This window comes from Prosopis cineraria, unplaced genomic scaffold (genome assembly GCF_029017545.1).
Source record: "Prosopis cineraria cultivar Desert tree isolate PC_DT_omini unplaced genomic scaffold, ASM2901754v1 PC13, whole genome shotgun sequence".
Taxonomy (NCBI): domain Eukaryota; kingdom Viridiplantae; phylum Streptophyta; class Magnoliopsida; order Fabales; family Fabaceae; genus Prosopis; species Prosopis cineraria.
Window position 1 is genome coordinate 35,913,112 of NW_026555344.1, and position 72,089 is coordinate 35,985,200.

Below are 72,089 nucleotides of genomic sequence, written 5' to 3' on the forward strand. Positions count from 1 at the left end.
ATAAGAGTAAAAGCTGAAAAATAAAAACTTGTTGAAGATATAAATTAGTTAAATTGGTTACTCCTTCTTGTCCTTCTTACAAAGCCCTTTACAAAATAAAAAAGGCCAATCATAAACTGTTCTGCAAAATTATGAAAAGGTATTTCATTAAAAAAACATTTAATTTTTACCCTTAAGTTTTCAAAATATTTTAAAACTTGAAAAAGTGCGATGACCTTGTACAAATGGCAAAACGTTCTTTCGTATTTTCATAAAATATTTATATCCTTTTAATTAATAAGGATATAATTATAAAATTCAAATATTTTTTAACAAACAAATAAATAAATAATTGTTTTTAATTTGGATGAAAAATATCTCAAACACCTTCTAAAAACTGGAGGGAAGATATTAATATGTAAGCATTTAGTATTTATTTAATAATTAGTAATTATTCTATAATTAAAAACGAAGGGACTGTAATTTAAGTACTTATATTTTTCCGTATTGTACAAAATCTTAGGTCATATATCATTTACTCCTTCCATTAAAATATAAGTATTTTTAATTAAATTTTACTTTCAATAAAATAACTACTTACTTTCCAGCTAATTTTACCTTTTTATATTTACTCATATTAAACACTCTACAATAAATATAAAGTTATTATCAATAGGATACTTTTGAAAAGAAGATAATAATTACACCTCAAAAAATTAAAAATACCTTACATTTTTAATATCCAACTTCTCAAAAAATGCATTACATTTTTAAATAGAGGAAATGTGTTTATTTTTTGTATTTTATATTGACATGATATTTATTATTTATTATTTTAAATTAGAAAAAGTAAAATTTATCATGCGAATATGTGATTAACAGCACAATTTATTTGTGTTTTCTTATTTAGTTTAATTTAATATTAAGAATCAGCCGTCGGTACACAGACTCCAGAAAATAATATTATAGCCCTCGATTTTAATCGTGTCTCTTGCAAGTCCTCATTTTCCTATCTGGGGTTTCTTCTGGTCGCTCCATCTCTATCAGGTACTATATTGTCTGCGCACTTTGTGTTTTCTTTGATTGATTAGTCGAGAGATTCGCTTTTTCTTCAATTCGGTAATTTCTTTGCCCTATGATTTCTTGTGTTTCAGGGCTTCTGACTTCTCTGATCTCGTTTGGTTGTCGAAGAATCGAGCAATTATGACTCATATCCTTTGATCTTGTAAACGCTAAAAGTTTGTCACGAGTTTTAGCTATTCCTCGGGTTGAATTTCCGTTTGGTTTCCTTGAAAATCCGAGAAAATACTTTCTTTTTGGAATGAGGGAGTAACCATTGTTTTTTTTGGAGAGTGGTGATCAGGAAATATTGATGTCTGATTTGAAATTTCTCTTCAAGATTTTAAAAATTCCTTGTCTTCGGCATCTCTATTTTGAGTGAAATTATATCTTCTGTTTTCAATCGGGATCTGATGGCCATGGATTTTTATCTTGTCTTGTGGGCTTCGCAAGGCCACTTATATATATATATATATATATATTTGTTTGACTTTAACGATAGAGAACGCGGTAACCAGAGGGAGAAAGATCGTGAAAGGGCTCAGGCCAGGGCTTCCAAGGGCAAGCAGGTCAAGGGCGATGGGTTGACTCCTGAGCAACGCAGGGAAAGGTTAGTTCTTCTTTAGTATCTTGTTCTTGTACTGTGCCTAACTTTTGTTTATTCCTATCTCTTTTGGGGCCAGAGATGCAAAGGCACTACAGGAGAAAGCAGCGAAGAAAGCAGCTCAGGAAGCTGGAGGTAATAAAGCTGCTGGTGGAAGTGGTGGAGGCAAAAAATAGGCAAGGATGATTGTCTGATAGGCATGGAAGTATCTGTATTAATTGTATTCTGACTTTGGTTTTCTGTTAGTGTCATCAGCTGGTGTTGTTTGATCATAAACTAGTACTTCTTTGGGAGGGGTTGATGTTGGATGATGTAAACCTTTGACTTTTATTTATTGGAAGACCATTCTATCTGTATTATTTTGTGATGATCTTGTGGTTTACCATAAATTTCTGCTGTTAAATGGAACATATTTGTTGAGTAAAAACATTTCAACTGAAAATGTTTAATCATTAATCTGTTCGACCATTGAATACTTTAGGCTTGATATCAAGATGTGGACTATGGTTTTATTTTCTTTGATTTTGTTTTTTGCTTTGCTGGAAATTCTGCTTACTTCCTATAGATCTACATTGTGAAGCATGCTGGTTAGGGGCAGGTATTGGCATGATGAATCCTATGTAGATTGGTTTTCAATAGAATCACTGCTGACTTCTGCCGAATCCAGCGTAAGAGTACATTATGCTATTCGTATTGGTATCAGGATGTAACTTAGTTTAGTATAACACACATGCTTCACACTTGCACATGAAGCAGCAAATGATAGGGTCTCCCTGGCAATATTCTACTAGAGGCAACACAGAAACTTCAAAAGACTTCTGATATTGATAATGTGATCATGATTAATTCGTTTGACAAAAGAAAGTAGCAACATAACAACTCAAACACGCACAGAACAGACCAACAACACAAGATGACAAAGGGGGTAACTACTGCTGGCTTTTGAGAGGTGTGCTCTGCCAACTCTTCCTTCCCCAAAGTCGTCCTTTTTTCCCAGGGTAAGCTTCTTGTCAAGACCACCCATTCCATCTGTTGTTCATGATGAGATTCCCTTTCTGCCTAGGTAGTTCCTCCGACCCTTCATGCAAAGATCCCTTATCCCTGGACAATTGGTTAGCCCATTTATCTCAGTCCAATATCTCCTTTTCTACCTTTTTGCTGGCTACTTTAAATCTTTCTGGCAAGTGTAGCTTGTTATATAATTGTAATAAGAAGAGGAAGCTAGTTGGGTAGTTAGTAAAAAGGTAGGAATTCACGGAAGATTGACCTATTTCCGGTAAACTTGGCTTTCAAAACATAAGCCAAGATATTGATCACTGAAGTCATGTGTGAAGACTAATCATTATATTTATTGACAAAAGGCTTTAAGCTTGAAAGCCTGCTCTGCATCAAGCTAATCGATAACTGCTATAAAGAACTCCATATAATACACTAGGTATTATTACTTTTCTGATTCTTCTTGAGTGGCTTGTCACTGCTCTAAGGAACCCTTTCTCTTTGCAGCAATTCTGTGTTTTTTAAATGTCAATTGTCAAATTGCAAGTTGTTGGGCATAACACGCCACTGGATCAGGCCTGACCACTGATTGAGAATAAATACCATATGACATCTTTTTGATATTTTCTGTATACAGCTTCTTGAGACTGCCTTGGTTAGACTCTTGCATAGCTTAGCAGTTTGATTCAAGTCAACTGTGAAGAAGTTAGAGCGGGCACCCTGTATATGCATAAAGTTCAAGATAAATTGTACCGTTCGTAGTTTTGTTGTGAATATTGATTACTTTCTGTAATTATTTATAAGAGCTTGGGTAAATGAGAGGCGTGTGGCTATCCTTGAAGTGCCAGTTTGCTTATAAAATTATAAAAGCTTCGTTTCTTTGTGACTTGCAGTTAGGAAGCGCCAATTTGAAGTGCGATGTTTAATTGGTTTTGCTATTTCTTATTTTCATTATGTACATCTTTATGGTAAGATATTAATCAGGTAGGTGCATTTAACCTGCAAATAGTTTTTTTTTTTTTTGGGTAAACATAAAAATTATATTTTGTTAAGGGCAGAGATTATCTTCCTTGTCTTGAAAAGAGGGCATTTGAACCTAATAATTACAACTAACCAAAAATGTCATGTTCATAATTTCTTTTTTAACCAAAAACTACAAGATAAATTATTTGATGGGAGTGTTACCCAATGGTGAATCCTAATGAAATATTTGACACATGAGAATTGAAAGTTTGGCAATTTATTCTTAAGTCAGTTAGTAGATTAGTAGATGATGGAGAAATGTTGGGTTAAAGTGTATTTTCTTGTCTTTAAACTATTATTTCAAGGACTAACCATTCTATGAAGGACATTATTAAAAATTGTGCAATGTTTTTTCATTAAACATCTGTTATTTCAATTAGTTAATCAGAAAATTATAAAAAAGTTTCAAAAAATTATGAACAAGTATCTTATAAAAAAGTTAAAATATACTTATAGTCTTCTAATTTTATATAAAGTTTTAATTTATTTTTTAATTTTATAAAATATTTTTTAATCCTTTAATTTTAACATGGTTAGTTTTAAATAATTATTTTTCTTGTGTCAATTATTGTTATTTTGAAAAAAAATGAACTTAATATATTAATATTTGAGAATGTCTTGTTAATATTTGAAAGTTTGATATAAAATTTATTAGGATAAAATTAACAGTGTTAGGATTAAATGATTAAAAAGACATTTTATAAAGTTGAGGGGTTAAGATGAAATTTCATGTTAAGTTAAAATATTAAATGTATATTTTAATCTATAAAAAATAGGGTAAATGAACAAATTATCCTCTTTGAACTTTAAGTCAAGTAGCATTTAGACTTTAAACTTATTTATTATGTAAATTATATTTTTATCTTTTGAAATCAATATAATTTAGTTCCTGCGATTAATAAAGTAAATTTTAATATTTAGTTAACTAAAAAATGACATTAAAAATTTTAAAAAAGCCAAAAAAATTATAATAAGCAAATTAAAAAATTACAGATCGGATTAAAAAAAGACTTGAATTACTAAACATAAAAATAAAATATAAGGACGAAAGAAAAGAGGTAAAACATGGAATAAGGATAAAAAATTGGATCAAACTGGAGGATCGAACTTGTCGAACTGTCAATCAATCAAGTTGAGAAAATTGTTTGGAGAGTTGGGTTGGGTTGAGCCGCTTCGGATTAAAAATTAGGATTAAGCCAAGAACTGAGTCTTATTTTTAAAAATCAGATTGTTCAAAAAATATCATTTTTTCTTTTTTTATCAATTTTTTTAGAAAATGATCAATTTTTTTAATCACTTAATATTGTATTATATCATATGACTTATTAAGTTATGATAAATTTAAAATGTTTAGTTTTATTTTTAAGTTAAGTAATAATTTTATATTTATTTCTTATATTTAAATTATTAAATATATATATATATATATTTTAATTTAATTATTATATTATTGATTTTATTATTGGTTCAACTTAATTGAATTATGTGAATTATAAACTGTTGATATTTTTAATTTAATATTTGGTTTGATTTTAAAAATATTGACATGGAAGGGTAAAAATTTTTCCCAATTTTTTTTTCATTAAATATTTGGAAGCTAATAGATATCTCATTTCAATAGTACATGTCTTCTCTCCTGGTGCGGTCCATGAGCGGTGCAGAATCAATGGCTTTGATCTCCAGCACCACCCTTCCATTTCCAACCGCCATAAGCCGGCGACAGCCAGCTAATAAATCGGGAGTCGTTCGGGCAGATTCCGAACCCGACCCGAATTACCCTTCGACTTCATCTCCTTCCTCTAATGATGCTGTAGAGAAGTCATCGGGCACGATGATAGTCACTGATGGGCGTGCAAGGAGAATGGCCATGGAAGTTCAGCAGCTGAAGGAGAAGGAATCGCGGGAAAGAAAAGAACAGGTGAACCGGAAGATAGCATCGAAGAAAGCCATATCGGTGATACTCCGGAGGGAGGCCGCCAAGGCCATTATTGAGAAGAAGAGGGGTCCCACCAACTCCAAGAAGCTGCTTCCGAGGACCGTGCTAGAAGCACTTCATGAAAGAATCACGGCTTTGCGGTGGGAGTCTGCTCTCAAGGTCAGTCTCTTTGCTTTTGAGCTCAATTGAGTTCATTATCTGAAAATGGGATGGAAATTATCTAGTTAAAATCCAATGGCGTACTGTTCAATTGTCTTAAAATGTGGTTAAAAATGGATTATCAAAAAGTATCGTGGTATGAATGGCGGTTATAATGGATTATTGATTATTTTTGAATCAGATTGCGGGCTCTGTGGACTCTCTTGTATGTTGATGTGGAAAATGGTTTCAGTGTTTATGCATGAGCATGCATGATGAAGTTTTTCTTTACAAATTGGGAAACGGAATCAGAGGGAAAGAAACTTTTACTCTATTAGTAGAGAAACATAGCCCATGTGTAGTATAATGCTCGAGTTTTTACCTACACAAATTTATTCGGTTCAATTGGCTTTGTGCATAAATCATTGCAACCAAAGTTCCCATTGCAACTTGGGAAGTCATAAGGAGCAGAGAAAATGAGACCTGTGAATTGTCTATCGATGACTTTTGGTGACATTCACTATCTAGGGAGTTGTGTTGTTGGCTGCCTTTAAGAGCTACCCAAGAAATGGAAACCAGTTGAAAGAGGTTGATGTGTTACTCATAGAGGGAGGTCGAAGGTTTTCCAGCATTAATTAAGTCTTAAAATTTATAAGTTTGGTCCTTGCTTTTTCTCTTCAACAATCTAACTTTTGGTCTCAAATAATCCATTTCAAGACGAGGAAAGTAAAAATACAACATAGAGAAAAAGAAAAAGGAAAATCTTATTTTCTTCCCTTTGATAAGTTGAATTTTTCACTTAGTCGTGCAAGTTTATTTACTTTCTAATTCCTCATTCAGAATGCTTTCAATGTCACCCATATCCCATCTCCATTGACAAATTAATGAAGCTGACAGATTACTGAGGTAACCAGTTGATTCACATCTAACTTCCTCGGTCTACAGTAGGTAACACAGTGCATCAGATTAGGATGGATGAGTGAACTTTAGGGATGTAGTGCTTCTGAATTTTATTAACTTTCTTAATTGGGGTTTCTTATTTAATGCGGACTAAAGTGTATATCAAGCAAGTTAATTGGTGCCAGTCAACATTCTGACATTCTGTTGGGTTCTTTGTTAATTTATAGACAGAGGTAGGATGAAATGGCATCATTAAAGCATTTTAATGAATAAGGGATTAAATTGAAAGAAAACATTTGTGGAGGATGAATTGAAAATGCGCCTATCTGTCATGAAAATAGGATTTTTCATTTTCTTTTTAAAAATCTTAATTGGGGAATAAATCCCAATACATTTGCTGACATATACTTTTGTAATGGCCTGTGCATCTGTATATGTCACCATTTGCTTTTTCTTGAATTTGTCATGAAAATAGGATTTTTCATTTTCTTTTTAGAAATCTTAATTGGGGAACAAATCCAAATACTTTTGCCGACATATAAGTCTGTAATGGCCTGTGCATCTGTATATGTCACCTTTTGCTTTTTCTTGAATTTCTCTCTTACGGAAGAGAAACTGAGTTTTCAATATTAATGAATGCTCTCATGGTATCAGGTTTTTGAATTATTGCGTGAACAGCTCTGGTACAGACCGAACTCTGGCATTTATATCAAGTTAATAGTCATGCTTGGAAAATGCAAGCAACCTGAGAAAGCCCATGAGCTCTTTCAAGCTATGGTTGACGAGGGTTGTTATTTGTCCTGTGAAGCATACACTGCGTTGTTATCTGCCTATAGCAGAAGTGGTCTCTTGGACAGAGCATTCTATATTCTTGAGGAGATGAAGACTATTCCTGATTGTCAGCCGGATGTCCAGACTTATTCAATCCTCATTAAATCATGTCTGCACATTTTTGCCTTTGACAAAGTTCACCATCTTCTATCTGATATGGCCATTCAGGGAATCAAACCCAACACAGTTACTTATAATACCCTAATTGATGCTTATGGGAAGGCAAAAAAGTAATTGTCCACCTGTGTCTCCCTTCTTAACTGGAAAAAAAAAATATTGCATGCTGAGTCTGGTTGCTGAAAAAATTTGAAATGTGAGTCTGTTGACTGCTACTTTGCCTTCATACTCTAGACATTAATAGCAAGCAAGAGGGAGGGGCTAGGAAATGTTTATAGACATCACTATATGATAATGTCCCTTTGAAAAGCTGGGCAAAGATAAACAGACAAATTGCGACCATAATTAATATGGTGAAATTAATGAGTACTTCTTCAGAGGGCATTGCTATGGCTGCAGTTAGGCACTTTCATTTTGTTATCCATTCTTGCACTCCATTGCCCTTTCTTCGCTTTCTGCTAAAATTTAGTTGAGAAGCTGTTCGCTTTCAGTCACTTAGTTTTTTTTTTTTTAATTATTTTTTTGATGTTTAGCAACCAGATAGCAGCATGATATAATCGCATTTTTCCACTCATTAATCTTGTTTTCCTCTCTCTCTTTTTTTTTTAAAGGTTTGCAGAGATGGAATCCATACTCGTGGAAATGCTTGCTGACTCGGATTGTGAACCTGATGTATGGACCATGAATTCAACTCTAAGAGCCTTTGGCAACATAGGGCAAATAGAAACAATGGAGAGATGTTATGAGAAGTTTCAGAATGCTGGATTGCAGCCTACTGTTCAGACTTTCAATATCCTCCTAGACTCCTATGGCAAGGCTGAGGATTACCAGAAAATGAGTGCTGTGATGGAGTACATGCAGAAATACCATTATTCCTGGACAATTGTGACCTACAATATTGTGATTGATGCTTTTGGCAGGGCTGGGGATCTGAAACAGATGGAGTATTTATTTAGACTAATGAGATCAGAGAGGATAAAGCCAAGCTGTGTCACACTTTGCTCGCTTGTGAAGGCTTATGCACAAGCAGGTAAGCCTGAAAAAATTGGCGGTGTCCTGCGTTTTATAGAGAACTCTGATGTAACACTTGACATTATATTCTTCAATTGTTTGGTGGATGCTTATGGGAAGTTAGGGTGTTATGTTGAGATGAAGGGAGTGCTTGATATGATGGAACAGAGAAGTATTAAACCTGATGTAATTACATATAGAACTATGATTAAAGCTTATTCAGCTAAGGGCATGAATAGTCATGTGAACGAGCTTAGAGAGCTCATTAGGACAGCACGGAGGCCTCCTTTCAAAAGAGACAAGCCTGACTTTTAATGAGAAGGATTTCTGATTCTTTTTTCCCTCCCATATCTTTGCAGTTATTTTCCCCTTCACTCAAGGTACTGAAAATTGGATCAATTATTGAATAGATCAAAACATTAGTTTAAGGGTTCATGATTAAAGCTACACTTAAATCATGGTTAGACTAGTCATGAATAAAGCATTTTATTGAAGCGGCTTAGACATGATTCAATTGTTTACGGATTTTTTTGGTGGGGTTCACTTCAATTTAATACTATGCTTTGTATTATTTCTTTATATGTTTTTTCTAAAAAAATTGTGGGTTATTATAGCTACACCAGCCTTGGACTTGGTCTAGTTCCTTTGATACTCCACAAAATTATTTTTCTTCACTTTTATTTTCCTTCGCGTTTCAACACATTTAGAACATCAAACGGCTTTTAGATCCTCATTTAACAAATGAATGTATGCCTATGCTATTTTTTTTATAAAAAAATATCCATGTAGTGTGTGTTTTTTTTTTTTTTTACCTATGTACTATATATGTGTAATGTTACATGCGGGAAAATTTTTCAGGTTATTTATTTTATCAAAATCTTCAATTAAAATATAAGATAAATATTTTTGACAATTAATCACAATTCCCTTGGCACTTTCCTGGCTTTTAATTATTAAATAATCTGAATATAATTTTCAACAATTACACTTAATATTTCCTTTATCGCATTGTTATGCAAAATTTTTTCCTGCCAAATAAACAAAAAGTCGTGAAGAGCCGATTATTTGTATAAAATGAAGAGTAATTCGCATGAATTTTAAATTAACTGAAATTTAACTTCAATATGTCTACCATTGGGATATTATTGTCCTCTGTTGGTGGAAGTTTATAATAAGTAAAATTAATATGAGGAGTAAATTAAGAACTTATTTGTTTCAGCTTATTTTTATTTTATAAAAAATTACTTATTTTTTTAAAAAATCTATTTTGTAAGTTTTGAAGATGTTTATTTGAACTTTTACAAACAATCAGAATTTAAAAAAAACAGATTTCAGATCATTTTAGGAAATTATTTTAAGTAACTTTTAAAAATAGTCTAATGTGATATATAAAAGAGAATATTTTAAAAAGATGGGATATGCAAAAATATCATAAAATTTTAAAATAATTAAATAATGAATTATTTTTATAAGAAAAATCATGAAATATCATAAAATTAAAAATAACTAACTAATAATCACTCTTTTACCATTGTAACTAAACATAAAATAATTCTTGCTTTTTATAAAATTTTTACAAAATAAATCTCTTTTTATAAAAGGAAAAACAAAGTTATTAATTTTTATAGTGTTACTTTTAGTCCTTGTAGTTTTTTTAATATTTTCAGTTCTTATAGTTTTAGAAAAATCGGGTGACATTTGGCATTTTGATCCCTATAGTTTTGGTGTTTTTAGTCTCTATAAAAATTAAAAACACTAAAAAAAACTTCATTATGCTGAGTCTAATAAAACTATAGAGATCAATAATTATATTTTTCTTTTATAAAATATTTAAATTATCTAAAAATTATTTATTTTTTAATTTTAAACAAACAAGCCATAAATCATATATGGTTCTTGAGGTTTTATAGAATTAATCCACGCGCATCATCATGATTTCATCTATTTTAAATTTTATTGCTCAAATGATTTTGATATTTTTTCAAAATCCATACATAAAATATTCCTTTTTTTTCCAGCATACACAAATATTCATTTAAGTACATCAAAAATTATAGAAAAATTTATATACTTAAATGGTTTATTTTTAATTAAATTAAGACATGTAAATTCTATATATATCATTTATTTTTTAACAAAAGCTTATTATTATAATTAGTATTATTACTAACACATTAAAAATCACTTATTTTGATTTGATTAGATAAAAATATATTAAATATATAAAATTAAATATTTAAGTCTTTCTCTAGAAATATTCGCTGAAATTTAGTTTAAAGCTTAAAACAAACTCATAAAGAGAAAAGGCATGTTTGGCCAAAAAAGAAAGAGACAAAACGTGGTTTACTTTTTCTAGTGGCTCAATCGGTATACTGATGTGAAGTTATTTTGCTTATTGGAAATATTTCTTTTTTCAAAAAGAAACCTTTTTATGATCATCTATTAAAGCACTTTAAAATTGTTGTTTCAATGGAAAGTAAATTAGAGTATATACATACTTCTTTTATATACAATCCATAAAAACTTTTTACAATGACTTCAAGTAACAGGAGATAATGTTTTAAACAAATTATATTTTTTATGCATTTATATATATATATATTAAAAATTAAAAATGCAACGAAAAATATAATTGAGTGAATGTTCGCATTCTATATCCTCATTATCTTCGCCCCCCCCCCTCATCACTTTTTGAACAAGTCGTATATATTATTTTTATAAATTTAGATGATCCAGTTATAATCAACATTTCGAGTTTTATCAATAGTTAAAAATTATCCTTGCATTAATAATTTAATATAAGATTTATGCTGATACAAACAATCTTATCCATATGAAAAGAGTTGCTGCCCCACCACCTAACCTCATGCCGGTGCAACAATACAATTAAATGAAGGATTTGGTTATCCTGAATTATCAAATTTATGTTTTAATCCCAAGAATCAAATCCATAATTTCAATAAAAATCCTACATTACTTCTCAGGGAATAAAAGATAAAATGCAAAAGTGTACCTAAATCAGTAAATTTTGGCTGGCTTGAAATTATTTTTATTTTATTATTATGAGAATTGATGTTTTGTAGAATGTATTTTGAGAATAAAAAAATAATAAAAACATGTGTTTTTTACATTCTCCCTTATTTTTTAAAACAATAATTTCAGAACATTTAAAAAATATTTTTAACTTTCCCATTTCTCAAAATAATATTTGATTTTTACCCAAAAGTCTTTTTAAAAATTAAAAAACTGTACTGCATTTTAAATAAGATAATTATTATTTGGAATCACCAAATGTTCTTTAAGAATTGAAATATAATAAAGTGCAGTCAATATAAAAACTATAATAATTATAAAGTAATTTTTTTATATGGTTATAAAATTGAGCCAAGCTCAAATACTGTTAATTCCAATTGGAAGTAAATTTCTTCGAGGCTATTTTTGCATTTACATTAATTCCAAGTACAGATTATAACCTTTGATTCAAGTGACGTGATCAAAATCCATAGAATGCCATCCACTCAATTATTTTTCATTCATTTTTTTATGAATATAAAAATAATAAATATTCTATCTGTTTAGATCTACTAGCTAGATCTACTATAGCTAGATCTGTTAAGACAAGCGATTTTTTTTTTTTTTTTGCCCAGAAATGCACTTCATTCCCCCAAAGCAGTGAGGATTCATATCTTATAAAATTGGAATAAAAGTACTATATATATATATATATATATATCTATGTATGTATCATATTCAAGGTTGTGATTTGAAATATAAATTCAAATCATAAACTCATAACACTTTACCCCTATTTTTAAAATAATTTTTAAGAGTATATAATTAAATAATTAAAATATAAAATGTGATCATAATTTAATTTATATATATTTTAAATTTTAAATATATTCTCTCTGTTAAAATAATGTAAGGCATTTTTAATCTTTTGGGATGTAATCATTACTTATTTTTAAAAGTGCCTTTATTGATAATGATTTTATATTTATTGTAGGGTATTTAATAGGGGTAAATATAAAAAGATAGGGTTAGTTAGAGAGTAGGTAACTATTTTATTAGGGGTGAGATTATATTAAAAATGCCTTACATTTTTGAATGGGGGGGTAAGTAACTTATTTTTGGTATTTTTTTATTGATATTTGTTTTTTTAGTTTTATTTTTTATTGAACTGAAGCTTACTGCTCATATGAACTAGGTTCTATGCAGTGTATACCCATTTCAATAAATTTATGAATGGATTAACATAATTTTATAAGTCAGAAATGTGAAAAAAATAAACTCTAAAAATCAACTCGCGAGTTTAATTGAATTTTATTTAATATGAATTAACATATTTTTTTATGTTAGAGATATAAAAATAATAAATTTAAAAAATCAACTTGAGAATTTAGCAATAATGATTATATTTATGAAGCCAATTAGTGTATACGTGTGATATTTGGCAGCAAAAAGAAAAAAAAAAAAAAAAATAATTTCAAAACCAAAAAATTGACTTGGTATTCATTACACACACATGTGTACTACATTATGCAACACTGTCTAGTGTCAATTAAGCACTTCGATGCAATCTTACCAACCCCAATAATAGCATCAAATGGGATACTAAGTTACCCTTTTGAAAAATAATTTTGTACTACTGTCTTTAGAAAAAACAGGATCCAGACCAGTCAGATTGTTATATTAAAAAATAATTTTATACCTGGTCATTGCCAAAAACTAATTATAATAGTAAACTATTTTACAACCATAAAATCTAACAAAAACAACCATAACTCATTTTGTAATAACTAACAATATTGGGTCAGACATCTACATGAAATAAGAACACTGTTTATGATTATCATTTGTAAACTATGCAAATTTACAAGGATGATGATGATGATAAGTAGATTGAAATTTCTTTTGTAACTCATGAATAAAAAATAATAAAATTAGCATAATTATTGTTATTATTATTAAAAAAAAAAGCCCAAAATGGACGTTCTATTTCTCAAAGGCCTCCTCTTCGTCGTCGTCTCCATGCCCAGCCCACTAGTACTCGCAGGGGTCGCATAGTCCCTCTCCTCTCGCACGAAGAAGAAGCAACTTGCAGATTTAGAGAAAGAAACAAAAGCTGAAGCATCAAATTGGCGTTGTTGGATTTCGCACGGACACTGAAATACGCTTTCATGGTTGACATTTGCTGTTGAATGTTAGGTTTTTAGGGCTAATTCGTGCTCGTTCCCTTCCACATAAAGGCCCCTCTTCCAAAACCCTAGGAAACAGGAAGTTGAACGTGGCAAGGCCTCAAGGTGTTTCAACTTGTGCCCTAGCTCAAAAATTCGTGCTTCTCGCGTATAATAAGGTGTTTTTCCTCTCTTAATTGTCATTGTTTGGGCACTAGTCTGTGTAGCTGGAAACCCTAGAATCATGCAAACTGGGAAATTCGTGGAAATGGGCGTCCTTAGGGTCTTTAATTTGAGGGATGAATTTTTCTTAATTGTTTTTCGTTGGGGCTGTCTTATGCATTGTCATGAAATGTCGTCAGGTTTATGCCTGAGCTTGTGTCTGTTGGGTTGAGTGAAATTGGTGTCTCATTTATGTCTGGGATTTTGCCTGCCCATATTGGGCAACGAGGAAGAATGCATTTCTTAGAGCGGTAAGCAACTAATGTGAATAATAAATTTACCGTTCGTGATGCCAGCTCAAAATTTTGAAGGTAATCATTGGCGCCAACCTCCATGTATGCAATAGCCGAGACAACATACGTATAAATAAGTAATAGTGACGAGTATTTTGGTTGCTATTTACGTCGTATTTTATCTTTGCTGTGCATTCACATCATTCGATACTGTTATGGTCATGCGTCTTTAAGCCTGCAACCTCTATGGGTTATGCATTTACGTGCATGTGCAAATAACTCAAACCACGTCGCTTCCTGTCTTCAAAGTGGAACAATTTTTTTTTTTTTTTTAACATTTCTTCTAGTCTTTAGGACTGCATGTAACCATATCCGCTAGCTTGTTTTAAGAGTGTACGTGCTTTTATTTCATCCACTTCCAGAAACTTATTATTTTGTATTATATAGAATCTTATTGTTTTGATGAAAAGACGAGAACCCTTTTCTCGGTGAATTTTGAATAGTCAACATCAATTTTCATTTCTACATGCGTACAGTATCACAGCATATAGGAAGACAATATCTACTTGGCCAGAACCCTTTGATTGGTGAATTTTAAATCATTTTTTTTCTACTTATGTTACAGTGTTGCAGCCTGTAGAAGGATCATATCTACTTGGTTTTTTCTCTGTGGAATATTTCTCAACCGTTCATCAAGTGAAAGAAAATATTGTCTTGAATTGCTGAAGGAAGGCCTGATTGATTACTTATTTATGCAAGGCTTATGAAGAAACAAAGTTATATACAAGCAGCTAGTTGGTTTCAGACCTAAGTACCATCATCACAAGTGAGCTAAAACCTGCTTCAGTGTTATCAGCTTAGTTCTTGGTGATGCCTCTATTCAATTGATTGCTCCTAACCATTAGCTAGAATTTTGAACTACCTAGGTAGTCAAAGGTTGCTCACTTCATGCCTGAGGCACAAAGGCAAGGTACTAGGACTTGGGAGGCCACGATGCCTCTAGCTGGCTGAGGCAGGGGCCTTCCATCCAGGTGCTTGCATGTCAGTGTCTTGTACCTTTGTGGTGGATGCAACAGCTTGCATCAGGTGCAAACTATAAAAGCTAACCTGATAACTCAAAACCATCACATCACATTAAGTATCTTAAATCTCAAAATAAGATAATTTAAACATAAGGAAAGCCATAAAGCACAGCCCAGCAACTCTATTGAGCCGCAATGTGCTTCTAAGCTATTTTGTTTTACTTTATCACTCTGTTATGCTTTCAGAATTCAGTCAAACTGGTAGATATTTATAATTCAGACAGGAGAGAGAAAGAGAGGGGAAGAGAGAGAAGGGAGATTGATGGAGAGAAGAATAGAAAGGGGAACAGAGAGAAAATCGCAACAGAGAGTTGCGCTGAATACTTAACTGAATTATTCCAAATCATAATCTGAATACAAGGCTCAACATCCAACCTACTCCAATAGTCATTTTCTAACTGACTTTTATTACTTCTATTCCCATCACTTCTGTAGTTACAATTATACAAAAAATCCTTCTCTCTTTCAAACTTCTCAGGCCTGTAGCTTTTTTAATTTGCTTATTATGCTTATAAGTCTTCATATTTATTTCCTATTTATGTAGTACATTTTCAGCCTCTTATTTTACTGTCTTGCTTCACTTGGGTAAACACTTATCTATTGCCTCAAGGAATTAGGAGAACCCCACGTTTTTAAGTGTGTCTCTAATGTTTGCGTTACTGATCTTTAAAAGTTCATCCTTCATGCCCTCCTGCACATTTTCATTATATGATTTAATAATAAAACGAGGAAAAGAAAGAGTTCATGTTAGAGGCCACTTTTGTGTTGAAATTTGCAGTTTGTGATCTGTGTCAGTGGTGCTGCTTTTCTCTTCTTTCCTTATAAATGATATCTGCAGGACCCATATCTTCTTCACTCTTCCGCCCTTCTTATTTAGCTCATGACTGCATAGGGAACATTGCAACCTTCTTTATCTGCTAAGCAGTACTTCATTCAACATACTTCAATAAACAGGCCCCTGCAAATAGTCGTTTTATGTGTGTGTGTGAGGGGGAGAGCGAGGGCAGAAGATTGATTTAAGCCTTGAGGAAAAATGTTCCTGTTTGGACATTTCTGATTTATTGCTTCTTGATGCCTGTAAGATTTTGGTTGTCAACAATGTTCACATTCTGTCCGGCTTAGTTCTTTTTTCTCTTGTTTTTAATATTACATAATGTTCTATTTGTAAATTTAGGTGCTTCTATGTAGTTCCCCCCATCTGATTTGCCCTCTTGCCTTAATGAATTTGGCAGATGTTTTAATAGATGGGAGGTGAAGCTCTTAGACATTAGGAGTGGGAATGCATGGATGTAATTCTGGATCGGCTCTCCTTGTAAATGCTGAGGTTGATTCCATGGGAGGAGTTATTGACGGTGGAGTTGGCATAGGGTTGAAAACCTCTCCCCGCCGAGCAGCCATTGAGAAGGCTCAGGCAGAGCTCAGGTGATGAGAGGTTCATTTATGCACTTCAGTTCTGTTTTTTTGTCTTGTTTTCTTGAGCACCAATGTGATATTTTTATGTTATACACTAAGAATAACCTATTGGATGTCGATAACAGACAGGAGTATGATGTTCGTGAGGAAAGAAAAAGGGAGCTAGAATTTCTTGAAAAAGTAGGTGGTTTTAATCATTTGCACACTGTATTTTCTGATAGTTGTATGCAAATGGTGATTACCTTTTATGCTTTGTAAGTGTAGGGTGGGAATCCTCTGGACTTCAAGTTTGGGAATGCTGCTTCAGCTAGTGTCCAATCTACTTCACTCACTGATCAACACCATGAGCAGTTTGTGACCAGGTTGGTAATGATTTTTCCTCTTGTTTTTCCTGGATCCTTTTTACTCTTGCCAGTATCTTCTGCTTTTTAATGAATATCTTTTACATTCAATTTTCTTAATTCTTAATAACATTTCATTGTTTCTTTCTCTTGACTTTTCTATCTTCTTGTGATCTCAGTGAAGCAAAAGGTAGTTTTGCTTTGACGGCGTCCCCTCATGGTGACTCTGTTGACAGTAGTGCTAGACCAGGTGCTCCTTCAGTTAGTGAACCTAATACTGCTGATGATATCTTAGTTTTGGGTATTGATAATGAGTTACCTAAGGGTGAAAGGAGGTCTGTACATCAAAGTAGAAGGAACAATGTTGCTCCATCTGAGCAGTCTTCCAAAATTGATGGGAGTCAAAATGCTAAGGACTCAGAAGATTCTGCCATTTTCCGCCCATATGCTCGAAGAAATAGGTCCAGAACAAATCATGGTCCTCGGGGCAGTTCAAGGGATGGGAAGGGGTTGGTATCTGAAACAGGCAACTTGAAGGACCATAATTTGCCTGCTGTTTCTAAGCCAAAGCCCCCAAATATAAATGGCGAGGTAGTTACTAAAGATATCATTTCTGTCAATCCTTTGGTTAGCAAATTGGATGGTGTCCGAGCTGATCAAACAACTAGTGGCAATAGCATTCCTGAAGTTAAATTGGATATCACTGTCAAAATAAACTGTAAGGAAGATCGGTGTACTCTGCCTTCTCATGATGATACTGTACAAAACCCAGTCGTCATGGCTTCTGGGGAGGCTGATGCAGTTGAAGAAAGGGAACCGTTAACTTCTGCTGATCTGGAGCCTCTGCCTAAAGCTATGAAACCAGAAAATGAATCCTGTTCTGGCCAGCAAAATGAAATTGCCGGCATAAAAGCAGATAACAAGGGCATAGTGAATGAAGAACAAAATGGTGATGCTGCCTTAGGTGGGGTGATTTTCAATTCAGGGTCTTCTTGTGCCCAAACTAGTGTAGGTAGAGATGTTAATAATGATAGTGATATGTGTAACAATGCAAAAAATGTTAATGGCAATGGAAGTGCTGTGGGAAAGATGCCAGAATTTGATAAGAAACTAAATTTAACTGGTTGTGAAGTAAAAGAAAGGATTAAGACCAATGCTAGTGAAGGTGGGGCTACTGATAACAATGGGAATGATGATGGTTGCGGAAACCATTATGGTAGTGGTAATATGGTCAAAGCTGAGGAAGATGTTTGCGTTAACAGCTCTTCCATGCAAAACAAGTCAAGTGATTTTTCCAACATCAAGGGACAAAATGACAGTACTGTATCAAAAACTGATAAAGAGTTTAATGATGTCTTGGTGGATCATTCCAACCCTGTCAAGGGCAGCAGCTCTGGAAGACACCACCAGGAGCCAATGGATGTGTCAAATCGTGAGCTTCCTCAGGCAGTTCTGGCAGAAAAGGTTCCTACTACTGCCCCTGACCTTCAGCCATGTTCCAATCACCATTTATTGGCAGATAGGGCACGTGAAGATTCTATTTTGGAAGAGGCACGGATTATAGAGGTCCTCATTTTTTATATTCTATTTATAGTAACTCATGCCTGTTTTTGTCAACTTCTGAAACTTTTTCCTTTATCATCTGATCAATGAACTCTATAAATGTCTGCATGTATTAAACAGGCCAAGCGGAAGAGGATCACAGAATTGTCATCAATTCGCACTTTACCCACACAGAACCACCGTAAATGTCACTGGGGTTTTGTCCTTGAGGAAATGGCATGGATGGCAAATGATTATGCCCAGGTTTAAATTTCTACACTTACTAGTGATTCTCTGCTTTCCCCCTCCTCCTGTGGTAGCCTCAACCATTTATGGACTAGCAAAAATGTACAAGGCTAATCTTACTAAAATCCTGTGATTTTTTTTCCTTATAAAGAAAGGTTTTTTCTTGGCATTTCTTGCAGGAAAGACTTTGGAAGATAACTGCTGCAGCACAATTATGTCATCAAGCTGTTTTTACCTCTCGTTTAAGATTGGAAGAGAAAAATAAACATAGGGGAATTAAAGTTGTGGCTTACAACATAGCTAAGGCTGTCATGCAGTTCTGGCATTCAGCTGAGCTTCTTCTAGAAATCAGTGATGCTAGTATGAACTACACTGGTGCTTTGTCAGAATCTGAGAAAGTTGATGTGGTAGAAGCTTCTAGGAACAAGAGAAGAAATTCAGATGTGGTACTGGTTATTTCTTGGGCTCTTTCTTTTTACATATAAAACAACTTGGTCTTGAACCTTCGCTGTTGGTCCCTACTTTGGTCGGTAATGGGACATGACATCACTGTTGTGTTATTTTACTTGAAATTTGTTTATTTGAATGATACGATACAAATGACATTGCTTCTATAATGAAGTAAAAATGAATGAGATTATTATTATCATGTTATATATGTAAAGTCAAATATTTTAGAAATTAAAATTTTCTTGTCATTAACATCTGAATTTGGATATTTGAATCCATGGGCCTTGCATGGAATTGTAGTTTCAGAGCTGTCCACTAATATCAACTGATGTATAGCTTTCAATTCTTATATATTTGCCTTGCTAGTTTCGCTATGTTATGCTAATATTCTCATTTGTGCAGAAGCAGTCCTTTCCCCCCTTTTTCTTTATGCTTGTTAGATGTATTGCAGGTTCAAAAACTACTGCATACTGTGAGTGTTGATATTCGTCATAGCTATTATCTGGAAGAATTGAGACATATTAGTTATCCCCCAATCTGTTGTCTTTCTATAGTATTTATCTTCATCATGAGCTACTTGTTACTGATTCCATAGTGTCGGTTGTTTTGTTCAGAAGACAAACAGACATTTGGACGAACAACATCCCTGGAAAAACGTGGCTAAGAATCTGCAAGCTTATGCTTTGAGATTTTTGAAGTATAGTAAGCCTTATGAAACTTCCTCTCAAGCTGAAGCACCAACAACACCTGATAGGATATCTGATTCAGGCACTCTGGGCATGCCATGGGAGGAGCATCTTACAGAAGTATGGGCCAAGCTTCCTTATATGTGCTTGGTTTGTTTTTTTTTTTTTAATGTTGGCATTAGTGATTTTCTTCTTTTATCTCTCTTCTATTGCATTTTTCTGCTTTGATAATTCATTTTTATCATAACTGTCTTTGAATTCCATTGGATGGGGATGCTTTATCTATTGGGTTATTCAATGGATTGTGTGGATAATTTTTATGGTCTATTCATTGTAATGGATGTAGGCAAAATGCACCTTCACATTTCATAATTTTAACTGGCAGGAAAGTCTCTTCTATATGGTTCCTTCGACAGCAATGGAAGCATACCGAAAATCTGTTGAATCTCATTTCCTACACGTTGAGGTGAATATATTACTAAAGATCTTGTACTTGCTACCTTCCATAGATATTTCAGGAATATCATTTTGGTCTTAGGATATGCTACAAGGTCATCTGAATCTTTTATCCTTCTTTCATATCATTGAGTCAAATAAACATTGTGACTTCCTTGTGGCCATTAGTGCTAATAAATATAACTTTTTCAGAAAACTGGGAGTAGCATGCAGGAGGAAGTTGAGATATCTCTTTATGATGCTGCACCAGGTAATGTTGGATTAGTTTGCATTTTGATTTATAAGTGGACTAATGATCAATCTGGAACTTTTTACACATTTAAATTGAATTGTAGAGTTTGGATCAGAAGAGAATGCATATGATGAGGATGATGGAGAAACAAGCACTTACTACTTGCCTGGTGTCTATGAGGGTAGAAAACCAAAATCAGCTCACAAGAAGCATAGAAACATGATGAAATCTTACCCTCCAAGGTCCTGTGACTTTGGGGCTGATTTTCCCTATGGAAATTATACATCTGGATCTCAGCCATCCATGCTAATAGGAAAAAGGCCTGCTAGCTTAAATGTTGGGCCTATAACAAAACGCATGCGAACAGCTTCTAGACAGAGAGTTGTAAGTCCTTTCACAGCTGGGATCACAGGGACAGTGCAGCCTCAAGTTAAGACAGATGCTTCAAGTGGGGATACCAATTCCTTTCAAGACGACCAAAGTACTTTACACTGCGGATCTCAGATTCAGAAAAGTGTGGAGGTGGAGTCAATTGGAGAGTTTGAAAGGCAGTTACTGTATGACTGTGCTGAAATGCCTGTTAAAACAAAGAAGAAGAAGAAGGCAAAGAATCTGGTAATATCAATTTGTATATTCATGTAACTTGAAGGGATAGTTGATTTATTTATGTAGATATGTGTTCATTCATTTTGGATCTATACCTCAGCTTTAGTTGCATAGCTTTTATTTCTGCAGGGTTCTACATGTGATCAGGGATGGCAGGTGGATTCAGTTCTAAACGAACAGGTGATTTTTCTATTATCATATGATAAGGACTACAGATGCGAGTCATTCTTATCAGAATTGGTGAAAATTGAAATGACTATCTTTAAATTTGGCAAAAGTGTGCCCTATTAAAAAGTTTGATGTTGCATCAGCATGAGGGAGAAGATTGCTTTATGCAATATCTTCTACTTGTTACATGTTGGATTCATTATGTGAAGCTAATGTTTAAAGATTTTTAAGGTTTTAGGGAAAGGGAAGAGGAATAAGAATGGGAATGCAATGGAATTCTGTGGGCTGTGGCCCAAAATCACAATTGATTTGACAAGCAAGAAATGGGAACACTTTTTCAATTGTGCGTTTGGAAGGGTAGATATACTGCTGAAATATAAAGGAAAGCTGAGCAAATGACATGCACTGATGGGCTGAAAGAAGATATTAAAATATTTTGTTAAGATAAAAAAGAAAAGAAAAAAAATAATTGAGATTAAAGATCAATAAATCATTATTGCATCTAAGCCCTGAATATGAAATGGGTTCATTTGTCCTCCCTTCTCTTTGTTCATTAGCAGAAGCCGGAGAATGTGGAGGCTTTTGCTATGCTGTCTGAGGGGTAGCTAACGGAATTGACCTGAAAGCTTTATTGTTTTTGCTGTACCTTGAGCACAAAATAGTATTTTGTGCATCACATTCCTTTTAAAACATTGATTCCTATCCACTAATTGAATCAAAGAGCATTTCAATATCTTGAGGGAGGGAGCATTCCTAATAAAAGGAATTCTATTGTATGGGAACAGCCTTTTGCTTCTTTTCCAATTCTTTCCTTCTCCTTTTCCATCGTTTTTCTTGCTGGCTGTTATGGGCTCTGTGCTAAGCAATTTGAAATTTTGAAAAGGTTAGAAAGGTTTTTGCCTCAACTGTGGAATTTAAAGTGGTGTTTAGTATCAAATGTCAGCTGCATAGGCTCATAAATCAACATACATCTTAAAAAAATCAAATTGCCCTGTGTATTTACTGTTAATCATCATCATTATTTAGTTAGTTTTATTTTAAATCGTGATGAAAAATATATTTATGTGGAAATATATTGAAATATCTTTTAATTCAAGTTCTATTTTGATCAGATGTTCCTATTCCATGGACATTTTCTTCTCAGAATCTTAATCTAATAGGCCCTGTTTGGTATAATGGAATTCTAAGTCTGGAAATGGAATCATAAATGGATTCTTAATGTAAGTTTGTTTGGTATTATAGATTTTGGATTCATTGGAATCCCAATTACAGCAAAATATGCAGAATCCAATTCCATTTCAGGCTCCATAGAATCCGTTCAATTCTCTGGAATTGAAATTTAAAGGCACTTCTACCCTCATCACTGTCTGTCTCCTCCACCCTCATCCATCATCATTTGCTTCACCTTCAACCACTTCCAACTACTTGCCTTCAACTTCATTGTTAAACTCCAATCATCATTGCTGCTTTTCTTGCCATGATGAACCAGCTAAAGGACATGTGATTTACAGCAACAACAACAACAACAACAACAACAACAACAACAACAAGCCTTTATCCCACTAGGTGGGGTCGGCTACATGGATTGCAAGACGCCATTGTGCTCTATCATTTATTAAGCTTTTAGGAATATTATTAATTAAGGGATCGCGTTTAACAACTTCCAAGAGTGTTCTCTTAGGCCTTTCTCTACCCCTTTTAATCGGACTCAAAATTATATGTTCCACTCTTCTTACTGGTGCCTCCCTTGGTCTTCTTTGTACATGCCCAAACCATCTCAACTGATTTTCTACCATTTTTTCCTCAATAGGTGCTACCCTCACTTTTTCGCGTACGTGCTCATTTCGAATTTTATCTTTACGTGTACATCCGCACATCCATCGTAACATTCTCATCTCTGCTACTCCAACTTTATGCTCTTGCTGTCCCGTTAGAGCCCAGCATTCACTATTATATAACATTGCCGGTCTGGTAGCAGTGCGATAAAACTTTTCTTTAAGTTTATTAGGCACCTTACGGTCGCAAAGGACATGTGATTTACAAAAACAAAAAATACAAAAGGTAAGCCTGGTGGGATGATGGCATGGAAGTTGCCCAGCCATGGAATCAAGTTCGATGGTGCTCTTGTAGGGATTTTATGGGTTATGAATATGCTCCAAATTTTTTCTGGTTCAACCCATATTTCTAAAAGTTACAGAGATCTTCGTACGGTGACAATGGCCAAGGGGAGAGACGAACATGAGAGAGATGATTTTTTTTAAAGGGGTATTTTGGTCTTTTCATATTTTAAATACATGTATATATTAAAATTAAATCAAGATTCTATCTTCATACCAGACACACTTTTAAAATTCAATTCTATTTCAATTCCATCAAAAACCCTTCCATCATATCAAACAAGGCCTTAATTGTAGGCCTAGGAATAGTTTTATTATATCTTCACAACGTGCCCCCACTTGGAAGAGTATGCCTAATGTACCGATCTTATCATTAGCTTTTATGCCTAATTGAGTTATAAATGTATGTTTGGTATGAAGATGGAATCTGAATATAATATTAATAAATATATGTATTTAAAATAGATAAAGACCAAAATGCCCTTATAAAAAAAATAAAAAACTTAGCCATCATGATGGAGTGTGTATGTGGGGCACTTATGACAATTCCATGGAATTGTGGCAATTCCATCATGATGGAGATGGAATTGAATTCTAGGTATTTTGGTAGAATTGGAATCCATAAGGAATTGGATTCATGCATACCAAACAATTGAAAGCATGATTCCAATTCCAATTCCATTTCTCTTGGACCCAATTCTAATGTACCAAACATGACCTTAGATGTATTTAAATTCTGGGAAAGTATGCCTACTGTACCGATCTTATCATTAGCTTTTATGACTGCGAGATGGATATTGTTTAGCTGGGGTAAATAAGTTGGAAAAGTGAGGAATAGAGTTGATAGATTATGCTTACAATGTTATAGGCTGTTGGAAATGAGGTTTATACATTTAATGTTGGTTTTTGACTTAGAAGTGAGCAGTTTAAGAAGATCTGGATAATCTGGGTGTTGGGGGTGGGTTTGTTGTTATTCATGCTGGGTACAAATTAATAATGCATTGGCACAATTGCCTTGGGATTTTTTTTTTTGGGTGCAGGGTTAAGCTCTTATATAATAGCGAAGCCTGACAGGATTGAGTCTGGACTTGACTGTAGGCAAGTTATATTTTTTGGTCTAGCATTAGAGAGCATGGAAGAAGATTAAGCACGATCAATGATTTTATTTTAATCATATGTAGTAGGTACCTAAATATAGCTGAAAATAAGATAACTGGGTTCCCTGTGGCTTTCTTATTGTTGGTTAAATAATTGACTTTTTAACTATTTCTCGACCATGTTAACCTGAATTTTTATTGAGTTATGCTGTGGTGACTTTACAATGCAGAGGGATCATTCCAAGAAGAGATTAGACAGTCATCATTTTGATCCTAACGGAAGCAGTGGTAAGATAAGTTTCCATCTTGTTGCTGTTAGAATTTGTATAGCATTATTGGGTATCATGTGTTCTTTTAGTTTTTACACATTTAATTGTTGTATTCTGAAGGTTTGTATGCCCAACATATTGTGAAGAAGCCAAAGACAATGAAGCTGACACTTGATAATACATTTGACAACATTCCTACAATGAATGGTTCTATTCCTTCTCCAGCTACTTCGCAAATGAGTAACATGTCCAATCAAAGTAAACTCATTAAAATTCGGGATAGAGGCCGTAAGGCAAAATCACTGAAGGTAAATTTGGCATGTACTTAGATTGTCACGTGCTTGCAAATTTTAGTCATTTGACTTTGTTGATATATTTGTAATGTATCTATTATTTTTATTTATAGATACCTGCTGGACAGCCTGGTTCCGGAAGTCCTTGGTCACTTTTTGAAGACCAGGTCTTTTATAGTTCCTAAGCCATCTTATCCCCCTCCCCTTGCGCACATCTAGAATTTTTTTTTTAATTTCAATCATTATCATGCGCTTTTAATTTACTTTTATCTTTTCCCTGTTACAGGCCCTTGTTGTCCTGGTACACGATATGGGTCCAAACTGGGAGCTTGTTAGTGATGCTATTAATAGCACTCTTCAATTTAAGGTAATAATCCGTTTATATTCATGTGTATGGATAGATGCCAAGATTGCAGGACTCCATATTATTTGAGGAAGTATCCTCTTGGGATCTGAAGAATGATGGTTAAAATGAAATGAATGTCCTAGATTTCCTTGTTTTTATCATAACATAGTTTTGCTGTTTTACCTAAAGCAGTGCCCCGTAATGGTCTAGATGAAGATCTCTGAAAGAAAATGTAAATATAATCCATAACACTCGTACATCATAGGATGTCTGTCTGCATAACCTTTGGGACAAGATTTCATTAAATTCAGCACTGATTTTGATATTTTTCGTTGGATTAAAAAAAGATGTGTCATCCTTTTTTTTTTTTAATGCTTATTTCATTCTGAAATTTCACCTGCCTCGTTTATTTCACATTTAAACTGCATTTATGATTGGGTTCCATGAAATTTGGCAACATTTTCAGTGTATCTTCCGGAAGCCAAAAGAATGCAAGGATCGTCATAAGTTCTTGATGGATAGAAGTGCTGGGGATGGTGCTGATAGTGCCGAAGATTCTGGGTCTTCCCAGTCTTATCCATCTACACTACCTGGAATTCCTAAGGCAGGGGTTTTTTGTCAAGTTTTATTTAGTGTCTCTTCCATTGATGGAAGAAGTACATGTGGTTGACACAAATGTTGTGGGTTTGGTGACTTGTATCTTTTGCAGGGTAGTGCCAGGCAGTTATTTCAACGATTGCAAGGACCCATGGAGGAGGATACCCTCAAGTCTCATTTTGAGAATATTATGAAGATTGGGCAGAAGCAATACTACCGTAGGAATCAGGTCTGGATCTGTAGATACTGTAATGAATCACATGTCGATTGACCTTGGGATTACGTTATAATAAATGCTACACATTTGAATCATTTTCCTACCTTCTAAATTCTACACATTTGAATCATTTTCCTATTCTTTTTACTTACTCTATAGTTATAAGGTTTGACAGAGGCCTATAATTAGGTTGGTAACTTTCAACAGATATAATTTGGTAAGAAGGATAGATTATGATGGAGTAGAAGATGTCTTATTGAAACGTAAAATAGGAGCACAACAGATCATAGACCATGTCAATGAAACTTTTGATGAAGCAATCTGTTTCTGTATATTTGACATGGCAACCCCCTTTGTAGGAACCTTGGGCAGAAGACTAAATGGAAGGCATGCAAACTAGCTTGTCTTGTACTATCTTAAGCTACAGAGATACATAGTATCTCTAGTAACAAAGATGCACCCAAAAAATGTTAGCAATGATCTTGTACTAAGTGCACCTTAACATGTCAAAAACTATTGCCATTAGGTTTAGGCCTCTTTTTCTGACCAAAACCATTTGAACCTTTTCAGAGGAACCCTTCCAATGCCTGAGAGTATGCCCTTTACATGCCTATGACTCCAAATATTTTATTCAAAGCCAGAGATATAATGCCTGACGATGTAATGGTTGCAGCTAATTCTGAGCTGTCCATACACCATAATGCAAGTTTCAGAAGTTAGATATCCGCAACTTCCAACATTTTATCAGCATTAACCTTATTGAGTACTGCAGTCTAGACGAATGACTTGATGCTATTGAGTTGGGATGACAAAGGAGCGTTTGATATATTTTAACCATGTGAAAGGAGAAATCATACTGCAACCATTTGCCTGAATAAGTAATGCAGTATCTTACACTTAGGTTGTCCTCCAAGTCTTTAGGAAATGTGATACTGGAAGATATGAGCATTTTGTGTTGGCTCTGCATCATTTATGGCTACACTTGTGGCTCAATTGGAACTATGTTATGGTTCTTTGTTTATTCAGATTATTGACCACATTGAGAAACGGTTCTTCTGCTTGGTGATTCCATAAACCTTCTTTGACTCTTGGATTACAGTCTTTTTTTCATCTTCTGATAGGAAACATAACTAGGATTATTTTATTATTATCCTAAGATGATTAGGATTTTCTGTATTTTTTAAATTAGGATATTTTATTTGATTATCTTTTATATTTAATTTAGTTTTGAATTAGGATTTATCTCATATTTGAATAAGGATGATTTTAACTCTATCTTTTAGAGGTTGAGTAGTTCATATTATTTAGGATTAGTACTAGCGATCTATAAATAGCTTTAGAGTTATTGACTTGTAGTTCTTTTTGACTTACAGAATAAATCTTGAGTTGTCCTTCAAATTCCCCCCCCCCCCGGTACTTTTCCCTTTCTTTCTAGTCATCCCTCCTCCCTCCTCTTTCATTTTTCCTTTCATTGTTTTACATCACTTTTTTTGCTTTATGTTTGCATAATTTGGTGCCTTTGCTTTTTGTTTCTGCGTTGTCGTCTTTTGAATGAGATTTGGCTCTTCATATTCGTTGTGGCAGATTATTTAATATAGTTGATAAGTTGACAAAAAGTTGGGCTAAGGCCACTCATGAGTTTGTCACACATTTTTGTTTGTCATAACTACAACAACAACAACAACAACAAGCCTTTATCCCACTAGGTGGGGTCGGCTACATGGATTGCAAGACGCCATTGTGCTCTATCATTTATTAAGCTTTTAGAAATATTATTAATTAAGAGATCACGTTCAACAACTTCCAAGAGTGTTCTCTTAGGCCTTCCTCTACCTCTCTTAATCGGACTCAAAGTTATATGTTCCACTCTTCTCACTGGTGCCTCCCTTGGTCTTCTTTGTACATGCCCAAACCATCTCAACCGATTTTCTACCATTTTTTCCTCAATAGGTGCCACCCTCACTTTTTCACGTATGTGCTCATTTCGAATTTTATCTTTACGTGTATGTCCGCTTGTTTGTCATAACTAAGGAAGGTTAAATGACCACTGGAAAGTCTGATTGTATCGATAGAATAGTATGGTTGTGCTTGCAGTTCTGTTCACTATGTAGCATGACTGTGTTGTTTTCAAATTTTAATGAAGCTATTCTAAATTGAATTTCTTGATTTATTGCAGAATGATATCCAGGATTTGAAACAAATAGTACCTGTTCATAATTCACATGTAATTGCTCTTACCCAAGTCTGTCCAAACAACCTCAATGGAGTTCTTCTAACGTAAGTTCTTAATTTAATTTGGTTTTTGGGTGATGAATAAAAGTCTTTTTGATGCTCTTCCAAGTGGATTTAGGCTTACCTTGTTATTGTGACATTTTTTGCTCACATCTTTATTCTGTTTACTGTGAGTAGTTTGATTGTGTTTGTTTCTGGATGAAGGCCCCTTGATCTTTGTGATACAAATGCGCCAACCCCAGATGCCCTTTCCCTTGGGTACCAAGGTTCAACTGCTGGTGGTTTGGCATTATCAAATCAAGGTTCATTGCCATCAATGCACCCCACATCAGGGGCAAATTCCTCACTTCCAGGTTCTTCTGGCTTGGCACTTGGTAATAACTTGACATCACCATCTGGTCCAGTTCCTGCCTCTGTCAGGTATATGCTTAATGTGGATGGTAGATCTCTGCACAACTGTGCTATTACATACATACATTTTATAACTCTGATGGGTATGTGTGTTTTCCCAGGGATATTAGGTATGGGGTTCCGAGAACTTCACCTTTATCTGTCGATGAGCAGCAGAGAATGCAACAGTATAATCAAATGATATCTGGCAGAAATATGCAGCAGGCTAGCATGTCCGTTCCTGGATCCCTTTCTGGAAGTGATCGTGGTGTTCGTATGCTGCATGGTGGAAATGGTATGGGCATGATGTGTGGCATGAATAGAAGCATGTCCATGTCAAGGCCTGGGCTTCAAGGTATGGCACCATCATCTATGCTGAATTCTGGAAATTTGCATTCCTCTAGCATGGTGGGGATGCCGAGCCCTGTAAATATGCACTCAGGAGTTGGTACAGGACAAGGCAACTCAATGCTGAGACCTCGTGAGGCTCTACATGTGATAAGGGTGAGAAGTTCTCTTGTTCTATCATTCAAGGTTTAACTGATTCTATACACTATTTGGTTGGGATTTCCAAGTATGGATTTGAAACTTTTCACCCTCCGAGCTGTTTTTTTAGTTTTTATCAAGTCCTAAATAGCCTTGTTGGAGTTTCTTATGTGATCTGTTCCTCAGCCAATTAGTATGTTATAAGTTGATGACTGTCAGTTTTATTTTGGGAAGCCTATATTTTGATTTCATTTCATTTCTGCTGATAAATATATCCCCATTGTCATTAGCCGGGTCATAATCCAGAACATCAAAGGCAAATGATGGTTCCAGAGCTGCCGGTTCAGGTCTCCCAAGGGGCCAGCCAGGGTATCTCGGCCTTTAATGGGTTGAGTTCTGCCTTTAATAATCAGACATCTCCACCACCTGTCCAGCCATACCCAGGGCATGCTCAGCAGCCACATCAGATACCTCAGCAACAGTCTCATCTCAGCAGTTCTCATCCTCATCTTCAAGGTACAAATCATGCCACTAATCCCCAGCAGCAAGCCTTGGCACTCCGTTTGGCCAAGGAAAGGCGGCTGCAGCACCAGCAACGATATCTGCAGCAGCAACAATTTGCTTCATCAAATACACTGATGCCGCATGTTCAGGCACAGTCCCAACTTCCCGTGTCATCAGCTTCACAGAACAGTTCTCAGATTCAATCTCAAAATTCATCTCAGCAAGGAGTACCTGTCTCCCCTGTAACATCTCAGCACCAGCAGCAGAAACATCACCTGCCACAACATGGTTTCAGCAGGAATCCTGGTGCTAGTGGATTGACCAACCAAGCAGTTAAACAACGGCAACGACAGCCACAACAGCAGCAATATCAGCAGCCTGGTAGGCAGCATCCTAATCCACGGCAGCATGCAGAGTCTCAGCAACAGGCTAAACTTGTGAAGGGAATAGGAAGAGGAAATATGTTGGCTCATCAGAACATCTCTTTGGATGCTTCTCATCTAAATGGCCTCTCTATACCTCCAGGAAGTCAAAACCCTGAGAAAGGGGACCCAGTGATGCACGTAATGCAAGGACAGAACTCATATCCTGAATCTGGTTTAAGTTCAAATCAACAGTCAAAGCCATTGCCTTCTGTTCATTCTACAAACCATTCTCAGTTGCAGCAGAAGCTGCATCCTGCGGCAACAGCCACTTCATCAAAGCATGCTCAATCAATGGTATCTGCTGATAGTAGTGCTCAAGAATCATCAGGACATATTTTGTCATCACCACAACCAGCTGTTATTACTTCTAATCATCACCAGATGCAGCTACAATCTCATCCTCAGTCTAAGCAAATTAATCAAACTCAATCAAACGTGCAGAGAATGATACAGCAGAGTCGTGCAGTACATTCTGAGTTGCCAAGCAAATCTCAGTCTGATCCCACTCAAGTTGATCAGCAGCCTACTAACAGTACTTCTGAGGTTAGCATGAGCTCTGTTATGACTCAGGGTTGCATTGATTCAGCGAATGTGGTATCTGCCATTCCTACTGCATCTTCTCAGTGGAAAACATCAGAACCTCCATCTGACTCCAATATGCCCAATTCAGCCATGCAAGCAGGCTCCTTGGGAAATGCAGCTGCTGGAAATTCAGCTGTAAAAGAGCCATTGCCACAGATTAGTCAAGGAATAGGCTCAAGACAGTTGTCGGTTAATTTGCCTTCTCATTCACAGAATTCTGGGGCACATTGGCCGCAGCAGCCACTGCCGCTGCAACAGTCTTCATCACAGCCCGTCCTATCCCAACAGCCATATAAGCCACAAGAACAGCAACTGCAAAAGCAACAGGATCAAGAGAAAAATTCACCCAAACAGGTGGCTTTACAACATCAGTCTCAGCAGCAAGTGCAACCAGGACAAAGCAGTCTGTTCATCCGTCCCCCAAATTCTAGAGTGGAGTGACGCATTCTATAGCTGGAGCTGCCAAGAGTGGTTGGTTCTGTCAGGAATGGAGTCTGTATGCTCTTTTGACAGCAATGTACAGGTATTTAAATTTCTATCTTTGCTAACTTGTACAATTATATTGAGCATTGAACTACATGAATTTGTTCTTTTGGAGGGATGTGCAATGTCATTTGTTTTGGAAGCATATGAAACATTTATTGCTGAGCAAATGTCGGATAGAAATTCTGAACTTATGCTAGTGTGGATGGCAATATTTTCCATTGGTCATTGCAGTAGTTAAAACAGTCTGACTTTGTCTATGATGGTGGCTACTGCTATAATTTTAAATTTAATATGCTACAATGGTGATTTTCATTGTGATGGCAGATTTCCATCTTTTCTGTTTTTGGATACAATGACAATTTTAACTACACCCAGGGGTTGAACCCCTGACCTCCCTGCTATGAGGGTGGATTTTATGCCATCATGACAAACGATCATTGGAAAATTTCCATCTTGCTTGAAATGAGACTGTAAAATCATTGTTGTAGGAGTATGAGTTTATGCTCTCTACTATAAAATGTTTGTTGAGACGCAGGCTGTTCAATCCTATTATTTTACTGCTGTCCTTTAATATCAGTTGAGTAGATAATGAGATTGATTAATGATGCATGTTTCATGCATGGTAACTGTTGATGGCCTTGTATAAATTAGAATTCCTAATACAATGATGGAAAGAGATTTTTATAGTGATGAAATTTAGTCTTGTTAGGTATTGCGTTGGTGGTGCTGTTATTTTTTGTTAGTTATAGCGTCAGTGCTGTTGGTGATTGTGCATAAATGTTCCTTGTTAAATGATTGTCTGTTTTTTTCCCTGCTGGAAATGTCTGTTTTGGTTTTTAATGAGAGAACCAAAAAATGTAGAATGACCCTGTTTATGTTATGGTTTTTTTTTTTTTTTTTTTGCAGATGAAGTTGGTTACCCATGAGGACAACAGAAATCCATTGTTTTCTGCAGGTCCTGTTAAAAATTCACGAAACTTATATTGGCAGGCATTCCTTTAGTTTATTCTTTTTCTGCAAATCTTGTATATTACCACTGTATTTAGAGGGTTATTCCCCGACCTCCCCTTTTTTTTTTCTTTTTCTTTTTTGGTTTCTTGGGGAAGAGACGAATATAGAGGTATATGTACAGGGCCGTCTCTTTTCCTTGTAGTTGTAACCCCTGGTTTTTTTTTTCCCCTTGTTCTTCCTGCCTATGTGCAGAAGAACGTAACCCTCTTCCTTTTTTGCCCTAGTAGATTAGTGGATGTATTATTACCCTCTCAGATAAATGGGATAGCAATCATTTTTCTGGGCAAACAGCCAATTGAAAGTATTGTGAATATAAATCTCTGGTGTATGAATTGGCCAAAGCTGTCTTTTATTATCTAGCACAAAGTACATCGATCTGTACTTGGGGAATTATCAAGTAAGCTGTTTTCAGTTTCTGCAATGCAACGTATCATCAGAGCCGATCCCTGTATCATAATGGATATAAAGTGACATTTTCTTGAAACTTCAGTTTGAAATGGTTGTTATGAACAGGTTTTGAAGTGCACACCATTGTTATGGCTGGCGGGTGATTGGACTTGGTATGTGTTTTTCCACTTGGGCCTTTTTGAAGGCAACATTTAAATTTTAATTTTTCAAGTTGTTATTTTTCCTAGGTAAAGCATATGCATTCTTGTGATTATGTTCTGATGTCTGCAGTTTCGTTGCAATACTGTGTCCATGTGATGACAACCTAAGTGGTTGCTCATTTTGCATCATATATTTAACTATTTTCTCAATAAACCTTAAAAAGTAAGGAAAGAGGTAAAGGGTAGAAGTGAACTTGATATATGAAATGTTTCTTTTTTTTTTAGATTTGAAATTTTGAATCAATGGTTCTATTCTATAATATTGAGATATGCAAGTTCTCGTATCCAAATGTATTAATAGCATTATCTGTTGATGATTGAAAATCCTTGTTAAGTAAGAATTAGTATGTCATGGTTCAAGTGCCACAGCATTTTCGGAATTGAATTATCTAGCTGGAGGAGTTTATTTATAATGTTCATTGCTGTTCCCATATATAATATATTGGCTTAATTTGTTTTTAATGGTTGGGTTTCTGTATTCTTGAAAGTTTGGTTAATGATAAAGTACAATGGTATTGTTTAATTCATGTAGCTGATCTCATCTAGCAGAATAAAGCTTCTTGTTGGTTGGTTGGGTTTCTATGTTGTTTGTTTGTTGGAGAATTGGAGGGTTTGGATTTTCTTGACACGTACACTCATATTGCTGTCCTTGATTATATAATGTGTTATTTTTGTAAACTAGAGGTGCTTGATGTCAATTCAGAATGTGTCAATGGAACTTTGTGATCTGTCGCAGGTGGGATCCTGGCTGTCTATCTAAAGTTTCTATCTTGATTCTTTTAGCCTCAGGAGTTCAGTGTTTCTGATCGTACAACTGCTGCTGAGCCAACAAGAATCTATGCGTGATTTGGTAGGAAGTTTTGTCCTTAAAAGTTTTTCAAGGTCTATTTGGTTATTAAAAAAAACAAAAGAAAAGGAATAGATTGAAAACAATAAAGGTAAAAATGAGATAATCAAAAGAAATAATGAATTACATTCATAAAGGAGGGGCTCCAGTTAATTCAATTTGTAACGCTAAGAATCATGATTTATAAAATTTTTGGAGGGGTGATGATTTTTACAGTTGTAGTATTAATAAGTTTTCATACTTATCATGAAAAAGAAGGACGATTTAATTTATTTTTGTATTGTCTATTCAAGTTATTTTTTTTCTAGTAATTAGATGGGATTCAATTAAAGTAATTAATGCTTTGTATCCATGTGTTTAATTGCAGTCCGTCAATATATATAACGCCGAAAAAAGGGATTGAGAAAAGGTTTCCCATATTGAGGTTTGGAGATCCCCCTGTTGGGATATTAGTTTGAAGTGCATGTGGAACCTTTCACCAAAGTTAAACTAATGTTTTTTCTTTGTCGAAATGAAGAGTTATTTGGATTCGATTTAAAGGTAGTTTTATAGGTTAAACTGTTGTTTTGCGAAGACGAAGTCACGGACCTGGGACCCTGGCTTAGGAGTGGTGAAAATTTTAAAATAAATAAATTAATGGCAATACCTATTGTCGAATTTATTTAAATATTGAAATTATGTATGTATGCACACCTTGCAATTTAGTATGATTGCAAATTTATTTAATTCATCTTAATTTATTGGTCAACATTTAATTACTAGAATTTAGTTGAATTTCTGTAATAATATCTTTTTGTTCATAATTGTTTTTTTTTCCAAAATTTAAATACTTTGCAAACTATTTATTGAAAAAAAAAAGAACTTGTTTCACCATAACACAATGCAAAATTAAAATTAAAATATTCCTCAATTCATACATCTTTTTGACAATATAATTAGAACAATGCCTTAAAAAAAACCAACCATATAATGAGCAAATAAAAATATATAAATTATCTCTTGAACTGAGTTTCTTAGAAAGACCTTGAATATGGGGCAAGTCTGAGTACTGCAGTTTTATTTTGAAAATTTGAACTAACTAATTATTAGCGAAAATATAAGTAGAACTTAACAAATTCTTTTATATATATATATATATATATATATATAATATAACGAAATGGTAGCGCTTTGCTGAATTTGAAGGAAAAAGGTCGAAAAAATTCATTTACCGCTGTAATAAATAGAAGGATATGACGGAATTTGTGTTTACACATACACAAATTGAGCATAAATTGCAATTTTCCCAATATCTTGCAATCATATCTAATGGACGCATTAATAATCATATGATGACGTCATATAGTATTTATCCTCAAAAGTGGTCAGGCCAAATCAAAGGGCATTTTTTATCGAGGGAAAATGGCAATTAAAAATCTGTAAGAACATTAGTAATACTTACAAATTTTAAATTATTAAAATTTTAATAGAAAATCATGATCTTTACTTATAATTAAAAAAATGTAAATATTCAATTGAAATTACTAACTATACTCGACTATTTATAATATTAGTTGTAAATTTATGAAAGTTAATTGAGAATCTTAATTTTTTACTGTCAATATACAAACAACCCACTTAAAAAATCAACTAAACATAATTAAAATTTTTATAACATTCAAATAAGAATTTACCAAATCTTAAATTACAAGTTAATTAAATTTTTTGCTTTCATAAAAAATTTATTAAATATATTTAAAATTATTTGTAACATCAATTGAGAATTTATAAAAATTGATTGTAAATTGTAAGACAAAAAAAAATCAACAAAAGAAAGTTAAAAATCTTTGTAAAATTAACTGGCAATTCATTTACCATTGTAATAAATAGAATGACGTATTACACGCACACATGGAGGAAAATAAAAGGAAGACACTAATCATATTCATTTCTTACGGTACTTTCAATAACCAAATGTGATGGGTGAAGGGAAGGCAATGGCGAAGAACAAGAACTAAATAATTTCTGCAAGGCCCTAACCTTTATTATCGTTCCTCATTAATATCTGTCCCCTTTAATATCTTTTTTTATGTGAGGACATAACAGTTGTTTCCTCTCACATTATTTCCATCACATGCAAAATTTATAATCCTGTTTTTTCCCAAAAAGAGATCAACGTCTTGCAACAGAATTTCAAAACAATGCATAAATCCTTTTCAATAAAACAGAATTCATAAATCTTAATTAGAACTGGTTTCAAAGATGTTCGCTCTAGAGATACATTTATGCTCCAGTAAGCATTCAACCTAAAGAGTGCTAACTGCCTCATCACACAATTGAAGCTACAAAGCCATTTCATTAGATAATCGTAGAACATAAAAGAGGTCAGGAGTTTGGTGGGCATTGCTGCATAAAATAGAATGATCAAACATAAGAAATTAGCCAGAAGGCTTCAAGGAGTTCCCTCAGAGAGATAATTTATAATGCAAGTAGAATTAGCATTACCAAGAATGTGGATGGCATTGTATCACATTCAACATGATAGATTGCCTCAAGGGACTGTGGAGGAGGTTGAGAAGGAACAAAGAAATTTAATTTGGGGAAACGTATAGGGAAACAGATGACATGCCATTGCTTGGGAAACAATGTGCATGGCGAATGACGTAGGTGGACTGGGTATTAAATCTCTTGAAGGAATGAATAATGCATTTATGATGAAAATGCTTTGGAGAATGAATGCAAAACCAAACGAACTGTGGGTCAGGGTGCGATGGGGGAAGCATGAGAGAGGAGTGAATGAGAGGGGCCCAATAATTAAAGCGCCACTGATTCCCGTCTATGGAAGGAGCCAGCTAAGATGTGGGACCCCTTTCATCATAATTTGTTAATGGAGATAAAAAATGGAAGAGGTACGAGGGTATGGCATGATAGGTGGTTGGGACAAGAGAATGAACTTGTTAACTGATAGATGAAGGAGCTGAGATGGAGCAAAAATTTGAGAGTGAGTGACCTTCTGACTGAAGAGCGTGCATGGAATATGGACTTAATAGCAAATCTGTTTCCTCCTAACGTTGTCAGGCAAATCAAGGCCATGGTTCCACCCGGAGAAGTTGGAGGAGAGGATTAGAATGTTCGCATGGATGGTTATACACATGAGACTTCCAACCAGAGCTACGGTAAGTAAATGGGATGGAGAAAGTGATAGCTGCCCAAGGTGTAATCAAGCTAGAGAAGACATTCTCCATGTACTTCGAGATTGCTACTTTGCTACCAGAATATGAAGTTACTGACAAAAGTGGAGAGGGAGGAGTTTTTTGGAGATGAATAGACTCAAAGCAACATGCAAAGAAGAAAATTGGTGGAGAAGAAGTTTAATTGGCCGGAAGTGTTTTGGGTCACAGCATGTTTATATCGAGATGAAGGAATAGCTATTTCACAATTACATGACCAGGATTTCAAAGATCCTTGGAATACTGTGGAAGTGATAATACAGAACCTACAGAATTATAATAGGAGAGGAGAAGAGGAGGTAGAGGTAGTTACAGAAGAGGGGAGGAAATTGTTCTGGTAAAATGGAAACCCCTAGAGTAGGTTGGCGCAAACTCAACACTGATGGAATGAAAACTCGGGATGGTCTAGCGGGCTGTGGAGGAGTCATAAGGGGAGATTGTGGTGAACGGATTAGAGCAATCACACATAAACTAGGACAGTGTGAGAGCATATTAGCAGAAGCATGAGGGGTTCTGGACGGACTTAAATTATGTTGGGAAATGGGATTTAGAAAAGTCGAAGTGGAAGGGCATGCAGCTAAGGTCATTGATCACTCCAAAATGTGTCATTGATAGAGGGGTGTCACATGATCACAGCGAGAATACAGAGGTTTCAACAGCTTGATTGGCAAATTCAGTTTATGCACATTTATTGGGAAGGCAACCGCTGTGTAGATAAACTAGCCTCAATGAGTTTAGACCAGAGGGAGACGATGACAGTATGGGAACGACCTCCTGAGGAGGTGAGAAATTTTAGAATTAGATTTAGGTGGACCTGGAGTTCCTCGTAGTGTAGCTTGTACTGTGTAATCTGGCCTTGCCCCTTGTTTCACCCCAAAAAAAAAAATATAGCATCACCTAACAAAATGCTGAGAATATGGCGAAATTTCTTTTCAGTGTGTTTTTGGTACCATAACACAAGTTCAAAGCCAGCTTATTAAGATACCAGAATATGAACTACAATAATTAGAATGAAGCATTTGAGATATAATGAAGATAGACCCAACAATTACGTTTGGCCTTTTGCCCAAGCTTACATCCAAAAAGGGATCATATCAAATTACTGCTAGCATCCAATGAACAAAGAATACATGTAGATAAACAACAGATCAAATCAAGTTCTGACAGCATTCAATGAAGTGATGAACATGGTTACATGAATCATAAAGGATTTTAGATCAATTACAAAAAAAAAAAAAAATCCATGGAAGACAGATTAATCTCAAATGTCTGACTACTCTAAATATTTATAAATCTACTGGACTATTTTATATTCATTTAAAAGTGCAATTAACAAGAAGGAAGATGAAGTGTTAACATATACACTTGCTGAATTTGCTCAAAAATGTTGGTTCATTTGCATTTTACTTCCATCCCTAGATAAAATCAAAAATGGAATTGTGGTATACATAAATCTCAAATTTGAAAACCAGCTTATATTCAAAGAGGAAAAAGATTCTCCTTTTGCAGCAGGACATTTGTAAAACTAAAATCCTGAAATAGAACAAGAAATTCCAATCAGGCAGGAAACAAATAACGCTGGAAAAATAAACATCTTCATAAAATATTCTATAAAAGCTGCCAGGGTTCGGTGTTAATTAATAAGATGCTTTAGTGCATGCATTATGGTGTATTAACCATAAGCCATCAATAATGCAACTCATTTCTCTTAGGCTCCATGCTCAAAATATTCATCTAATTATAACAGTAACAATTATTCAAGAATAGTGAGCATGTTATTTTATTAAATATATATATATATATATATATATATATAAATAAACCCCTATAAAACGGTGGTAATGACAAGAACGAAATTTTACAGCTTAAGAAAAAAATAATAGAAAGACGCTTAAATATTTAGATTTCAGGACTTATCTTCATCCTCTTAGGGAACCCAAAAGCCTTCCCAATTGAATCAACAATTCTCTGCTGCGATTTTACAATCATCTCTATGCGCTTATTCTCCATCTCCAACCTACACCTCTCAGTTTCCTTCATCATCTCCATTTTCAAATTCTCCATCCCAATAAACCTTTCTGCAAAAGCCTTCATCTCTGCAGCCAACCCAGAAACCAATCCCATTCCTTTCACAATTCTCTCACCATTTACCTCCTCGACATTCTCTTCGACCTCTTCCTCTTCTTCCTCTTCGGCGATCCTCCGTATCCTCTTAGCTACTTGTCCTCGAGAAAATTCAGGAACTTTATACTTGTTTTCAGGTCGCTGGTTGAGAAAATAATTAGTAGTCCTTAACTGGCTATACTGCTGTCTCTCATCAATCTGCTCCTCCTCCTCCTCCTCCTCCTCATCATCATCATCAACGTCAACGTCATTTTCCTCCTCATTATCATCACAATCAAACGGCATGAATGCCACAAGGGGTTGGGCAGAAATAGGCATAGGGCCTTTCTCTAATTGGTCCATGAGGTCAAAGTATTGCCAAACGCGACCGCCACTGGAGAAAGCAGTGAGACGTTGGTTCTCGGCACGATAACGTTGACGGAGCTTTTCCATTTTGTGGCGGCACTGGACGGCGGTCTTGGAAGGCTCATTGTAGCCGCATCGGACGGCGACTGTAACGGCGACCTCTTCCCACTGGTTGGCCTTGAGAGGACCTCGCATGAGGGAATACCATTTCTCCTGGTATGCTTGGATGAGATTGATTGTTTCTTGATGGGTCCATGGAATTGATTGGGGTTTCTTGGAGGGCGAGGCGGTGTTGGTGAGTGGGGAGAAGGGTTTAGGTGAGGGAGGTGAGGCCATTGACAGGCTCTTCTTCCACGTTGGTGCTTATTTTCGTCGGCTGTTCTTTGGGATTTATTTATGTGAGGGTGGGTTAATCTAATTGAAGGGTAAGGGCTGGGTTTTGGTCGACATTCGGTTGTGGTGGTTGTAGCGGCTATGTCGGTGACGGTGGTTGTTAATTCGGCGGCGATGGCGATGGCCGACTCGGGTCGGTTGGGTGATGGGAACAGTGAGAAGGTGGGCTTAGTTGCAATTCGCAAGGATACCATCCAGTTAAGACCCCGCCACCACAATTTCCAGTCGGGGCCTGGCTGGCTTTTATAGGCTCGGCTTTTGAGGGTTAAAGTCTATAAATCCGATTATTTCAAAAATTTATTATTTTTATAAACCTGATTTTCATTCAAACGACTTCACACTAGACTGCAAGCCCCTTTTAATTTTTTTTATTTTTTTTAAAAATTAAAATTTTTAATTATAAATTTCATATTTTTTAAAATACAAGTTATAATATTTAAAATTAATATTAAATAATAAAAATTCTTGTATATTACTCCCTTCCATATTTATTATAACACATTTTTAATTGTTTTATGTATTTTTTAAAAAAATTAATTTTTTTATATAACAAAAAATTTATATATACTTTTATTTTTATCTTTAATTTTAAATAATATTACAACTACGCATTAATGCTAATTAAAAAATAAAATTAAAAAGTTTGGTTTAATTATTAAAAGGTATCATTATTTTGAATTAAAAATTATTTTTAGAAAGTGTCTTGTAAATAAAATTGAAAGGAGTAAAATATAAGCATATATTTTAATTTAAATTTAATTTAAAAAATTAAAATATTTTATTTTTTAGGAGTAAAAATAAACTGGCCCTAAAAATGCTATAAGTCTAAGTCTATTTTTTTAAGACCTAATAAAGTTGAGTTTTAAAGATTGATTTTCATTAAAGAAATACCACTTTTAAAAGCCCAAACCTTTAGAAAAAAAGAAGCTTAACTAGAGAGTTTGTCAAGCTCAGTCTTATTCCGAACTCTAATAAAATTAGGCAATTTGTGAAGAGAAAGTAATTTTACATACAATTATACTTATTTTGATTGTTAAATTTGAGATAATGACAAAAAAGGACCATTTGAAAATATGGAAGGAAAACATAACTATTGGTTAGTAACGTGTTTTGGTATGCATTCTATAATTTTTTCGTTACTTCAAATCTTTCTAGTTTATCATGTCTATAGTATTAGTCTCTCTCTCTCCCTCCCTCCCCCCCCCTCTCTCTCTCTCTTATATGCTAGAAAGAATTATGAGTGACATTAAGGATGTTAAATATGCTGATTTGTGATTAATGTCATTAATCTTTATGACAAGATAGAATTATAATTTAATTAGTTGAAACTTGAAACAAAACAAAATAGGGTATTGTTAATTTATTGAATCACGATTCCTCTTCAACACATATTAATGGCGTTAATCATGATTAATATATTTAACACTATTAATGTCATCTCATATCATTCTTATGGACATATTCAAAAATAAAAAAACTAATGTTGCAAATGGGATAAACTAGAGGGAACAAGGATAATGAAAGAAAACTATAGAGACCTATATTAAAATTATATAACCAATATGTTTTCTTTAAATATAAATGACAAATGAAAATCTCGAAAAGACATGGAAGGATCATATTAAAACAACGATTTTAAAAATTGCCCTTGTCGCCAACTGCACAATTTAGCTACTGAATGGTCGCTCATTTAAGGAATGCTTGTAAATGCAAGGAAAGTTATTTTGTAAATTAATAAAAAAGTTAATTGTAAATGGGGAAAAAAAAAGCCTCATGACTTCTTGTGAATTTAAGGATATGAATTTTAGATGGTCACTTGCAAATATATAGAAAATTAGTTATGAATGAAGAAATAGTTTCTTAGAAAATAGTTAATGGAACACCACTAATTAATTAAGAAAATCAATTATAAATTTAAGAAATATCACCTGTGAATCAATGGCAAGTCAACTATAAACTATAGTATAATGTAACATCCTGATTTTTATATAATAAAGAAATTGTGGAATTTAGGTTTTGAGAAAAAAAATGATAATAATAGGAATTTATATTATTTGAGGTTATTTAGAAATAATATTATGTTAGGTATTTAATTATGAATTTAAAAATTTAAATTTAAAACCACATAAGCAATATTTAGTTAAGATATAATACATAAATAATTTTTTTTATGTGTGTGTTAAAAAAAAAAAGAGAAGGTAGAAGGAACAAAAAAAAGGGGGGGTGGAAGGTTGTTGTTTCTAAGTCCCACATTGGTTAGATGAGGGAAGAGAAGAGGTGCCTTCATGTATAAAAAGGAGGGGGTGTGTGCATTAGGAAGCATGAGAGGCTAAGATGCAATTTAGAGAAAATTGCAACTTTGGGCCCAAAGGTTTGAATAATTAAATTCAAACCTATAGTTTTTTTTTAATATAATTTTGGGACTCACAATCCCATTTTTATATTATTTTTCTCTCTTCCTCTCACGTTGCTCGGCGTTTTCTCGCAAGGGGGATTATTTTCTTTTTTCTTCAGGTATGTTCTAACTTTCCTGTTTAGATTAGCATTTAAAAATTTATTTAATTACAAAATTAATTTTATAGTTATTTTCTAAATAATATTAGCTTTCTAGTGATATGATTATTTTGTAGGATAGAGTAAATATTTTGATTAGGATTTTTCTATAGGATAGTTAATCTGATGATATGATGGATTAAAAATATAGGTTAAAATTCTTAGGGATATAGTAAATATTATAGAATATTTTCTTAAGGTTGAAACTCATGTTTAAGAATTTTTGAGTTAAAATCTAGATCTATATGGTTGAATTTATGTGGAATCTGAGATGTAGGGATAAATCTATGATTATTAAATATTTATTTAAGTATGAATAGGTATTTTTGAGGTTATAGAAAGGTGATTTGAGGCTTCAGGATAATTCTAAAATTTTTAATTTATTTTTGGATGAATTTTTAGAATGTAGAAGGATGAAATTGTGATACTAGAAGTGAATTGAGGATAAAAAAAAATAGTTCATTAGGGTACGAGAATTTTAGAAAAGAATTTGGGAAGTTAAATGAGGCATAAATCTTAAATTAGTGTTAATATGGACTATAGATTTAAGACTTTCTAACTCTTTAAATTAGAGTTATTTATTTTAATGTAAAATTAATATATAGTATTGTGAAATAATTATGTAGATTATATTGACAAAGATAGTGGTGAAAAAGGAGTTGTGAAGGGGAACTTGTTATTCAAGACACAAGGTAACCATTATTAATGTGTTGTGATGAGTGTGTTTGTGAATGGTTATGTGTTGTTTTGTTGTTTGGAAAAATTATGAATTATTGAAAATAAATACTGTATATACTTGTTTGAAATTATTGCCAAGTGGGTTAAAAATTTATTTTTGTTTATCATGATGAGATATTATTGTTCGGATATATTCCTGTTTGGATATTTGAATGATGCATGACTTGTCAGGGTATTTTAATGTATGGTGTTAATGGGAATTTCTGTTCGGTTAATTATTACCACGTGGTAAGCCCTCATTGGACCCAATGAGTGGCGTGTCGCTTGGTCCAACTCACCTTTGGCCGGGTGATTTGGCGTCCGAGCATGGTGAAAGGAGGATATAAGGTGCAGTCATGCAATTAAATACTTGTTCGGTTTGTTTGAAAATATTGTTCGGTTAAATGTTTTGTGTGCCCACTTAGCAATCGCATGATTAGTTACATCCGCATGCATCATTACATATTAATTTTTGGTTACTGGGACTTTTAAGTCTCATTCCCCGTGGTTAATATTTTTACAGGAGCGAATCCGGCCGAGAAAGCACCAGAGGTGTAATTATGGTGTATGAGACACCATCTTTTACGTTGCCTCTTATTTTGGATTATACAATGTATCTTGTGCCAACTTAGGACATATCTTGTCTATGGAGCATGTAAACTCTAATCCTTTTTATTAAATGCATTTATATGTCCAAGAGGATTATGTCTGTCCCTTTTGATTCATGACCTAATTTAAATAACATGCTATGAGGATCATGTCTGTCCCTCATGGTTCTAATTGCTTTTTGAGATATTTTAAGACCTGTGGTATATTGTCTTGGATGTATCATGGTAGAAATTTTTCTACCATGATAAGGGTATGATAAGGGTTCAATGAAAAAAAAAAATGATTTCTTGAATTAATAACTTGCGAAAAATGGTTTGTAAATTTGAGGGTGTTACATATTGGTATCAGAGCATATAGTCGGTTGGCAATATACATTGTTATGGTGCTTCTCATTGTATGGCCATGATATAGCTAGGCTAATTTTATTATTTATATCTTGTATCCTTTAGGAGGGGAGAGAAAATGCCTGTTACTCGTGGTAACTCAGGATTCCAACATGAGCACCTGCCACCGCCACTGCCAAATGAGGAGCCTGACTTGGCGGAATTAAGAATGCTTGTAAAAACATTAACAGACAAGGTTCAAGGATACGAACAAGAGTTGACGGAGCTAAAGAGGCAAAAGGTAACTGAAAATGGAGATAGGGCTCATGTTGAGAGTCATGTGGGGGAAGGCAGTTCCTCACATCCTGCCACTCTGAGAGATCATGAGTCTAGAAGGAAAGAAATTAGGCAGGAGGAACAGAGAGCCCCACCGACCATTACTGATGTGTGGGAAACTGTTAGGAAGTTTAACCCTCCTACGTTTGATGGTAACCTTAAACCATCCGTGGTAGAGGAATGGGTGAAGAGACTCGAATCCATCTTTCGAGTAGTCACATGCACCAGCAATCAAAAAGTACAAGTAGCATTAGTGCTCCTAGTGAAAGGAGCAAGAGATTGGTGGGAGACAGCAGGGCCCAGGGATGATTCTACACTCACCTGGGAGGAATTCAAGGAAAAATTATTCAGGCATTACTTTCCATCAGAGTTAAGGTCTGAGAAGGAAGCGGAATTCCATGCCTTTAAGCAAGGGAACCTCGATGAGGACACATTCATTGCTAAGTTTCAGGAGTTATCTAGATACTCCACGTACCTGCAGTATAGGGATGATTCCGAATGGAAGGCTAAGCGCTTATTGGAGAAGGCTAGACCAGAATTGAGGGAACAATTGGCTCATCTAGATATCCGAGATTATGATGAAATGTGCATAAAACTACAAGTAGTAGCTCGCAGTAAGAAGGAGGTTGAGAGAGAGAAGAGGGGTTATTCATATAGTAGACCCCCAACCTACCCTCGACCCACCGGAGGCATTATGAAGAAAAACCATCAGGGTTCGAGTAGCTCATGGAACCAAGGAAGGCAGAAGGGTCCATTTCAAAGGGGCCAAGGACAGAGGAGCTATCATAGTAGTTATCACGGGTCACAGAGGAGCCCAACAGTATCTACCCCTGCCCCGAGTACAGCGAGCTCTCAACAGTGCACTAAATGCGGGCGTCGTCATTTCGGACAGTGCTGGGTCTGTTACATTTGTGGGAAACCCGGTCACATTGCAAAGTTTTGTGGGGACAACCAGGGCTCAAATATGAAGAACCCTTCCCAACATCCTACTGTCTCTGGTCGTGTGTTTGCTCTTACTCAGGACACCATGAACTCCCCAGATGCCATTAGAGGTAACATCAAAATCCTTCATCATGATATTGTTGCACTATTTGATTCGGGTGCTACACACTCTTTTATTTCTGAAACTTGTGTAAAGAACCTTGATTTGCCTGTGTGTATTTTACCTTTTGATATGAATGTGTCTACTCCTGCGGGAGAATCTGTGAGGACCGCTAAGGCATGCCTTAACCTAGTAGTCGAGTTTAAAAATAGGAAAACAACTATGGACTTAATTATCCTACCACTGAGAGGTATGGATGTAATTGTGGGAATGAATTGGATGGCTGCAAATGGTGCTATCCTAGATTGTAGAGAGAGGAGTGTGTCTTTATCTTCTTTGTCGGTGACCCCAGTCGAGACTCAAGATCATGTTTTCTTGTCGGCGGCGCAAGTTGATAGATGTATGAAGAAGGGTTGCCAGGCCTACATGGTTTTCTTCTCTATCCAAGCTGAGATTGATGAAGGCGTGAAGAATATCCCAATTGTCAAAGAATTTGCGGATGTATTTCCAGACGAAGTCTCCGGTTTACCCCCAAAGCGCGAGGTAGAGTTCTCAATTGAATTGGTACCCGGTACAGGGCCAATTTCTAAGGCTCCTTATCGGATGTCCCCTTCAGAGTTAGCGGAACTGAAAAAGCAAATCGAAGAGCTACTTGAGAAGGGTTTCATCAGACCGAGTGTTTCACCTTGGGGATCTCCAGTCCTTTTTGTAAAGAAGAAGGACGGAAGCCTCCGATTGTGCATTGATTATAGACAATTGAACAAAGTAACCATCAAGAACAAATATCCACTTCCGAGAATCGATGATTTGCTGGATCAGCTTGTGGGATCCGCAGTTTTCTCAAAGATTGACTTAAGGTCAGGGTACCACCAATTGAGAGTGAGAGCAGAGGATATACCTAAGACAGCATTTCGGACGAGATATGGGCATTATGAATTCATGGTGATGCCGTTTGGACTTACGAATGCTCCTGCGGTATTCATGGATTACATGAATAGGATCTTTCGACCCTATTTAGATAAGTTTGTAGTAGTGTTTATTGATGACATTCTTATTTATTCAAAGGATGAGGAGGCTCATGGTGAACATTTAAGAATCGTCTTGCAAGTTTTGAGGGAACATAAGCTTTATGCCAAATTAAGCAAGTGTGAATTTTGGCTCCAAGAAGTAAAGTTTTTGGGCCATGTTGTGTCCAGAGATGGAGTTGCGGTGGATCCTAGCAAGATTGATGCAGTGATGAAGTGGGAACAGCCAAAATCTGTTACAGAGATACGAAGCTTTTTAGGTTTAGCAGGTTATTATCGTCGCTTTATTAAGGGATTTTCGCAAATTGCGATGCCCTTAACTAAGCTAACTAAGAAGGATGCCCCATTTATTTGGACTGACAAATGTGAAGCTGCTTTCCAAGAATTGAAAAAGAGGTTAACCACTACTCCAGTATTGACTATTCCTGACCCTGTGGTGCCGTACACTCTGTACACTGATGCTTCTTTAAAGGGTTTAGGATGTGTTTTGATGCAAAATGACCGAGTGGTTGCCTATTCCTCCAGACAGTTGAGACCACACGAGGAAAATTACCCTACTCATGATTTGGAGTTAGCTGCAGTTGTGTTTGCTCTGAAGATATGGAGACACTACTTGTATGGATCTAAGTTTCAAATCTTCAGTGACCATAAGAGCCTGAAGTATTTATTTGATCAAAAAGAGCTTAATATGAGGCAGCGACGATGGATGGAATTTCTAAAGGATTATGACTTTGAATTACATTACCATCCGGGTAAGGCTAACGTGGTAGCTGATGCCTTAAGTAGAAAGACTATTCATGCTGCACATTTGATGGTTCATGAATATCATTTATGGAACAGTTTTCATGATGTTCCAGTAGATGTGATTGAACATCAAATGGCCGCACTCCAGGTAGCAGACTTTGAGAGCAAATTCTGGGAAGATCTCAGAGTCTCACAGCAAGTGATGACTACTTAAGGAATATAAGGAAGGAGATAGTGGTAGGTAAGGCCCCAAATTTTACCATCTCTGAGGACACAGTGATGAAGTATAAAGGTAGAGTTTGTGTACCTAATGATCCAAGATTGAGGAATATCCTTTTAGAAGAAGCTCATAGGAGCAAATATACAATTCATCCCGGTATAACTAAAATGTACCATGATTTGAAGCGAGGTTGGTGGTGGCCAGGAATGAAGAAAGATGTAACTGAATTTGTTTCTAGATGTTTAACGTGTCAGAAGATAAAGATAGAACATCAGAAGCCAGCTGGAACACTGCAACCGTTAGATATTCCAAAGTGGAAATGGGATGATATTTCTATGGATTTCATCACTGGACTGCCAAGAACACCCTCGAGTAAGGATGCTATTTGGGTGATAGTAGACCGACTCACCAAATCAGCTCACTTTTTGGCGATCAAGTTTACCTCTACATTAGAGAAATTTGCTGAGATATACATTAAGGAGATAGTTAGACTTCATGGTATACCCTCTAGAATTGTGTCAGATCGTGACCCAAGGTTCACTTCAAACTTTTGGGGTGCGCTACAGAAGGCTATGGGTACCAGACTGAGTTTTAGCACCGCATACCACCCCCAAACAGATGGACAAACAGAGAGGACGATCCAGACTTTGGAGGACATGTTGAGAGCTTGTGCCATTGAACTACCAGGTAGTTGGGATAATCATTTGCCATTAGCTGAATTTGCTTATAATAACAGCTATCATTCTAGTATTGGGATGGCGCCTTATGAGGCCTTGTATGGAAGGAAGTGTAGATCGCCTTTATGTTGGACAGAATTAAGTGAGAGGAGTATCATTGGTCCAGAAATTGTAGAGCAAACCACCCAGAAGATTGCAATGATTAAGCAAAAATTGCTAACCGCTCAGAGCCGACAGAAGAGCTATGCTGATAAGAGGAGACGGCCGTTAGAGTTTGAAGTAGGAGATCATGTATTTTTGAAGGTTTCTCCAGTGACAGGCATTGGTAGATCCATTAAGGCAAAGAAATTGACACCTAGATTTATGGGCCCGTATGAGATCTTGGAGCGAATTGGATCTACTGCATATAGAGTTGCATTACCTCCACAGATTGCAGGTATCCATAATGTGTTCCACGTATCACAGTTGAAGAAGTACAACCCGGATCCCTCCCATGTTATTGAACCTGAAGAAGTAGAATTGAGGGAGAATTTGACCTTTAGATCCGAACCGGAGCGAATTGAGGACTTTAAGGACAAACAACTACGCAATAAGACCATCCGACTCGTGAAGGTGATTTGGAAGGGTGGAGCCCTAGGTGATGCTACTTGGGAGACCGAGGAGAGTATGAGGCGAGATTATCCACATTTATTTGCTTAGGTACATAGTTTCTAAGCTTATCTATTAAATTTTGAGGACAAAATTTCTAAAAGGAGGGGAGAATTGTAACATCCTGATTTTTATATAATAAAGAAATTGTGGAATTTAGGTTTTGAGAAAAAAAATGATAATAATAGGAATTTATATTATTTGAGGTTATTTAGAAATAATATTATGATTAGGTATTTAATTATGAATTTAAAAATTTAAATTTAAAACCACATAAGCAATATTTAGTTAAGATATAATACATAAATAATTTTTTTTATGTGTGTGTTAAAAAAAAAAGAGAAGGTAGAAGGAACAAAAAAAGGGGGGGTGGAAGGTTGTTGTTTCTAAGTCCCACATTGGTTAGATGAGGGAAGAGAAGAGGTGCCTTCATGTATAAAAAGGAGGGGGTGTGTGCATTAGGAAGCATGAGAGGCTAAGATGCAATTTAGAGAAAATTGCAACTTTGGGCCCAAAGGTTTGAATAATTAAATTCAAACCTATAGTTTTTTTTTAATATAATTTTGGGACTCACAATCCCATTTTTATATTATTTTTCTCTCTTCCTCTCACGTTGCTCGGCGTTTTCTCGCAAGGGGGATTATTTTCTTTTTTCTTCAGGTATGTTCTAACTTTCCTGTTTAGATTAGCATTTAAAAATTTATTTAATTACAAAATTAATTTTATAGTTATTTTCTAAATAATATTAGCTTTCTAGTGATATGATTATTTTGTAGGATAGAGTAAATATTTTGATTAGGATTTTTCTATAGGATAGTTAATCTGATGATATGATGGATTAAAAATATAGGTTAAAATTCTTAGGGATATAGTAAATATTATAGAATATTTTCTTAAGGTTGAAACTCATGTTTAAGAATTTTTGAGTTAAAATCTAGATCTATATGGTTGAATTTATGTGGAATCTGAGATGTAGGGATAAATCTATGATTATTAAATATTTATTTAAGTATGAATAGGTATTTTTGAGGTTATAGAAAGGTGATTTGAGGCTTCAGGATAATTCTAAAATTTTTAATTTATTTTTGGATGAATTTTTAGAATGTAGAAGGATGAAATTGTGATACTAGAAGTGAATTGAGGATAAAAAAAAATAGTTCATTAGGGTACGAGAATTTTAGAAAAGAATTTGGGAAGTTAAATGAGGCATAAATCTTAAATTAGTGTTAATATGGACTATAGATTTAAGACTTTCTAACTCTTTAAATTAGAGTTATTTATTTTAATGTAAAATTAATATATAGTATTGTGAAATAATTATGTAGATTATATTGACAAAGATAGTGGTGAAAAAGGAGTTGTGAAGGGGAACTTGTTATTCAAGACACAAGGTAACCATTATTAATGTGTTGTGATGAGTGTGTTTGTGAATGGTTATGTGTTGTTTTGTTGTTTGGAAAAATTATGAATTATTGAAAATAAATACTGTATATACTTGTTTGAAATTATTGCCAAGTGGGTTAAAAATTTATTTTTGTTTATCATGATGAGATATTATTGTTCGGATATATTCCTGTTTGGATATTTGAATGATGCATGACTTGTCAGGGTATTTTAATGTATGGTGTTAATGGGAATTTCTGTTCGGTTAATTATTACCACGTGGTAAGCCCTCATTGGACCCAATGAGTGGCGTGTCGCTTGGTCCAACTCACCTTTGGCCGGGTGATTTGGCGTCCGAGCATGGTGAAAGGAGGATATAAGGTGCAGTCATGCAATTAAATACTTGTTCGGTTTGTTTGAAAATATTGTTCGGTTAAATGTTTTGTGTGCCCACTTAGCAATCGCATGATTAGTTACATCCGCATGCATCATTACATATTAATTTTTGGTTACTGAGACTTTTAAGTCTCATTCCCCGTGGTTAATATTTTTACAGGAGCGAATCCGGCCGAGAAAGCACCAGAGGTGTAATTATGGTGTATGAGACACCATCTTTTACGTTGCCTCTTATTTTGGATTATACAATGTATCTTGTGCCAACTTAGGACATATCTTGTCTATGGAGCATGTAAACTCTAATCCTTTTTATTAAATGCATTTATATGTCCAAGAGGATTATGTCTGTCCCTTTTGATTCATGACCTAATTTAAATAACATGCTATGAGGATCATGTCTGTCCCTCATGGTTCTAATTGCTTTTTGAGATATTTTAAGACCTGTGGTACATTGTCTTGGATGTATCATGGTAGAAATTTTTCTACCATGATAAGGGTATGATAAGGGTTCAATGAAAAAAAAAAATGATTTCTTGAATTAATAACTTGCGAAAAATGGTTTGTAAATTTGAGGGTGTTACAATAATGTCCCTCCCAACATTATCAAATTGTAACACACATATTGTACAAAAGCAATTAGAGATCCTTAAGTTCTCCAAGTTACCCTAACCCTAATATATCAATAATATAGAAATTAAATATTTGGAAAAAAGTTGGGATCTCAAAATTCTTTGAAAATTAGTTTAAACCATTCATAAGTAGGTATTTATGCACAACGGGAATTGCATAAACACCAATTTTGAAGAAAACAAGGCAAAATAATGATTTTAAACAAATTAGGTTATATGCTGTGACATGTAGTATAAAAACACAAGTGTATGCTCTGTGCCATACACCTTGGCACACAAGATAGAATTCACTAGCATGACAGCTCGACATATGTAAGCTTTTGGTGTACACTATTTCCATATATAATATTTGATTATAGTGATTCAAGCACCTATATAAAACTTGTTTTAAAATCTAATTAATGGCACATGTTTTATTCCTTTTTTGTAAAAAAAATAGACATTCGAATGCAAAATGATTGTTTTATAGTATTTTCACTCATTTGGGTGTCTCAAAACTAAACCGTATATCATTGGCCACTTTTAAAGCCTTGACCATATATGGTGGGATATTTGACACCTAATTAAACAATCATATATCAAAATCACAAACATACATCATTTTGGCCACTGAATTGCTCATTATCACACAAAATAGGGCCGTTTTCACACACACACACATGCTCTTGGCCAAATTTCACACAGTCATCATTTTCAAATATGCAAACATGCACTTGAAATAGTAACTTAATCCTCTTTAACAAAATTCATCACATCTCACATATTTAACATTCCAGGGCTAAGTTACACATACAATTACCTAAGTGCATCAAACATCATATAGAAATGCAATCCTGCATCAACTTATATATATAACAATATTTGAAAAAATTCAAACTCATTATACCAACTTAGATGGGCTATCAATAGTCCCACCACTCTTAGCTTTGGTCTTTTTCTCTGCTACCTCAATGTCAGAACCTATAAAATGATAACCATAGGTGAGATAAACATTTTGGTAATAAAAATAATTCATCATTATCTATCAACAGAAATAACTATAAACAAGTAAACAAAAAACTTGCATTAGTTTCACAAATACTATATATATATATATATATATATCCATTTTCAAAACCATTCACATACTCACATGATCATCTATTCACCAAACCTCCATGCTCCCCAACTGAACCCATATGGTCAACTAGACTAATCCTATATACATTGATCAAAGCACACCTTCAGTAGTAGAAATACCCAACCGAAAATATTCTATTTCACTTCTAGATTATAGATTCCCCTTGTCATACACTCACACGAGATAGGGATGTTATTGACTTCTAACCTCACCTTCATGGGCATTAGGAAGTTACCAAACTGCTTGAATTGTCATATGGGAACAGTCTTAAATATTTGTTACACCAGATTGCCTCATGGCGTTAGCTCAACCATATAATTTTTTTTCAAACATCTCCACTTAACTCAAGGTGAACTCACACACCCTAACATGATCATGCCTCTTTTCACATGTAATACCATATTTCAATTAGACATACATACATACATATGTACATACATAATAATTACTTTTAAAACCAAATTCGCAATTAATCTAGTTTATAAATATGTGCACGTGTGCGTGTATATCATAATTACTTTTAAAACCAATTTCGCAATTAATGTAGTTTATAAATCAAATCTTTTCTATGTCAAAACATGCAAACACATGCAATCTCGAAACATGTCAATAATTTAAAACATGTATCACATTTTTGTACGTACTTATAAACAATTAAGCCAATTAATAAATATAATGAATTATTTGATTACCTCAACCTTTTTATTTTTAGAAAGGTTACCCATGGTACTTCTCAAATTCTTATCTTCCACTTGGTAAGTTAATGTGTTAGTCTCATGAATCTACACAATTTAGTATTATAAGTTAATTATCAAATTGATAAAAGCACTAATTACCATAATAAATAATAATTAACCACCTAACCACTCCCATATAACCATATTAGGTTTTAATTATTCTCTTTAAGCATTTTACCACTTCTATTAGCTCAAACATAACCCACACTAACATCTTCACTCTTTAAAACTTCACAATTCAGGCAAAATCAAGTTTACAGCCTCAAAGCTTAGTCATTAATTTCCTAGCCAATCACAAAATCTTAATTTAACTCTTAAGAGTCTTTTTATTACTAAAGAGTAAGAAAACAACCTCTTAAAACTCACTGATTTAATTTTTTTATATTCCAAACTAAGAGAAATTAGGATAGAATGGGAATATAGGGCAGTACGAAACTTAGTTGGTAAATGACAGATCGAAAACCAAGTGGCTGTGGATCCTTGCCCTAGTAAACAATACCTCTTTCCCCCTCTTTGTTCGCATTTTCCTTCCCTTTTCTCTTTGTACCATGAGCTAATCCACACCTTTTAAAGTTAAAATTTTGTACCATGCATTGTGGCGCATGCAATTTATGCCACGGTATGTGGTACGGTGAAAAAAATCTCACTACTGCTCGCATGTTTCTTTCCAAAATATCATTTTTCCACTCGATCCTAGTCATTCAACATGCCAAAACATTAGTTCACCATTCAAAACTCTAATTATTTAATTAATTCACTAATTTATTAATTTACTTTTAATTAACAATTAGCTTTCGAATTAAAAATCCAAGATGTTATGTATAGATAGTCTCATGAATTTATATATCATCATTTGTAAATTTAAGGATAGTCACTAGAAAATTTACTTGTGAATTTGTGGTCACTTTATGAATTTTAGAAAATTTATTTGTGAATTTGTGAAAAATAATTGTGAATGAGTAAATAGTTTAGTGCATTTATGTATTGTCACTTGTAATTTAAGGAATGCTAATCATGAATTTAATGAATGTCTTGTAAATTTGTGGAAAGTTAATTAGAAATAGATAGATAGTTTCTTGTGAATAGTTTTAATTGTAAATCTCCAATCTAAAGACAAAAGCAAATGTTTGCAAACATTTACAATGAATGTCAAAATAATTGAATTTTTTTTAACCCAAAGTGTGAAAGAGAAAATACATGTGTTAAAATTTATCTCACTAGAGCGAATATGAAGCAAAGTATTTTGTTTTATCACACTATATAGCAAGGAGGGGAGGAAGATGGTTTGAAGTTTGCTTTAGATGCGAGATTTTGGCATCATTTTGTAAGTTTTATAGACAACATTTGCTATAATAAAACAAAGAATGGATATTTTTGCTCTAAACCCATTTACACATGACATTGTTGGTGGGATTCACAATCCTTATTCAAATAGATGCATGTTTGTTCTCAATTAGGTATTGAGGATTTTTGCACCATTTTTTAGGATTCATGGATAAAAGTGCACAATACATAAGTTAAAAATACTAAATACTCCTCTCAAAATTCTTTGTGAATAGATTTGCACATTAATGGATTATATAATAAGATCAAGTATATAAGTTTGGGAGAATATCAATAAGGCCCCCTCAAGAACAATATTTGCATGTCATACCTAGGGTCCTTAACTAAAATTAAATTTTTTGGTTTGATAATTTATTTATATTAACTAGTCATATTTGAATATTAATAAGTTATTATTAAAATATAAATAATTAATACAATCATATTATAATAAAGTAAAGTATAATTTTTAATTCTTTAACTTTATATAACATTTTAATTTAATTTCTTAATTTTATAAATTATTTTTTTAATCCTTTAATTTTAATATTGTTATTTTTAAATAATTATTTTTATGTCAGATGTTATTATTTAAAAAAAATAAAATTTAATATTTTAACATTCAATAATTTTTTATCAAAATTTAAAAATTTAATATAAAAATTTATTGAAATAAAATTAACAGGGTTAAAATTAACAAAATAAAAAAATATTTTATAAAATTATAAAATTAAAATAATACTTTATATAAAATCAAAAGATTAAATATATACTTTGTCCTACCCTCCATTGAACCTGTTCTTCCTCATTTTTCAATCATCCTTCGCTCGCCACCGCCGTCGCTCGTCCCAACCTTGACCTGCAGCAGGGCCAGTCGTCTCTGTCGCTGTCCCGGTCGCCGTCACCACTGCCACAGGTTTCACGTTTCCCCATCACCTGCTACTGCCTTTTATTTGCTGCTCCATCACCGATTATGATGAAAAAGGGTCATTTGCTGTCAAAGAATGCTACGTATATTCGCAAATTTATGATATGCGGATTATGTGAATCAATTAGCTCATCGGATTCTCTCTTTGTGCTGTTTGGAATTCGCTCGAGCCAATCAGCGAGTCGTTGGGCAAATGCCTTCTCTTTTCAGTCAACAGTAGCAGTCCAAGCCCGGCGGAGCGAAAGTCAGTGGCAGACACTATCATACATTATATATAGCTCAAGGAAGAAGGGAGGAGGGAGCTTCGTCAAAGAAGAAATTCAGCAATAACTGGTCATCCTCGTTCTTTTCTTCCTGAGTTGCATGCAATTTCCCACTTTTTAGAAAAGCTTTCAGAAAGCTACATGCTATATCTCATTCCTGCTTTTCTTTTTCCTAATTAGCTTGGAGCTGCAACCTTGTGTGCTTAAATAATTTCCGTTATAGTATGTTATATGGTTGCTATTTGTTTAAAATATTTGTTGGCAGACACATTTTGAACGAGGCACCGTACAAAACATCAGATGCCATCTTAATTCTGCAGAATCAAAGGGAACACTTTTCGTTTCCAGCTGACTCATTACGTGGAACAAGAGAGTGCTTTCTGAAACCTGTTGCTTTGTATGAATAGTGTTACTAAATTAACAGCGGAACAACTTGTTAAACTGAACAGTCGGCTTGCAGAGCTCACTCGCTCAGGCCATTTCTCAGACTGCCTCAAACTGTTTGGCCAAATTCAATCATCATACTCCCTAAGACCTGATCAGTACACCCTTTCCACAGCTCTCACAGTCTGTGCCAACACTCGCAATGTCTTTTTTGGTAACCAGCTACATGCATACGCCATTCAAACTGGCCTCAAAGCCTACTCTTTTGTTGCAAATTCTTTACTTTCATTGCATGCAAAGAAGAAAGATCTCAATTCTGTTCTGTGGGTCTTCAAAGATATTGAATACCCAGATGTATATTCTTGGACAACATTGCTAGCTGCTTGTAGTAGGTTGGGGAACATTGGTTATGCCTTCCAACTCTTTGTTGAAATGCCAAAGAGTAACGTGGCGATTTGGAATGCCATAATTACTGGATGTACGGATAATGGGCATGAAAAGGTTGCTATGTATCTATTCAGAGAGATGCATAGAATGGATGTAAAACCTGACAATTACACGTTAGCCAGCATATTGAGTTTGTGCTCTATGAATATTTTGGAGTATGGGCAACATGTTCATTCGGCAGCAATCAAAACTGGATATCTAGTGAGGGCTTCTGTGATTAACTCTTTGATAACTATGTATTTTAATGGTGAATGTGTTGCAGATGCCTTTTTGGTATTTGAGGAAGCAGAAGCAACCATTCGTGATTGTATTACATATAATGCAATGATAGATGGTCTTGTTGGCGTGGAAAGAAATGAAGATGCATTTTTAATGTTTAAAAGGATGCAAGAGGCTTGTCTTAGTCCAACAGAACTGACTTTTGTGAGTGTCATGAGCTCTTCTTTATCTTTAAAAGCTGGCTGTCAGGTACAAGCCAAGGCTATCAAGATGGGTTACGTTGATTGTATTGCTGTGAATAATGCAACAATGACCATGTACTCCAAACTTGGGGAGTTGCACGAGGTTCAAAATATTTTTGAGAATATAGAACTAAAAGATCTCGTTTCATGGAACATAATGATTTCAACTTATTCTCAGGAGAATCTTGGCCCATCAGCAATTCTGATCTTCCTGGAAATGAGGAGGCAAGGATTTGAGCCGGATGAATTTACTTACGGAAGTCTGCTAGCTGCCTCTGACTCTTCACAAACTGTAGAAACGATTCATTCCCTCTTGTCTAAAAATGGTCTTATGGAAGTTGAAGTTTCAAATGCTTTAGGTTCTGCATACTGCAGGAATGGAAAGATGAATCAAGCCTTTCAGGTATTCTTTGATCTCCCTTATAAAAATTTGACATCCTGGAACGGTATTATCTCTGGCTTTTTTGTAAATGGATATCCCCTGCAAGGATTAGAGTTATTCTCAGAGTTTCTTAATACGAAGCTCAAACCAGATGTCTTCACCCTCACTATCATTTTGAGCATTTGTTCTAGTATTTCAGCCTTGAGCCTTGGGCAACAGATTCATGGTAACATAATCCGGCGTGGGTTCTCTTCAGATATTTCTTTGGGTAATGCCTTGATTACGACGTATGCCAAATCCGGGTCTTTGGACATGTCTCTGAGAGTATTTAATGCAATGGTGAAAAGAGATACAATCTCTTGGAATGCTATAATATCTGCTTATGCGCAGCACGGGCAAGGCAAAGAAGCCGTGCGCTTTTTTGAGGTAATGCAAAATTCACCTGAGATCGAACCAGATCAGGCTACCTTCACTGCAGTTCTTTCTGCTTGCAGCCATGCAGGTTTAGTTGATGATGGTACTCGCATCTTCTATTCGATGGTAAAAAACTACGAATGCTTGCCCAATGTAGATCATTTTTCTTGCATAGTGGACCTTCTAGGTCGCAGTGGACATCTTGAAGAGGCAGAAAAAGTAATAAATGGAGGGCAATTTAAAGCACATTCTAACTTGTGTTGGTCTTTGTTTAGTGCTTGTGCGGCTCATGGTAATTTAAGACTTGGAAGGACAATTGCTAAACTTCTCTTGAAAAGAGAACGTGACAATCCATCAGTGTATGTGCTCTTGTCAAATATATATGCTGCGGCTGGCCACTGGGAAGAAGCCGCTAATCTCAGAGATATAATCAGAATGAATGGGACAATGAAGCAACCTGGTTACAGTTGGATTGGAGTTTAAGACTCGAAAGTTTGAGTTTTTCATTAGGGTTTCGTAAGTAAAAGATGATGCAATTAGTGAAGATCCTCTTAAGCTTTTGTTTTGTGAAATCCTAAATGAAAAAAAGATAATAGCAATGTAGTGTCACAATGGCACATTCCTATATGCATTGGCGGGTACGTTCATCGTGGGTTTGTAACTTTGTGGGTATGTTTTTAATTTGCCCCTTTCCCAAAAAAAAAAAAAAACCCTAAAACCTCATTCTTCAATTTAAAAAGGATGATAAATCAGGGATTCATCTTATGTAATTATTGGAGGGTTTACACTTCGATTTTAAATATTCTATAGACATAGGAGTGACTGGGTTTGTTTGGAACTGGTGGTAATGTCTTCTCACACAGACAAATAGAGACACTTTTTTCTAAATATAAATTGGAAACACATTTTATAATTTATAGTTGGTTGATTTTGTAATTTATAATTTTATTTTAAATAGAGAAATAATAATTTTCAGTTATATATTATTACAATGAAAACATGCTAATTACATTGTATTGACGGTATTAAGTTGGCATGAGAGACAATGTTTTAAAAATCAAACCAAACAATAACTCATAAATATTAATGAGTCACGAGTTTTAGGCCCCGTTTGGTTGGGGGGGAGGGGAGGGGAGGGGCTCCTCTTCCCTCCCCTCATTTGGTTAGGAGGAGGGGAGGGGAAATTTTTAAAATTTTCCCTCCCGTCCCCTCCAAAGCCTCCCCTCCAAATTGGGGGGGAGCTCCCCTCCCCTCCCTTCCCCTCCTCTTCCCTTCCCTCCTCTCCCCTCACCTCCCCTCCCCTCCCCTTCCCTCCCCTCGAACCAAACAGACCCATAGTTTAATTGATTGGATTGATAGTTGAACCTGTAATATTATAATTGAATAAAAAATAATATATATATATATATATATATATTAAAAATGAGTCAAAGTGGTTCAATTGATTTGGGTCTTGGGTTTTTGCACTGAATTTTCAATAATGACCAAGTCAAAGTTGATTAACTTGAGTCAACTACCAAAACGAGCCAAATGATTGAATCATATCATTTTCTTCTCCAGGTAATGATCCAACCTTCAGAGTTTGAAAACAGTATGGAGGGGTTAGGGCTCTTGGTTAGGGATTCAAATCCCAATATTTGTTTATGTAACAATTTAGTTGTGGGATGTTTACCATTTGTCTTTTATACCTTGGGGGAGATAAGGACAAATTTCAGGTGGAAACCCTTGACCTAACATAATGAAAAAGAGGACTCCAAAATTGAAATTTTACTGCATGATCCCATGCGAATTTTCTTTTAAATTTGCGATGAAAATGATAAAATTATTCTCATTTAAATGAACAACATACCATAGGTAAGACGACTTATTCGTTCTTATATTATATGTTATTTATTTACTTATGAAATATTGTTCGTTTTTCTATTTTACTTGTTTATTGTCCTACTTTCACTTGATTTCATTTCAATAGCCATAAACAAGTGAAGTAAGAAAATAAACAATATTTTGTAAGTAAATGAACAACATACCATATAGGAATGAATAAGTTGTTTTACCATGAAATCAACACTTGCAATGAAATCAAGTGAAACTAGGGCTATAAATAAGTGATGTTAGGTAATTAACAATATCCCATAAGTAAATAAATAACATATAGTGTGGGGATGAACAAGTTACCTACGGTATGTTGTTCATTTAAATGAGAGAAATTTTATTATTTTCATCGCAAATTTAAAAGAAAATCCGTATGGGTCCTTCAGTAAAATTTTAAAAATTCTAGGTTCTCTTTTTCATTATGTTTAGTGAAGAGTCCCAACTTGAAATTTTCCTGGAGGTAATCTATATTGTAGTATACTTTTTATGTTATAAAAAAAACACTTGATGGATAATAAAATCAATTAATAAATATTTATTAATTACTTTATAATATTTGAATAAAGATAAATTTATATTTAGGGTATGGTGCAATAATATAACATGTATATTACTATTTTGATATATAATTAAAATTAGAAGAATTTCGAATGTATTTTATATATTTAAAATATATTATATATGTTTAATATAAACTACTAGATTTTTTTAAGAAAATCATTACTATTTTTTAAAAACAAAATTATTTGTTAAGTGATTAACTAGTGTTATGTATATTTTTTGATTAACTTGTGTTATATATGAGTATATGACCACACACGCTTATATTTTTTTAACTCTAATTTTATTACGTTGACCAATAGGATTTTGTTTGTCAACTGGAAAAGGATTCAAAATATTTGTATAGTAGCATAGAATTTAAATTTGATTTATTATATTAATAATTATTTTTTTGAACTCTTTCTAATATATTAAAATTCAAATTCAATTCAATATTGGGAAAATGAAAATAAAACATAAAAACAAGTATATTTTATTTTTAAATAAAAAATACAGAAAATGATTGAGTAAATTTTTAATAAGGTTATTCTTTGAATATCTTGAAATTCTATTTCTCTTGAGAATCTTGGTTATCGTTTTCAAATCTTTTAAAATCATTTAAAATATTTAATTTGATTTTAATAATATCTTTTCATTAATATTCTTATTTATGTTTCTTATCATCTAAGCTACCTTCCCTATAAAAGGATGTAGAAGTTGGAAAATTCAGTTTCACAAGAAAATCACGAGTCTGTAAAGAGAGACAAGAGATGAGGAGACAAAGAAAAGGAAGGTTGGATACAAAAGAATTTTAATCACTCCGCTAAAAAGTAGTAAGCAATAATACCATCAAACTTTCTTTAGTGTTTAATTCTTTGCTTCTTTATTTCTTCATATCTTTGTTTGGTTTGAGGTAAATAGAAGAGAGGAAATTTTCAATGAGTTAGATTTTAAAAAATTAGAAAAATTAAGTTAAAATTTTTTAAATAATTTTCTTACTTTTACTGTTTTATGTTTATCATGTTATTAAAATTTTATAATCTCATCTGTTGTTCTTCTTCGTAAAAAGAGTATTGATGGAAAGGCTAATTGCAAGTTTGTGACTTTAACCAAAATAATGAGATACTTATAGAAAGGATACCAAAGCTATAAGTTCTATTGATGTTGAAAATAAAGAAAGCATCATGGAAATTTCAGTTGTTTGGGAATTTCTCTGAGATATAATAAGATAAGTAGGTTACTTTTAGGAAGAGATATTAATAAATGGAGATTTTGGTTGGACTAAAATTTCTCTGAGATATTGGATAATAAGATAAGTAGGTTACTTTTAGGAAGATATTAATAAATTCATGATTGAGCTTATGCCTGAAGCGATATTGATTACAAAGACTTCACATAGAATGACTCTATAAATTGATGAAGTAGATAGAAGAGCCATTATAAAAGTGCTCCAGGCGTGATGTGAAATAACAAGATATAATTATTTCTTTTCAAAATATAAAATGAATTTTGTATTACATATATAGGGAGAGATAAGTAAGAATTGTTTTGAATTGAACAGGTAATATATAAGTAGATATAAAAATTTTCTAATTGGTGAATTCTTTTAATCTATTTGGATAGAAAATGACATCGATATGACTAAACATATGTTTATTTATTTATTATCTAATTCATTAATTGTATAGCATATATTTTAAAATTACAACATTGCATATCATCAAAGAAAAAATATTGCCATTCCATAATAATTCACTTATTTGTTTTTCTAGTGCCTAATTTTAACAATATGACGAGTCAAATGATATTAAAGTAAAAAATGGCAATCACATCGAAAAACGGTTCTTTTCAAAATTAATTTTTTTAAACTTTTTTATATTTAATCACGTAAGAATTGTTTTGAATGAAAGTAAAGGGGTGTTCTGGCCCAAAAAAAGAAAGAAAGTAAATGGATGTGTATAATTGTTTTTTTCCGGGTGATTTATACATTTATGCATTCATATATTTTGGGCCTTTTTGCTTTAATTTACTTAATAAAAATCACTTATTTTTTTAAAAAATATATTTTGTGAATTTTTATTATGTTTATTTAAATTTTTTGAAATAATCAGAATAAAAAATATATTTTGCTACAGTAGATAAAAATATTTTTAAAAGTTAAGATACATAAAGACATCATAAAATTTTAAAATAATTAAATAATAAATTATTTTTATAAAAAAGAAAAGAAGACATTCTAAAATTTAAAAATAACTAACCAATAATTATTTTTTATTATCATAACCAAATATAAAGTAATATCCACTTTTTATAAAATCTATATAAAGTAAATCTGGTTTTAAAATCAATAAATATCTAAAAATTATTTATTTTTTAATCTTAAATAACTGAGCCTTTTTGATAGAAAAAAATAAAATAATATGCATGTAGTTAAATTATATCCCATCATTGTAATAATTAACTCTTTTTTTATCCCTACCTATTTAAAAACGATAAAAGATAGCAGGTGATCTTATGTTTTTACATCATTATTATTTTTTCAACTCAAAGAAATTGGTTTAAATTTTTAAAAAAATATTAATGTATAAATCTATTTTTAAAGTTAGGACTTGATATTCTAAAATTTCAAGAAGAACATATTTTTATAATTTTGTTCAAAATAATTTATTATTTAATCATTTCCTCATTTTGTACTATTTCGCGTATCTGCATTCATAAAATTTTACATTTAATAATATCTTTATGAATTTTTATATGTTTACAATTATTCTTTCTTTTCTATATCCGATTGTTTTGGAAGTTATACTAACCTTACAAAAAAATTTAGTTATTTTTAAAAGCTTTAAAACATCATAAAATTTCTTTTAAATAATTTTTTAAAATAATTAATTTTGTTCATAAAAATAAAGCTTGAAAAATCAACAATTGATTTGTCCATACATAAACATACCCTTCAATGGCCGAAATTTGATTAACATAGCGGAGACCAGAAAAATGAGAAGAAAAAGACACTAGATATTGCGCATAAAAGAGGTTTTCTAGAATAAATAAGTGACATTAAATACTGTGACTTTAACATAAAAAATGTTTTAAGAATAGAAATTCATAAAATACAATGTTTTGTTTATAAACTTGCTGTTTGCTTCAATAATTTCACCAAATTTATTTGCTTTATTCATGCCATACTCTTTGGTTTCTAAATAAATATTAATATGATGCAGATGGCTTTGATGTCGAATGCTATAAAAGTAAATGTAATGTTTTCTCATCCTATTCAACAACCCTAATTGGTTCAACTAGTGGGGTGGGAAGCTTCGACATTTGACACATTCAAGATCAATGTGGATGGCAGTTTTCACATTAATTCAAGAGATGTTGGTATAGGAGGTAGGGCTGTGCATGGACAGGGTCGGGTAGGGCAGCCCATTAACCCAATGCCCTGACCTAAATATCTTTGGGCAAAAAAACTATGCCTAAAGCCCGACCCTACCTGAAAGATGCTCGACTTTAAAGGGGTCAGGCGGGCAAGGTCGGGTAGGGATTGGGCACCTTGAGCAGGGTCTCCAACCTTGCCTTACGGAAACAAAGAATCAAAACCATCCATACAAATCTGATATACATTGTAGTAGATTAATTATTTTCATTAATAAATCACCTCAAGCTCTTATTTTAAAAGTAACAGATTGTTAAATATCACTAGCAAAAATATTATGGTGTCATCAAAAAACTTAATGGAAAAGCAAATATGGAAGGAATTTTTCATGCAAGTCACAAGTGCTGTCCAGTTCTAAATTCAAAGGAATATAAAAATATTCAACTTAAGGTTTATAAACTTGATCATTAAGGCACCTTAAAAAAAAGGAACGAGTGAGGAGTGAAGTGAAGATAAACAATTAAACACCAATTATGTCCCCATCAAGTTAACAAATTACATCCTATATTATTTATTTTTATAAAAAAATATATTATATCTCAGGCCGGGCAGGGTCAATTGGTTGGATACCCCAGCCCTAAAACCTACCCAACCTAAAGATTAGGCTTAGCCCAACCATGCCCAAACAGTATCGGGCAATATTCTTAGGGCTCGAGTTAGGCATATTTTGCTCGGCTCGGGTCGAGTATCTTGGGCTTATGGGCATCCTGCGAAGGCTTAATAGGAGGACTGGTTCGAGATTCAAATGGCCAATTAATTATTGGTTTCTCAAAGCATGTTCACGTCAATCATATTATACATGCTGAACTTTTAGCCATAAAAAAAGGACTTGAACTTGCATGGGATTTAGGATGTCCCAAGGTTATTTGTGAGACGGACTCGACATATTCTCTTGATTTAATAGAATGGGCTAACGTAAGTGTTCATATGTACGGGGAGACTATCAAAGAAATTCGAGAAATACATGGAAGGGAATGGGAAAGTATACAATTGGTCCATGTTCTCAGGGAAGGGAATCAATGTGCCGACTTTCTCGTGAAATTCGGATCTAAAAACCGAACCAATTGCATATGGAACAACCCTTTACCCATTGCACTTCAAATACAACTAGAGAATGATGCGATGGGAACCCATTATTTTAAAAGCAGATTGTAATTTGTGATAGCTATATCTATTATATTTGTACAAAATTTTTGTGGATATTTGTATTAAACAGTTTCATATATCAATATAATTATTCATGCATGGATCAGTTCTCTTGTAAAAAAATATGCATTCTAATTTTGCCAAGTTCTTGTGCTTGATCTACCTTGTATTATAAAACTTGTTTTGTTTTGTTTTTGGGTTGAAATTTTTAAGTAATTCTAATATTATTAATATGTAATTTTCCCTTCATGTATGTGTGTGTATAAAGTAAGAATGACTTAAAAAAATAAGAAATGTATTTCCCCCTTTTTTTCTTCTTCACCACTCACAAGGAACACAAGATGAAGCAACAAATTATAATTTATATTTTGGTTTTCTTACCAACCTCTATGGAGCTGTTGAGAACAACCTCTACTAGTCAAAACCTCTCCAAGTTTCAAAAGTGTTAGGATAGATGAAGAAACATTAGTTGATAGGAGGAAAAGGAAGAGGCAGGACCGGAGAGTAGAAAGGGGAAAGCTAAAGAAACTATAAAAAAGAAAGATGACAAGGTAGAACCAGCAAAGAACTATCATTAATTTGTGAATATGGACTAGAATATTTTGGCTATAGGAAATAACATCCCATATTAAAAAGGAAAGGAAAGTAAAAGAATGTCTGGCAATCTTAGAATGCTAGCTAAGTACCGCAGGCTTAACTAAGAAATATGTGTTTTACTTGTACTTCTAACACGTAAACTTTCTCATTCTGAATGCTTGGGGTTTTTTGGTAAACTTTCTGTTATCGCAGATTGCAGAGAATAAATTTTAGCTTGAACACTTCAGGTTTTCAAATATCATCCAGAATTTCTAGATAATCAATCTACAATGAATTTTCATCCTAAAAAAGTTAAAAAACAATTTTTCATTAGTTAAGCTATTAATTTGGGCCAAACCCAATCAAGTTTAGGCTTAGCCTGAATAGACTTTTACAAACACATATTAAATATTAATTAATCCTTTATATTTTGGTTTATTTTATGCTAAGAGATCATATATTTGTGTATATTAGTAAATAAAATTCAACAATTCAGATTAGCACTTGTTCAAATTACCTACTCTACTTTTTGTACTAGTTTTTTTTTGGGCATAAGACACTTCCCTCTTTGGTTTATTATACGACATTCTTTAAGCTTTGGCAAAAAAAAAAAAAAAAAACCCAAAACTACTTCAATAAGCACTTGTTCTAAAGGACCACGTTTGATATTATACTTGCCACTTGCCTTATTCTCACGCATACATAAAAGTTTCATTTTCTTTATCGCTTCAATTAAATTTTGTGTTATAATTGTTTTCATTATATCCGTTATTTGTATTGTCATGCAAAATTCATTATTTTTAATTTCAACTTGTATGGCATGCATATTAAATGGACTCATGTATTTCTTGTGACTTTTTTATAAACTTTGTGTGATGATTGAGTATATAAAACTAAGTTCTATAAACCAATTGCGACTCACTTGTGTTGGAAAAGAAGAAGCAATGATTCCTTTAAAATCGTATTATTATTGAGGTGTTGGAGTAAATTGAATTACTTTTTGTCCAGCCATTGAAAACCGACATTCAATGTGAATACAACAATTAGTTGTGTCAAATTTTATTCAGACCTTCTCTATATTTTATATTTAACCTTCTCTTTATCTCTTCATATGCTATCTCTCTTCTAAGTCTTGTGATTTTCTCTCTCCTATAAAATTAAATTCTCCACTACTATATCTTTTTAGATTAGAAGAAATACAAATTAAAAAATTAGTGAAGAGATATTGTGAAAATAAAATTTTTTTAAATGCTTCTAAGAGATTTGAGAAAGATAATAAAGATTCTCATGTAAAAATAGATTTTTAAGATATTCAAATGTAATGTTTTCTCATCCTATTCATTAACCCAAATTGGTTCGATTAGTGAGGTGGGAAGCTCCAACATTCGACACATTCAAGATCAATGTGGAGTTTCCACATTAATTCGAGATGCTAGTATAGGAGGACTCATTCGAGACTCGAATGGTCAATTAACTATGGGTTTCTCAGAGCATGTTTATGTTGACCATATTGTACATGCTAAACTTTTAGCCATAAAAAAAGAACTTGAACTTGCATGGGATTTAAGATGCCCTAAGGTTATTTATGAGATGGACTCGACAGACTCTGTTGGTTTAATAGAATGAGCTAATGTAGATGTTCATGTGTACGGGGAGATTATCAAAGAAATTCAAGAAATACACGGAAGGGAATGGGAAAATATACAATTGGTGCAGGTTCTCAGGGAAGGAAATCAATGTGCTGACTTTCTTGTGAAATTTGGATCTAAACACCAATATAATTGCATATGCAACAATCCTTTACCTCGTTGCATTTCAAATACAATTAGAGAATGATGCGATGGGAACTCATTATTTCAAAAGCAGATTGTAATTTGTGATAGTTCTATCTATTATGTTCATACAGAATTTTTATGGATACTTGTATTACATAGTTTCATACATCAATATAATTAGTCATGCATGGATCAGATATCTTTTAAAAAAATATGTATTCGAATTTTGCCAAGCTCTTTCACTTGATCTATCTTGTATTATAAAACTTGTTTTATTTTTGTTTTTAGGTTGAAATTTTTAAGTAATTCTAATATTATTAATATGTAATTTTCCTTTCACACACACACACACACACACATTTAAAGTAAGAATGAATTAAAAAAAATAAGAAATGTATTTTCCCCCTTTCTTCTTCTTCTTCACCACTCACCAGGAACACAAGATGAAGCAACAAATTATAATTTATATTTTGGTTTTCTTACCAACCTCTACAAAGCTATCGAGAACAACCTCTACTAGTCAAAACCTTGTTTAGCAGGCCATAATACATGCTTCAAATGTTGAAAGGTAAGGCACTTTATGCCAAGTATTTGCTCTATCCCATGAAGAGGCTGGTAAGTCACTCGATATAATTCAAGGGATGATTATTTATAATTGATGCGATCTAAGAAATATGTGTTTTACTTGCACTTCTAACACGTAAAGTTTCTCATTCTGAATGCTTGGGGTTCATTGGTGAACTTTCTGTTGTCGCAGATTGCAGAAAATAAATTTAGCTTGAACACTTCAAGTTTTCAAATATCATTCAGAATTCCTAGATAATCAATCTACAATGAATTTTTATCCTAAAAAAAGTTAAAACAGTTTTTCATTAAAAATACACTCATATAATATTCATATGACAAGAATTTTTTGAAACTAGATTAGTTGCAACGATCTAAAACCTACCTGTCAGGCTAAGAACACGAGAACAGAATGTAACATAGAATATCTGGTTATGACTCATGTAACTCCATTAACAAAGGAGAACTTTGCAGTGGAAAATATATGCTATACATGTGAGGAGGGATTTAGATTAAAAAAAATAATGGATATAATAATTTTATCACATATATTTTCTTTTGAGTCTTAAACCCCAATCCAACTGTAACCACTACTTCTTGGTTTTATAATTTACAATCTTTCAATAAACTATGAGAAAATAATAATTTGGATCAGCCTCAATAAGCATGAAAAATTTTACGACCAAGCTTAGTAAAATAGTAAATTTTTAATGTTCAAGGGCCCAAATAGAATTTTAGTAATTTAAAAATATATAAAAATATATATTAAATATTAATTAATCCTTTATATTGTAGTTCATTTTATACCAAGAGATCATATATTTGAGCACATTATTATAGAAATTTTTTAAGAAATTAAAAACGTTCATGTTGTTATATTTTTGTTATTTTTAATTAATAAAATATCTTAAAATAATATTTAAAATATTTTTTTAATTTTAATTTTTAAACTAAGATCCATAATTTTTTTAAAAAAATTGAGTCTTTTACATTTTTAAGTATATAAAATGTATATTTTATTTTTAAATAAAAATAATTAGTTTTAAAGTAAACATTGAAATTTGTTTTATAAAATTAAAACAAATTCAACAATTTAGATATTTAAACCATCCTAAATAAGCCCACAGCTCGAAGAGGTTACAACAAGGCTTGGCTATTTGGAATTTTTTTTAAAGTTTGGACTTATTTGGGCAATTGAATTAAGTTTAACCTAAATAAACTTGACTTACCTAAATTATCTGCTTTACTTTTTTTTTTTTTTTGTATAAGACACTTTCCTCTTTAGTTTATTATACGACATTCTTTAAGCTTTGGCCAAAAAAAAAAAACTTCAATAAGCACTTGTTCTAAAGGACCACGTTTGATATTATACTTGCCACTTGCCTTATTCTCACGCATACATAAAAGTTTCATTTTCTTTATCGCTTCAATTAAATTTTGTGTTATAATTGTTTTCATTATATCCGTTATTTGTATTGTCATGCAAAATTCATTATTTTTAATTTCAACTTGTATGGCATGCATATTAAATGGACTCACGTATTTCTTGTGATTTTTTTATAAACTTTGTGTGATGATTGAGTATATAACTCTAGGTTCTATAAACTAATTGTGACTCATTTGTGTTGGAAAAATAAGAAGCAATGATTCCTTTAAAATTGTATTATTATTGAGGTATTGGAGTAAATTATATTACTTTTTCTCCAGCCATTGAAACCGGCTTTCAATGTGATACAACAATTAGTTATATCAAGTTTTATTTAGACCTTCTCTATAGTTTTTATTTAACCTTCTGTTTATCTTTCATTTGCTATCTCTCTTCTAAGTCTTGTGATTTTTTCTCTCTCTTGTAAAATTAAATTCTCCACTTCACATGTACGGAGAGATTAGCAGAGAAATTCAAGAAATATGCGGAAAGGAATGGGAAAGCATGCGATTAGTCCATGTTCTCAGAGAAGGGAATCATGTGCAGACTTTTTGGCAAAGGCTGGATCTAAAAACCAATTGCATATGAAACAACCCTTTAGCTATTGCACTTCAGAGACAAGTAGAGAATGATGCGATGGGAACCTTTTATTTTAGAAGCAAATTGTAATTTTATATAGTTATATCTATTATGTTTGTACAAAATTTTTGTGGATGCTTGTATTAAACAGTTTCATACAGCAACATAACTATTCATCAGTTATCTTGTAAAAAAAAAATGTATTCTAACTTTGTCAAGTTCTTGTTCTTGATCTATCTTGTATTATAAAACTTGTTTTATTTTTGTTTTTGGGTTGAAATTTTTAAGTAATTCTAATATTATTAATACATAATAGTCCATTCACACACACACATATATATAAAGTAAGAATGACTTAAAAAATAAGAAATGTATTTTCCCCCTTTTTCTCTTCTTCTTCGCCGCTCATTATTTCTATTAAATAGGTAAGATTTAATATTTTGTAAGGTAATTTTTTCACTTTTTTAATTAAAATTCTGAACTGTCAAAAAAAATAATTTTATTTTTATTATTTAATATTTAGATAGTAATTTTAAAAAAAAAATCTAAACCATAGGGGTTTGTCAGAATGATAAAAGTGACAAGTCAAGTAAAAAAGGTCGAGGAGAATACATTCACGAAAAGGGACAAACCTATGATTTATTATTTTTTATAAAATATGATTTATTATTCTAATATTAGAAATAATAAAACATTTAGTTTCTTATATTTTTTTAGGGGTTAAGGGTTGTTTTTACCCTTGAGCTTTTCATATAAGATCTACGGTTGTCTTAAATTTGATTTTGGGTCTTTTTTTTTTTAACTCTTAAAATTCAATGCCTTATTGTTTTGTCATTCACACATCACTTATTGACAATATTAGCTAATTTGGACATGTTTTGTTCATTTTTTGAGTCATGTGGCATCCAAGTAGATGCCTAGGCAAAATTTATTAAAATCACATTTGCTCTCAAAGTATTCATTTAGGAATACTTGACATCTTAAACTTATATTTTTGGGCATTTTTTCTATAAATTTTTTAAAAAAACCTAATTAAGCATATCTTGAAACACATTCACTTGCATGCCATGTGACTTAAAAAAGTCAACAAAATGCATCAATCTAACCATATAACGGTCAACAAGTAGTGAGTGAATGATAGGACAATGAGGCATCGAATTTTAATAGTTTAAGAATAAAAATGATTCAAAATTACACTTAGGACATCCACAAACACTTCGCAAAAAGTTTGAGAATAAAAATGTCCCTTGACCTTTTTCTTAAGTTGTCACATTAGACATTGAGGTTTAGAAACACAAATTGAAAATCAAATTAATCTGATTTTTAAAGTGTATTAACAATTTGACACACATACACACACATATGGCTAAATGTGTCCATTATATTGCATTTTGTTATTTTATTTTTTTAAAATTTATGAGTTTATTTCCTTTTTTTACTTAAATAATTACACTTCCTTTTATTAATCTATATGGTTGCCAACTCGATATTTCCTTATCCATATTAACAAATTTTAATTATATTACCTTCTCTTCAAATAATAAGGACTAAATCTATAACCAAGACAAAGTTAAATGGCCAAATCAATAGAAGTTAAATTTGAGAGATCAAATCAATAATTGAAATAAACTTAAGATATTAAAAATTTCATCACTCTATTGTTATACTGAAAATGATAATAAAATCACACTAAAATATATAAATAATAATTAAATTCTTTAAAATGCCATAATTCTTTTGAAGTTTCGAGCTACCTTTGTAACATTAAGGATTTTAGGTTAAATGATAAAATTGCCCTTTGTTTAAAATAAAAATAGCAAGTCTAGCTCCATTTTCTCAATCACAATTTTTGTTTAAGCAATCATAACTTTTATCCTATAGATTATAAAAATTGAATAAGAAATCTGAACTTCCTACATGAAACTTCCTTTATGATTGATAAATAATTTTTAAAAATTATCAATCACAATTATAATTTTTGTTTAAGTGATCACAACTTTGATTCTATGAGTTACAAAAATTGAACAAGAAATTATAATTTCTCATATAAAATTTCTTTTATTATTAAGCCCACATTCTGAAAATAATCAATTACAACTTTTATTTTCATTATAAACAAAATCCTGTCGGTCAATTTATTTGTAATTGCAAATCAACATTTATAAAATGCCTGTGAATCAACCAGGAAATTAGAAATAAAAAAAATATAATTAAATTATAATTCACTATACTGATAAAAAATAGAGATTGTATTAACAATAAGTTCGAAAGAAAAAAAACATTAATAAAAATACATGTATACATATTTAAATAATTATAATATACATCAAAGATGAAGCAACATTTCTTGTATATTTATTGACAGGCATTTGTCACATTCATTTCTCGTTT

The 72,089-nt window shown here is 33.4% G+C and overlaps 4 protein-coding genes and 1 long non-coding RNA gene across 11 annotated transcripts; 4 read left to right on the plus strand and 1 right to left on the minus strand.

Annotated features, from left to right (window-relative positions):
- The first annotated feature begins 2,582 nt into the window (after positions 1-2,582).
- LOC129290504 (uncharacterized) lies at positions 2,583-3,517 on the plus strand. Its single transcript, XR_008588411.1, has 2 exons — positions 2,583-2,640; positions 3,276-3,517. It is a non-coding gene; the product is annotated as an uncharacterized LOC129290504 (long non-coding RNA).
- Positions 3,518-5,270: 1,753 nt separating this feature from the next.
- LOC129290537 (pentatricopeptide repeat-containing protein At5g48730, chloroplastic-like) lies at positions 5,271-8,931 on the plus strand. Its single transcript, XM_054927329.1, has 3 exons — positions 5,271-5,756; positions 7,290-7,696; positions 8,195-8,931. The coding sequence occupies exons 1-3, from the start codon at positions 5,286-5,288 to the stop codon at positions 8,907-8,909; spliced, it is 1,593 nt and encodes a 530-aa protein (XP_054783304.1). The 5' UTR covers positions 5,271-5,285; the 3' UTR covers positions 8,910-8,931.
- Positions 8,932-13,643: 4,712 nt separating this feature from the next.
- Positions 13,644-32,841, plus strand: LOC129290199 (chromatin modification-related protein EAF1 B-like). 6 transcript variants are annotated; one of them, XM_054926908.1, is made up of 24 exons: positions 13,644-13,950; positions 14,852-15,093; positions 16,541-16,730; positions 16,847-16,901; positions 16,986-17,083; positions 17,242-18,628; positions 18,746-18,868; positions 19,030-19,296; positions 19,915-20,106; positions 20,372-20,452; positions 20,635-20,692; positions 20,778-21,289; positions 21,395-21,460; positions 24,893-24,950; positions 25,052-25,239; positions 25,338-25,391; positions 25,511-25,591; positions 26,037-26,174; positions 26,280-26,396; positions 28,561-28,661; positions 28,821-29,036; positions 29,129-29,510; positions 29,783-31,526; positions 32,396-32,841. In XM_054926908.1, exons 3-23 carry the CDS (start codon positions 16,588-16,590, stop codon positions 31,442-31,444), a joined length of 5,979 nt encoding a protein of 1,992 aa, XP_054782883.1. In that variant the 5' UTR covers positions 13,644-13,950; positions 14,852-15,093; positions 16,541-16,587; the 3' UTR covers positions 31,445-31,526; positions 32,396-32,841. The 6 variants fall into 6 exon arrangements, with proteins under 6 accessions (XP_054782883.1, XP_054782889.1, XP_054782888.1 ...); XM_054926914.1 differs by having other exon boundaries at positions 21,410-21,460; XM_054926913.1 differs by having other exon boundaries at positions 19,918-20,106.
- A 5,783-nt stretch (positions 32,842-38,624) lies between these two features.
- LOC129290423 (trihelix transcription factor ENAP1-like) lies at positions 38,625-40,247 on the minus strand. The gene has a single exon (XM_054927183.1). The coding sequence runs from the start codon at positions 39,967-39,969 to the stop codon at positions 39,064-39,066; it is 906 nt and encodes a 301-aa protein (XP_054783158.1). The 5' UTR covers positions 39,970-40,247; the 3' UTR covers positions 38,625-39,063.
- Positions 40,248-55,323: 15,076 nt separating this feature from the next.
- On the plus strand, positions 55,324-58,448 carry LOC129290293 (pentatricopeptide repeat-containing protein At3g49740-like). 2 transcript variants are annotated; one of them, XM_054927030.1, is made up of 2 exons: positions 55,324-55,424; positions 55,615-58,448. In XM_054927030.1, exon 2 carries the CDS (start codon positions 56,099-56,101, stop codon positions 58,268-58,270), a length of 2,172 nt encoding a protein of 723 aa, XP_054783005.1. In that variant the 5' UTR covers positions 55,324-55,424; positions 55,615-56,098; the 3' UTR covers positions 58,271-58,448. The 2 variants fall into 2 exon arrangements, with proteins under 2 accessions (XP_054783005.1, XP_054783004.1); XM_054927029.1 differs by having other exon boundaries at positions 55,330-55,769; positions 55,965-58,448.
- Positions 58,449-72,089: the final 13,641 nt, after the last annotated feature.

Coding starts and splice junctions, on each gene's coding strand:
- LOC129290537 (XM_054927329.1), top strand. CDS start 5,286: ATGTCTTCTCTCCTGGTGCGGTCCATGAGCGGTGCAGAATCAATGGCT. Junction 5,757..7,289: donor GGTGGGAGTCTGCTCTCAAG/GTCAGTCTCTTT, acceptor TCATGGTATCAG/GTTTTTGAATTATTGCGTGA. Junction 7,697..8,194: donor GCTTATGGGAAGGCAAAAAA/GTAATTGTCCAC, acceptor TTTTTTTTAAAG/GTTTGCAGAGATGGAATCCA.
- LOC129290199 (XM_054926908.1), top strand. CDS start 16,588: ATGCATGGATGTAATTCTGGATCGGCTCTCCTTGTAAATGCTGAGGTT. Junction 20,453..20,634: donor CTCATTTCCTACACGTTGAG/GTGAATATATTA, acceptor TAACTTTTTCAG/AAAACTGGGAGTAGCATGCA. Junction 25,392..25,510: donor GGTCACTTTTTGAAGACCAG/GTCTTTTATAGT, acceptor TCCCTGTTACAG/GCCCTTGTTGTCCTGGTACA.
- LOC129290423 (XM_054927183.1), bottom strand. CDS start 39,969: ATGGCCTCACCTCCCTCACCTAAACCCTTCTCCCCACTCACCAACACC.
- LOC129290293 (XM_054927030.1), top strand. CDS start 56,099: ATGAATAGTGTTACTAAATTAACAGCGGAACAACTTGTTAAACTGAAC.